The 72,089-nt window shown below is 39.0% G+C and overlaps 1 pseudogene; it reads right to left on the bottom strand.

Annotated features, from left to right (window-relative positions):
- Window positions 1–33,984: 33,984 nt before the first annotated feature.
- LOC5572172 lies at window positions 33,985–51,622 on the bottom strand (annotated as a pseudogene).
- Between the last annotated feature and the right edge of the window lie 20,467 nt (window positions 51,623–72,089).

Here is a 72,089-nt window from a genome sequence, read left to right as displayed (position 1 = left end):
CCTTTGGAAAGCATGCCATCGATTTGCTCTCTGAGCTCGATTGTTTCTGCTGCTGTAGCTGCTCCGGTGAAAAGATCATCGACGTAAAAATCATTTTCCACTACCTTCGCTGCGATTGGATAGTTCGCAGCCTCATCGCTTGCCAGATGTTTTAGTACGCGAGTTGCTAAGTAGGGAGCCGATGCCGTTCCGTACGTGACCGTTTGCAGAACAAATGTCTGTATTGGTTGCTCTGGAGACATTCGCCAAAAAATGCACAAGTATGCATAATCTTCGGAAGAGTGTCGCACTTGGCGGTACATTTTCTCTGCGTCCGCAATGAGAACTATCTCGTGGGTGCGAGAACGCATAACGATCGACCGCAAATCGTCCTGCACGATGGGACCGACGAGAAGATCGTCGTTCAAAGAGATGCCACTGCTCGTTTTGCTGGACGCATCGAATACGACGCGCAGTTTTGTGGTCGTGCTGCTGTCTCGAATTACTGGGTGATGTGGGAGGTAGTATTTTGGTTTAATCTCTTGTCCAACACTACTAAGCGGCGTCATGTGGCCCAATCGGAGATATTCGGTCATGAAGTCCCGATATTGCTGAGCAATTGAAGCGTCCCGAGAAAGACGATTCTCCAGAAGACGAAAACGATGCAGTGCTGATTTATGGTTGTCTCCTAGTCGCTGAATCATTGCCTCCTTGAACGGAAGACGTACCATGTATCGACCCGACGAATCGCGAGAAACCGTACGCTGGAAGAAATCCTCGCAGGCTGTTTCGTCCGGGAAATAGCTAGTGGCAGTTGGATCCTCCTCCACTTTCCAAAATTTTTCCATGAAGTCATGGAGGTTGGCAACAGTAGCGACATTGCAACGTACAGAAGTTTGGGACGAATATTGGGCAGTTCTTCCCGACACAACCCATCCAAAGACCGAGTTGGTCAGAGATGGAAGAGATTCTCCAAGAAAAATGCGTCCTGACACAGCAAACAGGTCAAAGAAAATCTCTGCTCCCAGTACAATGTCGACAGTGATATATTGAAAGAATGCTGGGTCAGCGAGAGTGATGTTAGACGGAATGTCCCAGCGAGATACATCAATATCAGTGGAGGGAAGGTCCATAGTGACCTTGGGCAAAATGAGCATGTCGACACTAGTTGTATAATCTGAGTTACGAGATTTGATGACGGGCTGCAAAACGGTGAGTCGACAACAAGGAAGGAGCGTTCAACACAGCTCTGGTCCTCACAAGTTCCTACCTCACGCTTCCACGGGTCAAACGATGACAAAGACCGCCAGCTAAGGGTTGCGTACTTAGCTGGTAGTGCAGCCTGGGCACTGTTGTCCTTCTGACATCAGCTAGATTGAGGAGGTACGTCTCGAGCGTCTGTTCACCAGGAGGTGCGGCTCAAACAGCGTCTGTTCTGGTATCCAGCGGCTGAGCAAGAAATGCTGAATCGCGCACAGCTAAATCCAAGGTGGTAGCCCCATCAGCGCGATCGTCCTAGTGTTAGTTGGGACGTTAAACAGAGCTGGCACGATGGCGCTCCGGCGAGACAGGAGTGTTGGCGTAGGCCCAATAAGCCACCCGTAAAAAACCTTATTGCGAATAACATAGGAGATAATACGACCCGGAACAATCGGCAAAGACCCACGCGACGAAATAAGGATTACGATTGGAAACTTGGAACATGGAACTGCAAGTCACTTGGTTTCGCAGGTTGCGACAGGATAATCTATGACGAACTACATCCCCGTAACTTCGATATCGTAGCGCTGCAGGAACTTTGTTGGACTGGACAGAAGGTGTGGAAAAGCGGGCATCGAGCGGCTACCTTCTACCAAAGCTGTGGCACCACAAATGAGCTAGGAACTGGCTTCATAGTGTTGGGCAAGATGCGACAACGCGTTATCGGGTGGCAGCCGATCATCGCAAGGATGTGCAAGATGAGGATAAAAGGCCGTTTCTTCAACTACAGCATCATCAACGTACACTGCCCACACGAAGGGAGACCCGACGACGAGAAGGAGACGTTTTACGCGCAGCTGGAGCAGATTTATGACGGATGCTCGCCGCGTGACGTGAAAATCGTTGTTGGCGACATGAACGCACAGGTAGGACGAGAGGAGATGTACAGACCGGTGATCGGGCGGAACAGTCTGCACGCCGTATCTAACGACAACGGCCAACGATGCGTCAACTTTGCAGCCTCTCGTGGTATGGTAGTCCGAAGCACCTTCTTCCCCCGTAAAGATATCCATAAGACCACCTGGAGATCACCCGATAACCTAACCGAGAACCAAATCGACCACGTTCTAATCGACGGAAAATTCTTCTCTGACATTACCAATGTTCGCACATACCGCAGTGCGAATATAGATTCGGATCACTACCTAGTTGCTATATGCATGCGCTCAAATCTTTCGACGGTGACAAACTCGCGTCGAAGCCGAACGCCGCGGCTTAACATCGAGCGGCTACGGGACTCAGAAGTAGCCCAAGAATACGCGCAGCAGTTGGAAGTGGCCCTACCAACGGAAGAGCAGCTCGGCGCCGCCACTCTTGAAGATGGCTGGAGGCACATAAGATCCGCCATAGGTAGCACCGCAACAGCAGCACTAGGTCCAGCGGCCCCGAATCAGAGAAATGACTGGTACGACGGCGAATGCGAGCAGTTGAAGAATGAGAAGAATGCAGCATGGGCGAGAATGCTGCAACACCGCACGAGAGCGAACGAGGCACGGTATAAACAGGCGCGGAACAGACAAAACTCGATCTTCCGAAGAAAAAAGCGCCATCAAGAAGAACGAGATCGCGAAGCGATGGAAGAGCTGTTCCGCGCTAAAGACACACGGAAGTTCTACGAGAAGCTTAACCGTTCGCGCAAAGGCTTTGTGCCACAAGCCGACATGTGCAGAGACTTTGACGGAAATCTTCTCACGAACGAACGTGAGGTGGTCGAAAGGTGGCGGCAGCACTACGACGAGCACCTTAATGGTGATGTGGCCAGTAGCGGAGGTGGCACGGAAATAACTTTGGGAGCACGCGCGGACGACGAAAGACTTCCGCCTCCAGATCTCCAAGAGGTAGAAACGGAGATTAGACGGTTGAAAAACAACAAAGCCGCTGGAGTGGACCAACTTCCTAGCGAGTTGCTAAAATACGGTGGTGATGCACTGGCAAGAGCGCTGCACTGGGTTATTTCCAAGATTTGGGAGGAGGAAGTATTGCCGGAGGAGTGGATGGAAGGTGTCGTGTGTCCCATCTACAAAAAGGGCGACAAGTTGGATTGCGCCAATTATCGTGCGATCACAATTTTGAGCGCCGCCTACAAGGTACTCTCCCAAATTCTATGCCGCCGTCTATCACCAATTGCTAGAGAATTCGTTGGACAATATCAGGCAGGATTTATGGGCGAACGAGCAACAACGGACCAGATATTCGCCATCGGCCAGGTGTTGCAGAAATGCCGCGAATACAATGTACCCACACATCATTTATTCATCGATTTTAAATCGGCCTATGATACAATCGATCGAGAACAGCTATGGCAGATTATGCACGAATACGGTTTCCCGGACAAACTGATAAGATTGATCAAGGCGACGATGGAGCGAGTGATGTGCGTAGTCCGAGTATCAGGGACACTCTCGAGTCCCTTCGAATCTCGCAGAGGGTTACGGCAAGGTGATGGCCTTTCGTGTTTACTGTTCAACATTGCTTTAGAGGGTGTGATAAGAATAGCGGGGATAGACACGAGTGGCACGATTTTCAGAAAGTCCGTTCAGTTACTTGGTTTCGCCGACGACATTGATATCGTAGCACGGAACTTTGAGACGATGGCGGATACGTACATCCGACTAAGGGCTGAAGCTAGGCGAATCGGACTGAACATCAATGTGTCAAAGACGAAGTACATGATAGCGAGGGGCTCAAGAGAAGACACGGCACGCCCCCCACCTCGAGTTCATATTGACGGTGATGAAATCGAGGTTGTCGAAGAATTCGTGTACTTGGGCTCACTGGTGACCGCCGACAACGACACCAGCAGAGAAATCCAGAGACGCATCGTTGCTGGAAATCGTGCCTACTTTGGACTCCGCAGAACGCTCCGATCGAGCAAAGTTCGCCATCGCACGAAGTTGACCATCTACAAGACGCTGATTAGACCGGTACTCCTCTATGGGCACGAAACATGGACCCTACGTGCAGAGGATCAACGCGCCCTTGGTGTTTTCGAACGGAAGGTGTTGCGGACCATCTACGGCGGAGTGCAGATGGAAGACGGAACGTGGAGAAGGCGGATGAACCATGAATTGCACCAGCTGCTGGGAGAACCAACCATTGTCCACCTCGCAAAAATTGGGAGGCTGCGGTGGGCCGGGCATGTCACCAGAATGTCGGATACCAACCCGGTGAAAATGGTTCTCGAAAACAATCCGACCGGCACAAGACGACGTGGTGCGCAGCGAGCAAGATGGGTCGATCAAGTTGAGGACGATCTGCGGACCCTTCGCAGAATGCGTGGCTGGCAACGGGCAGCCATGGACCGAGTCGAATGGAGACGTCTCCTACGTACAGCAGAGGCCACCCAGGCCTTAGCCTGACTGGTAAGGTAAGTAAGAGATTTGATGACGGCTCGGAATTGATGCTTCACCTTCAATGCTGACTTCCCGATCCCAGCGACCGGCACATCCACTCTTGTCCGTCTAACGTTCATCATTTGCGATAGTTGAGAGGTAACAAAACAACATTCACTCCCAGAATCCAGTAGAGCGCGTGCAAAATGCTCCCTTCCAGCGTCGTCGACGATTACCACTGCAGTGGCGAGAAGCACTTTTGATCGTCCTGGTTGTTGTGAATTACAACTAGTAACTCCCGAGTGGGCAGCGTTCATCGTGGATGTTGACGCTCTTGATGCCGAAGAAGATGATGGTGGATCAGATGGGGTGGCGCCAGAAGTGGAAGGGGTGGCGTTTCGGACGTCGCTCGTCGTTACAGCAGCATTTGTTGATCTCCCTTGGGTGGATGTGTTAGTGGTGCACAGTTGCGTGTGGTGGCGAGAATTGCACCTTCTGCAACAATTTTCCGATGGGCAGTCACGAGTCATGTGACCCTTACGAAAACAGTTGCGACACAGTTGATGTCGCTTGATGAGTTTTTCCTTCTCTTCAACTGGCATGCGACTGAATATGCTGCACATGTAGATTGGATGTTCTTCCGGGCAGAAGAGGCACTTTCGTCGATTCTCCTGGAAGGCTCCATGGCTACCGATGCGAGGGTTTGATGGTTTACGAGGCTGATAAGCTTGTTGGGATTCGGGTTGCTTGGAAGACATTTGCTGCAGGACACTGACTCGACGCTGAATGAAATCCTTAAGGTCCTTGAACACCACGTTGTCACGAGTGGCGGAAAATTCCTCCCAGTCACGCCGAGTGATGGGGTCGAGACGGCTTGAGAGGAAGTGGATCAAAAGTATGTCCCAATATTCAGTGCTTTCTCCTAATTGTTTAAGCACCTTCACATTCGCTTCGAACTTCTCGACTAACGAGTGAAGCTCATCTGGCGACTCCTTGCGAATCACAGGAAAATCGAACAATGCCTGAACATAATTGCGCTTTAGAACCTTGGGGTTCTGGAAATGCTCGACTAGGAGATTCCATGCGACAGAGTAATTAGTCGCGCTAATCGGTATCGTTTGGATTAGCTTCAGTGCTTCTCCAGCCATTGACGACCAAAGATAATAAAATTTTTGAATGCTCGACAACTCTGATGATGAGTGTACGAGCGACACGAACAGGTCGTGAAAGTTAAGCCACGTTTCATAGTTGCCAGTGAAAATTGGTAGCTTAACATCGGGCAGCTTTACGTGATTCGAATGGCTTTGAGCAGGGGGGTTAGAAGTGGGCGTGCTTGAAGGGGCAGGGCAACGTTGAGAAAGAAAACCCTTGACCTTGTAGTAGGAATTTTCAAACTCAACCCTCTCTTTGAGGTATATTTCAAGGGCATCAGGGGCTTCATCTTGGGTTTCTAAATCGGCTTGTACCTTGTTAAACTCCGTCCACAGCGTAACGATTGCTTCTAGTCGTATCGGCACTTCGGGCTCGTCTGCCTCCTCTTGGTATGATGCAACGAACTTCTCGATGGAGGCCAATGACGTCAGGATGCTGCGGCGTCGCGTCTTCAAGTAGCGCAGCTTACGTTCGAGTCCGGACATGGCGGTGAATCAGGATCTACAAATTGAGACCAGGTAGCCCGGAAAAGGCGAAACTAACGAAATGGAGCGATAATTACCTTCTCAAAGGCAATAAAGTGCCTTGTATTTATAAAATTTCCCTTTCTCGAACTGCGATACGTCCTTTGGCTGTGGATGTGGCTGTGGCGGCTCGGAATAGTTGATTCCTTGCGATGGAAGGGGTTGATGGTGAGCCACAATCAGCAATGGCTGCTAATTGGGCTGCTTACACGAAGTACGGGTTGGTGTCCGTTCAGCAATGGCGCTGGCTTGCCTCAATTGTGCGCAGGATCGGATGAAATATCGCAAAATTCCGGGAAAGTCGACCGGAATGTCTCAGGTGGAGATCACAGTGCACAGAAAACGATGATAATTGTCCCGTTGGTAACATGTAAGTAGAGAAGACCCGGTAGACGAGCGATAAACTTGTAGAGCGATTGGAATATCACTCACCTTTTAGAATAATTGTCAATGCCTTGAACAATTATTCTCAAGCAGCTTCACTTGGCGTTGAAAGATGGCGACGGGCGGGAAAATCTTTTATGGCAATATCATCATTGAATAGCTTGGATTCGCAGGAATGGCGTCGGAACCATTTGCCGTGGCTTCACCGGGTGGTCGGAATCGCGTCGACGACCATCCGGTTCGAAGGACCAGATGTAGCGGTCAGGGCGAGAAGAGGACTTACATCACTTTGTCATCAATCGACTCCAGTGTCGAGAGGATGGTTAGCTAGCCAATTAGATGGTTTGGAGTAACCTTTTCGTATCGAAGCAGATAACAACCTCTATTCACAGTTTAGGAAACACTACGTATCGTTTATTGGCACTACTTTACGTTTAATTTGATTTATTCGCAATTTCTTACACTACTAATGAGACATTTTATTGCTATCACACTCTACATCTTCATAAATGCTCACACTGATTAGTTAACTACCGATCCCGGCGAGGTGTAAATGCGTACTGTCTGTCTTTTGGTTTTCCCGACGATTCGCTGGCTCATCTATCGAGAAAGTACTACGTGCTCTCGTTGAGGATCGTACGTTCTCCCGCTCTGGATGATAAAGTACATAGTAACTCGCAGCTAGTACTCAGAGACTATGAGCACTAAGATGAACTGATTCGACTCCCGTTGAAGATCCAACAACTCGTAGATCCGACGACTCAGGGGTGGTGCGACATCCAATCTAAATCGGCATGTTGCATCGCTCGTCGAGTATAATACCGTACCACTTCGCATTTGTACGCAAACACAAATTTTTCATCAGAGATTTTACCTTCTTTATATTGGAGGCTGTTCATTATAGTTATAGTAAAGTACCGTGGGGCAAGTAGGTAATGGATTTCGCATAGTTGGGATTCTTCAAAGCCTAGCGACTTTAAATTAAAACAAATGAGGTTGTGTATATTTTTTAGCTTGACTCCCACGAAATGTAAGCAGTATGCTGAAATTTAAAGCATTTGCAGAAAAAGTTTTTGAAAAACGTCTCTTTACTTTTCACTTGCCCCACAAATGAGGTGAGTGAAAAAAATTCGTTTTGAACAATAAATTCAAAAACTAACAGTAATGTTCACGATATGTCGAATTAATTCTAAATCTTTTTTATTGCAGTTTAAACTTGTTAGAAGGGGCAACTTAGAAGTGGTACAGAAAACTATTCTCCGCAACTTTTTTCCGCTGAAAATACTAAAATAGGATTGCACGCCACCAATTTGTTACGGAGTGATAGTTGACAGGTTAACAATCTTTCGCTATATTATGCAATAATGACTGAAAAATCTCAGAAATTTCTGGCCTAACGTAATGTTCTCAATGTCCTCAAAGGTTTACGCATGAGTGTAAAACGTTAATTCACATATTCAGTTAAATATACCAATTATTTTCACTTACCCCATTTACCCACTTGCCCCGCGGTACCTTATCGACAAAATTATTGGAGTTAGTGCTGCTAATGTATTAATCCGAAATTTTGTCTTCTTTTATAATTAAACTGTTCTTTCGAGACATACTTATTCAAATATTAATGTCACTATTGCTCTTAATACTTCCATCATGCATTTCCTCTTCTTCGAATTATAGGCTATTCTTTATACTTAAACGATCAATGTAAAAACTGTAAGAAAGGGACCTTCTTCCAATAATATGCTGTTTTGTGGATTCTTGCTTTTCAAACAGTTATTGGAATTGTAGATGTAAATATTTCCATAAAAATATACACGCCATGCTAAATACTGAATGCTATGCTATGTTAAATTTGAGCTTGACTGTTAAATTGACTTTAAAATCAAGTTTTACTTTTCAAACTCGACGAATTTCAAATATGTTCAAGATGCTTTCGGCAATGCTCTAATATGTGGCTGATCAAAATAGTTTGAAAGTCATCGAAAATTGTTGGCCGAAAAGGCAAAGGAACTGTTTCCACCACATTAATTTGATGATCAGACTCGGAGTGGGAATGTAACGCTTTTAATGGCGTCACACTACCAAAATATTATTGTTGAAGATAATATCACCTATCATAACATGATTTTTTGGCTTGATTCTAGAGTTGATCATTTGCATTATAAGTACTAATAATTATAAGGAAGAATTTCCTTCTTTAGAATTAACGCCATTATGTAAGAAAAATATAAAAACAATATATACTCACCAAACTAAACATCTCTAGATTGAACTGGACTTCAGAATGATAACAATGACCATGATAAAAATCTTCTTCCATATCTTGCGATAATGGATTCATTGTCAAGGTTCATAACACCGGAAATTGTAATTTATAACCATCCAATTAACCCACCATGATTTTTTTATCAATTTTCCACCATTTTTCATGAATGGATATCCACCCACCTCCATCAACGTAATGGAATTTGTAAATGGTACCGAACAATTTTCGATATAAGAAGTGTTTTGAATGACACACACGCAAGTTATTTTATGCCAAACGTCCATTATGCCTAACGTCTTTATGCCTAATGGGGTATACTCCTTTATTTGGTGTATAGCGAAGTAAGCATGTTAAACTTACATCATCGCCAGGAGCTTTCATATTTCAATTTATTTTTGCTATACTAGTTTCGACTTTTTCCAAATCAATCCCCAATTAACATTGTACGCCCTTCCAAACTTCTGGCAAGTTTATTTTAGCTTTTTCGTAATTAATAAATCATATTCTGTACTCATCATTAGCGCTAGGTTGTCATCCTTAGCGTAGGCACTATTGTTTGTCGCCTGTTTTAGTTTCGGAATATTCTCGTGATTAAAATCGCATTAATTACATAACTTTCCCGAATTGATTTTCAAAAGATAAATTCTTATCTAGCATGAGCCCTAGATACTAAACTTCATCTGATCAAAGTTTTCCAAACCTGGAGTTCTGATAATTAACTTGAAGTGTACGACAGATTGTTGACAGATAACTTTGAATTATTCTAACAATGTATGTTGGAAAATTAGGGTTTTTTAATGTTACGATCAAACCATCATGCCAAACACTGTCGAATGCTTTTTCTATGTCTAGAAGAGTAAGACCAGTAGAATAGCCTTCAGATTTGTTGGAACGGATCAAATTTGTTACACGTAAAAGTTGATGAGTGGTCGAATGTCCATGGCAAAAATTGAATTTTCGTTGATGTGGGCCATCATTCCGTTCAAAATGACCTTTCCAAAAAGTTTACTGATGGAGGAAAGCAAACTGATTGGACGATAGCTAGAAGCTTCTGCAGGATTTTTGTCTGGTTTTAAAATTGGTACAACCTTAGCATTTTTCCATTTATCAGGAAAATATGCAAATTGAAAACATTTGTTAAATGTATCAACTAAAAATGATAAACTACTTTCTGGAAGTTTCTGATGAGGATGTAGAAAATTCCATCATCGTTAGGAGCTTTCATATTTTTGAATTTTTTAACAATAGTTCTAACTCCAAATCAGTCTCCTAGGAATTTTCGAAAACGTTCTCTTGATTGAGAATGTTTTCGAAGTTCTGAGTAACTTGATTTTCTGTTGGACTAGAAAGTCCTAAATTAAAATTGTGCGCGCTTCCAAACTGCATTGCAAGTTTTGAGATTTTTCGCCATTACTTCTTCTTCTTCTTGGCATTAACGTCCTCACTGGAATAGAGCCTGCTGCTCAGCTTAGTGTTCTTATGAGCACTTCCACAGTTGTTAACTGAGAGCTTTCTTTGCCAAAGTTGCCATTTACGCATTCGTACATCGTGTGGCAGGTACAATCATACTCTAAGCCCAGGGAAGTCAAGGAAATTTCCATTACGAAAAGATCCTGGATCGACCGGGAATCGAACCCAGACACCTTCACCATGACTTTGCTTTGTAGCCGTGGACTCTAACCACTCGGCTAACGAAGGCCCCAATTTGTTAGTAATAATTTGATTTCCTCTTTCAATGCCGGTGTTTTCTTCTTGGGTTTTTTTTTCAAAATTTTAGACATTTTCCGAAAAAGGTTAGAGCTAAGGTCCAATTGAAAAAAAAAAAAATATTTTCAAAACTTTTGTTTCTTAAGCTAAGTTTGCTGTTTCGCTCAAGAAAAGTAAAGTAATTCCATGACTGAATGGGTCAAGAAATTTCCTACAGAGAGTCCCTGTTAAATGACATTTCTTCTACACTGCGTACTACAATCGGAAAAATGTGGTTTTCTGGACCATTTCTTTGAAGAAATTTTCCTCGCATCGAGATAGGCGATTCGTTTTCTTGGCAGTAGCAAACCAGCCTTTAATTGTCAAAAGCGTTTTTTAATTTCTTTCTGCAGATCCTGCCATATAAGTTTCATAGCTGGTTCGCGAGTGCGTTGAAATTGTCGTCTATAATCACGGATTCAAATTTTACTTTACATTTTGGTATTGCAATGCCCCTGGCTTCAACAATGGAATTTGTTGAATTTGGAATGTAAAAGGGACATGCTCAGAATCAAAATCAGCATGAGTAACTAGTTGGCTACAAAAGTGACCAAATCAATCGTGGCCGCTGGTAAGGATGGCATTGGAGCTGAACTCATCAAAATGGGCCCGGAGAGGTTGGCAGCCTGTCTGCACCGGCTGATTGTCAGAATCTGGGAAACGGAACAGCGGCCGGAGGAGTGGAAGCAAGGGGTCATATGCCCCATCTACAAGAAGGGCGACAAACTGGAATGTGAAAACTATCGTGCGATCACTATCTTGAATGCCGCCTACAAAGTGCTATCCCAGATTATCTTCCGTCGTCTATCACCAATAACAAATGAGTTTGTGGGAAGTTATCAAGCTGGTTTCATCAACGGCCGTTCGACAACGGACCAAATCTTCACTGTACGGCAAATCCTCCAGAAATGCCGTGAATACCAAGTCCCAACGCATCACTTGTTCATCGATTTTAAAAGTGGCTTATGATAGCATCGACCGCGAAGAGCTATGGAAAATCATGGACGAGTACAGCTTTCCCGGGAAGCTCACAAGACTAATAAGAGCAACGATGGACGGTGTGCAGAATAGCGTGAAGATTTCGGGTGAACATTCCAGTTCGTTCGAATGGCGCCGGGGACTTCGACAGGGTGATGGACTTTCGTGCCTGCTGTTCAACATCGCGCTAGAAGGTGTCATGTGGAGAGCCGGGTTCAATAACCGAGGTACGATTTTCACAAGATCCAGCCAATTTGTTTGCTTCGCGGATGATATGGATATTGTCGGCAGAACATCTGGAACGGTGGCAGATTTGTACACCCGCCTGAAACGTGAAGCGACAAAAGTCGGCCTGATGGTGAATGCGTCAAAAACAAAGTACATGCTGATAGGCGGAAGCGACAGAGCCCGCCTGGGAAGCAGTGTTACGATAGACGGGGATACTTTTGAGGTGGTTGATGAGTTCGTCTACCTCGGATCTTTGTTAACGGCTGATAACAAAGTTAGTCGTGAAATACGGAGACGCATCATCAGTGGAAGTCGCGCCTACTATGGGCTCCAGAAGAAGCTGCGGTCGAGAAAGATTCACCCTCGCACCAAATGCACCATGTATAAAACGCTTATAAGACCGGTGGTCCTCTATGGACATGAAGCATGGACCATGCTGGAAGAGGACCTGCAAGCACTTGGAGTGTTCGAACGAAGGGTGCTTAGGACGATCTTTGGCGGAGTACAGGAAAACGGTGTGTGGCGGCGGAGAATGACCCACGAGCTCGCTAGGCTCTTCGGCGAACCCAGTATCCAGAAGGTTGCGAAAGCCGGAAGGGTGCGCTGGGCAGGGCATGTTGCAAGACTATCGGACAACAATCCTGCAAAGATGGTATTCGCGTCGAATCCGGTTGGCACAAGAAGGCGAGGAGCGCAGCGAGCGAGATGGCTTGATCAGGTGCAACAAGATCTGGAGAACGTGGGCCAAAATCGAAGTTGGAGAGACACAGCCATGGACCGAGTAAATTGGCGTAACATCGTTAACGAGGTTTTATCAAATTAATTGATGTAATACCATCTAAATCTATATAAATAAAAATGGAGTGGTGTTTGTATGTCACGAAATGGCTTCCGAACGGGTCAACCGATTCGAATGATTATTCTTTCGTTTTGTTCGTCAAGTGTTCCGACGTGTTTGGGTGTATTAAAATCCCTGGATATGCACCGGGAAAGTCGAAAAAACGAGCGTAAACGGAACTGTCAATTTATATGGGACGATCCATAGCAATTTTCAACAGCCTACTTGATGGCAAGACGAAGTTTGCCGGGCCCACTAGTAACTAATAAATAAATAAATAAATAAATAATCAATCGTAGATGGGTTTCTAGAAGAGGAAAGCAATAAGGGCTATCAGGGTACTGAATTGAGAAATATTCTGAAGAGCACTCATCAAATAACATTCTGGCGTTGGAATTATTCCATGACCGATGTTTAACATTAAAGTCACCAATGACAAAATAAATTGACTTAATTATTGCGAGTCAATTTTCGCAAGTCAGTTTGGAGCAAATTAACTCCAAAATTAATTGCTGTCCAGAACATTGAAAATGCAAATAGATAACTATGAAAGTATATTTACCAAGCTGTGTTTCAACAGAAACACCTAAAGTTTCAAAAACTTTAGTTTTAGATGACGAAAAAAGTTGATGTTTCATACGTCTATGAATGACGTCCTCTTCCAAAGAACGAGCATTCCAATACAAAATAGTTAAATTATTATTTGAATCCATTAGAAAAATGTAATCCAATAATAATTTGATTAGTAAATTTACACCAACTTGGACTGCTTTAGTCATAGTGGTGGTTTTGAACATTGCATCAATCATTTGTGACCATTCGATTTACTCCTCTCTCTGCTTGTGTGACATCTGGGTCCATAAAGGGTAAATTATACGAAAAAACTTTAAGAGGTAAAACCATACAAATACCACATAGCTAGTAGGGAAATATTAGACTTTAAGATATAAAATACTATGCAAACTAATTCTACAGTTAAATAAATAAAAACCAAGTTAAAACTAGAACTTATCAAAAAGCTAGATAGACGGATGACATAACGTTTAAATTGAATAAACACCTAGGCATTATATACAGTAAGTAACAATATACATAATGTCAGCACTGGGTGACACTGTGAACGAGGCTGAACAGTGTTGGCCAAATTTATCCGTTTGGGAGGTTCTGGGTGGATTACACCTAGGTATCCAGTCTCAAAGGAACGCCTTCGAATGGGCGGTCGAAGGTCCCAGAGCCTGTGAATTGAAATCGACTCGTGCACTTAGTTTGAGAAAACGCGAAGCCAACAAGAAGTGTCCGAAAAGGATTATAGAAAACCCAATTTCAGTCAAAAGTGACCAAAAATCTCAACCGTAGAACCGTAGTTGTGTTTGATCCTTCGACCTTGAAGCGGTCAGGATTCATCGTTTCAGTTGTGTCGTTCGCGTAGTGCTGTGAAATAGAGACAACGCATTGTTGGCGTAGTGCAGTCAAATTTTATGTTCTTCTATACCTAACTAATCAAAACTTTTCTTTCAGTAATGGTTCGGATATATCAGGTAAAATCAAAATTGATATTGTTCGGTCATACCGCAATCATCTCCCATTGCAAGGCGCAGTAACATACAGCAGCAGCGCAGCAGTACATTATTCAATTTATCTGTTTCTCCCCCAGCTAGCAGCAAGCAGCCCAATTGCTTTGATGCTCTTGCGTTGGGCTGCGTGATGCTAGCTGTCGACGCATTACAGTATTGTGATGTTACACTCTGCCGTACTACCTCGCATGTATAAAAGAGGTACCGTTTCGTATGAAATATTAGTTGTAAGTTGTGATCGTTACCCCTAGTATCCCTCACCGAGCAGGAGCACTGCCTCTCGGTGGTGGGCAATAAATTAGTAGAAGTCAAGTCGTAGTTCGTCCATTCGTCTGCCCCTCTGGGACCAAAAAACCCTGAACGAAACAGATATTCATATACTTATTGCCACATGTTATTTATAATGCTCTAAATATTGTCGAATTGAGCTCATCCTCCTATACACCCTACCCTACTAACACAATCTCCCCATCCCTTGACGTCTATGATGATAGTTTGGGTTCCCTGTATCTTCTTAAGTAGACATTGAACTAACATTCCTTCCCGTTCCCCAGCGATTGTACGTACGTGGCCAGGTGTACAATGTGATGCCTTTTTTTGTGTATTTCTATTATGTAGAAAATATAGTTCATCCTAGACGTTTTTTGCGACACTACATGTTGATTTCTCAAAACCAATAGAGTTGGTACAGCCACCCAAGATTTGTACAGTCGTTAATGCTATGCTATGCTTCTTCTTCTCTTCTTTCTGGCGTTACGTCCCCACTGATATGCTATGTTATGCTAAGAATCTCAACCGTAGAACCAGTTGTAGAAGTATTCCTGGTGTTCTGCAACCATTCCGGATTACCTCTTCAAGGCCGGACACCTCGTGTACCGGGAAGGCGCCACACAACCACCACGAAGACGGTTGTGTAAGCCGAAGCAAGAAGTCTGCTGTAGGGGTTCCTGGGGTAATATGCACCACTTAAGGAAAATGTGCCGAAATGAATACTAAACAACATGTATGTAGTGTTTTAATACACGAATCTAGTTGGTTTGGGTTCACCCTGTTGTGATCTATTACGGATCGTCTAAAGAAAACGTGTAGACAGTTTGCTTGCACAGTATAGACTAGTTTATTATAGACATCGGGTATACAGAATACAAATGGGAAGTAAAGGCTACAATCACATATACAACATCTCCCTTTTTCAAGTATTTCTTTTTCTTATAAATCTAGAGTTTCGCCTATAATTTGCTAAATTCGTTTTCACAACATACGATCTAGGTTCATCTAATTTTCGCAATATTTCCCCCCTTACCCACTTTTTGGTTGCTTGATCTTGTGCGAGTATTAAGTCGCCTTCTTCAAATTCTGATCTTGGATGTGCTGACTTATCGTAGTCTTGCTTATATCTTTGCTGATTCTCCTTCAATTGTTCTCTGATGACATCATCCTTCATTCCTTTGAGCCGATTCTCGGCCACCGGCAACTTCGACCTTAAACTCCTGCTCATTAAAATCTCTGCTGGTGATACACTTAGGCCAGCTGCTGGAGTGTTATTATACTCCAACAACGCGTAGTAGAAATCCACGTTATCTTCAGTACACTTTCGCATTATTCTTTTTACTGTTTGAACACACCGTTCACTAAATCCATTGGATTGTGGATAGTTTGGGCTACTCGTAAGAACTCGACATCCCCAGTTCGAGCAAAAATCTTTAACTGCTACAGAGTTGAAAGGGTTATTATCGCAAACAATGGTTTTTGGTACACCAAAGATGCAAAATGTGCGTCTGAACACCTCGCAAACATCCTTTGCCGATTTACCCTTAGTTTCCGCTACATGAATCCACTTGGAAAAGTAATCGGCTATCATCAAAAATGATTTTCCTCCAAATTCGAAAAAATCACTACCCAGCTGCTCGAAACATCGTTGTGGAATTGGGAGTGATAGAAGAGGTTCCTTTACATTTGATCTGTGGAACTGCTCACAAACAGCGCACTTTGCTACAGTATCTTCGATGTCCTGGTTCATTCTCGGCCAGAAAAAAATTGTTGCTGCTCGCTTCTTCGTTTTTGTAATTCCACCATGCGTTTCATGAAGCAGTTGTAACATTTGTCGTCTCATACAGCTAGGCACGAATAGCTTTTCTTCCATGAATAACAGCCCACCGTCTTCATATAACTTGTCTCTAAACTGCCAGTAATATCGAAGATCATCAGGTAGTTTGGAACGATCATTAGGCCAACCATCTCTGTAGACCTGTAGCAACTTTGAGAGAATCGGATCATTACTTGTTTCCTTCCTGAACTCCTCTAATTTGTCACTCGAAACGTTTATTGTGTGTACTACATAGTCCAGACTGGTTGATATTTTTTCTTCTGACTGGATGAACGCTCTAGAAAGAAAATCAGCTAAGTACATGTATTTGCCGGGCACATAATGAAGTTTTAGGTTGTACTTTGAAAGTTTCATCCTAATCCGTTGCAACCTTGAGGCGTGAATTTTTGATACCGGTTTCTCCATCAGCGCTACTAGAGGTTTATGGTCGGTTTGCACTTTAACTTCTCTTCCATAAATGTAGTGATGGTACTTCTTGCACGCAAAAAGAATGGCCAAAAACTCCTTTTCCACTTGGGCATAATTCTGTTCACTAGTTGAAAGGCTTCTTGAACTGTACGCCAGCGGCTTTCCATCTTGGAGCAAACACGCTCCTAGTCCACATTTTGACGCATCCGATTGGATTACTAAACCCTTATGTTCGTCAAAAATGCTCAAAACTGGTGCAGTGGTGATGGATTTTTTGATATTGTTGACCGCGTCCGAATGAATTGGCAGCCACTTGAAAACCGTATCTTTTTTCAGCAGCTCTCTGAGTGGGGCAGTCATTTCTGCTAAACGTGGAAGAAAGCTTCTAAGGTAGTTCACTGTTCCCAAAAATCGTTGCAATGCTTTCGTATTGTTTGGCATATCCATTTCGATGATCGCTTTCGTACGTTCTGGATCCGGTTCCATTCCTTTCGCCGAAAACAGGTGGCCCATATATTTCACTCTTCGCACTCGCAGTTGAATCTTCTTCGGGTTGAATTTGGCGTTGATTTCTGCAGCTCGACGTAAAACGGCACTTAACCGACGGTCGTGTTCTTCTCGGGTTCGCCCATAAATCAATATGTCATCGATATAAATGATGACGCCCTCGAGATCTCCGAAAAAGTGTTCATTCCATTTTTGAAACATTTCGGCAGATACATTTAGCCCAAATGGTAGTCGCAGGAACTTGAAAATACCGAACGGTGTACTGAAACTGCAAATGTCACTAGAAGCATCATCGAGTTCCATATGATAAAAGCCATCTTTAAGGTCCAACACGGTGTAGTACTCCGCGCCACTTAACGCTGAAGCCAAATCCTCCAGGGTAGGAATTTGATAAAAATCCCTCCTCAACGCAGCATTCAATTCAGCAGGGTCCAGGCACACCCTAATATCTCCATTAGGTTTCTCGACGACAGTGACATGATGAACCCACCCCGTTGGTGTATCTACTCGACTAATGATACTCGACTTTTCCATCTCCTGTAGCTTCCTTTTTAGCTTTTCTTTTAACGCTAGCGCAATACGGCGGGGAGGATGTTGCACTGGAATAGCATCAGATTTTAGAGAAAGATGACACTTTTCACTAAATTTACCTACTCCTTCAAAAACGTCTCGATGTTTTTCTACAAGATCATGGGTGCTTTCACAGTGAACTGAGTCAATATTAGGAGAACAACGCTTCAATAGTCCTAGCCGAACGCATGTTGTGAGCCCTAGTATCGGTTGTGTGCTTACATCTGTAACCCAAAATTCGTCAATTAGTTCAAGTTCGTTGTGACATACCTTCAACTCAACAATAGCTTTGGGTTTATAAACTACACCTCCATATGCACGAAAAGTTATTATGGGCTTAGATTTAACGTTCAAACACATTTTGTTAAAAACATCACACGGAATAAAATTTACGTCCGATCCAGTATCTAGCTTAAACCTCAGCACAGTATTTTCTACCTTCACATCGGCATACCACCTCTCTTTTTTAATATTTACCAAACTGAGTGGCGGCATTTCTCGTACCACTGAACTAACGATGACGTCATTGCACTCATCAGCATCACCCCAATCTCTCGCTCTCGTTGAACCGTCGGAGCTCTCCACGCGAATTTCTTGGTTCAGCACTGGTCTACTTCGGCAAGCTCGCTGGTAGTGGTGCATTTTCTGGCATCTCCTACACTGCTGTCCATATGCGGGACATCTCCCTTTAGCATGGCTTGTTAGGCAATACTCACATTGTTTGATGCTTCTATTGTCACGGCTTCCACTCTGTATAGAACGGTTGGGCATCACATTAGGTGGTACCGCACTTCTATCAACCGCTTCCACCCTTACGTTGCTCGAGGACCCACGGTTGATAAGCCTTAGTTGTTTCCTCTTTACCTCGTCCAGCCTCGCCGCCTCGATCGCTGCATTCAATGTGACGTCTTTCGTGCAGTCCTTGGTGATAAGCTTGTCCCTCAGTTCAGTACTATGGCAGCCAAAGATAATGCGATCCCGTATCATTTTGTCTTCCTCCAGAGTACAACAGTCTTTCACCAAAGTGCGGAGATCGGTCAGAAAATGTTCAAACGGTTCATTTTCTGCCTGACAACGGGAATAGAACTTCCAGCGTGAATATATCTCGTTGTTCCGTGGATTGCAGTATGCATCAAATTTTTCCACCACTTTTGCATACGTACGACCTTCTTCATCATCAAAAACGAACGTATTATACACTTCAACAGCATCATCACCAATCAGGTTCAGAAGAGTCGCAACTTTCACTTTATCAGCCTTCGTGTCATATCCAATAGCTATCATGAAAAATTCCAACTGCTGCTTAAACTTTTTCCAATGCTCCGCCACATTTCCTGATAACTCCAATGTATCCGGTCGCTTGAAGCTATCCATCCTGAATGTCTCTCCGATGTACTGTTGCGAACTGACTGTTCCGCGGGGTCTTCCAATTGGCCGCAATGTAGCTATTCGTTCAATCTGTTCAGCCGTAAATTTTGCCAAATTACTCCTGGGCGGCCACTTTTTTCGCTTAAGCGAAATTCGTAGGTTCGGTTTATCCGGAGCCGATGGATGCTTTTTGATTTTCATCACTTTATTACCGGCTGCGCCATGTTGTGATCTATTACGGATCGTCTAAAGAAAACGTGTAGACAGTTTGCTTGCACAGTATAGACTAGTTTATTATAGACATCGGGTATACAGAATACAAATGGGAAGTAAAGGCTACAATCACATATACAACACACCCTACATGGTGTTGAGAGAATTTTCATCATAATTAATTTAGATTGTTGGGAAATTTAACTTTTTTCAAACACTACTTTTGCGTGAATTAGGATTTATGTGGGGCACGAGGCACCGCTTTTTGGGGCAGAACGCACCACAACATTGAGGCAAGACGCACCTAAACAAAGGGGCATGATGCACCACAACAATGAGGCAAGATGCACCATCGTGTTTTAAACGTAATTTTATTTATCGTAAAAACACGAGTTTTTGATAGTTTTCGTGTATAAGATGATATAATTGTGCATAAATACGTTGGTAAAGACTTCAAATAACCTAACTTTCATGATTGTAGTTTATTTTGGACTGGATCGTTCTGCCCCAACCGATGGAGTGCATGTTGCCCCAACCCGGCGCTAAACAGAAAATGAATTGAAAAATAGAAATCGTTGTGTTATTTCGCCAAATCATGTAATCAACAACTTATCCAGTCTCTAATCATCTGTTTTATGGTAAAAGGTTGTGAAAATTCTCAATTCATCGCTCTCAAAACAACAAGTGAAATGATCTGGAAAGTTACATCAGAATCGTGCTTTTCGAATTTATTGCTCTATCTCCTTGTTAAGTTTTACAAAATGTATCAAATTCTCAGGGTGTCAACAATTTGCAACGTTTCATCGATCCGCATAGTGTTTTTCTCTCAAAACTCGTTTATTTCAGAGAAACTGACAGGGTGCGTTTTGCCTCGGCAGTGCATATTACCCCAGGAGCCCCTACTGAACACGACGACGTGTGCAAGCCCGTTTGGAAGAGTTCCGAGCCAAAAGCCTGAGACCGACCTCTAGTTTCGATATATCCCTTAAGCGATCAGGAATCCGAACACACGTACCATTAAAGGCCGCACGAGGGAGGACAGAAATCCGGACTGATCGACGAATCGCCAACCGAAGTGCAGCGTACGGGCCCCACACCCACACCACGTAAGTACTCTGTACCTGGTAGGATATAGCTAGGGAATTAGATGGTTATGGCCGATAGGGCTATTATCCCAATAAACGTGCCATCACATTAATTCCTGTGGTTTTCCCTCTTATCCGCGTCTCTTCAACGGCAAGGAATTGAACGAACCCTGAGTGTCCCTTAAGGTTAAAGCGAGCTACTGGGCCGTGTAATAAGGCTGTTACACATTTGATTCAATTGTTCAGTTAGAAAAATAAATTCAGACGAAGACATATAGCTTGAAGTGGGTACATTATTTGATGATTTTCCGTTAGAATTTTTGGTAGATGAAGAGGTTGAATAGAAGTTTTCAGTAGCGGCAGGGTTTTTTTTCCATTTGATTTGAAACATTTAGAACGGTTACTCGTAGTATGAGGGGAGGAGTTTAAATTACCTGCAAAGATATCGGCATAGGATTTTCTTTAAGTAGATACATTCGAAATTAAAAGATTTGAACGGCTATCCGACGGAATAAAAATAATTTGTGAATGAGCATGATAATAATCTTCCTGATAGGTATGATTCTTAATCATGCGATCGTTTAAAATGAGCATTGTCCGTTACTCTACTAGGCGAACTCCGTTACCATAACGGAATATTATTCATCTGTCTGGCACAAGCCTCGACAACTCGCCTACGCGAAGGGCAATCCCAAAAATAAGATTTATGAGGGCCATAACATAAGTCTTGCTATTTCTAAAGCTTTAATATTAACTAGATTTTCTTTGTTAAAGTGAACTAAATAATATTCTTGAGAAAGCCCTTCCCGAACAATGCCACATTGGGTTCTCTTTTCCATAATGATTACTTGGACTGGGGAAAATCCAAGTAAATCATTTATTCCATTTTTGATCTCTTCAGTTGACTTAGGCGATAGGCGGCACTATTTGTTTCCTCACTTGAATCAAGAGCCTGGGCTAGAGACTGCTTCGATTTGGTGTTAGGGGAAGACGGGGTAAGACCACCCGCCTAAGCAATTTAATTCATGTGTCAAAATCAAGAACCAATAAATCATTTTTCGATGCAGCATATCGTTTTTTGAAGCCTTATGCATGATCAAAAAATATCACAGGTGTTGTATTTGTAATAAAATATTTATTTCTTGAAGCTTGAAAAAGTGATGTCTTATCACGATTATTTTTAGCGACGGGGTAAAACCGCCTACCCACGGAAAAAAATATATGAGTTCCTTGTGATATTAAAAAGTATAATGTTTAATGAATTCTACATTGATGAACGTGGATATTGAATTATGTTTAGGGTTAATAAATTAAAAAAAAAACTTAGATATATACTTATCATCACCTTAAAACATCCATATTTTTGAAAAATATTTGGCTTGTATTTTTAACAAAATTGATTTCATTTTACTTGAATAGTAATGTACAACGTAGTTACAACTTTTAAAATGGCTTAGACATTTGATTTGGTATAAATTAGGGGTGGTCGGTTTTACCCCGCATGCGCAATTTTTACAACTCTGGTCTTTTTTCAAAGCTAAATATTTACAATAGGGCGATGTTCAAAACTGAAAAGCCAATAGATGGCTCTTTTTCAGTAATTTGTTAAATTTTTACAAAAAAATTCCTTCCGAAATCCTTAAGTTAACATCTGTTAAATTTAGATCAAATTCAATATTGAGGAGCAGAAACTTTGTTTTTGATATTTGTTATGAAAATTTTACATTAAACCCTAAATGTTTCGTAATGTCAAAAATCTTGTGTTCATGAAAAGTGCTTGGTGAACTTTTAAGAAAACCGCCATTTTCATGCCAAACTGTAGGTGGTCCGTCTTACCCCGGCGGGCGCTCTTACCCCGGAACCTAGGAATATTTGTCTAGATTATCGAACTGATTGCTCATTTCGATGTAATTATTAACATTATCCATTTTACCCTTGGAAGAAAGTGCGCATTCCGGAGAAACGTCCTTTTTTCCATTCTTGCCACGTTTAGTGACAATTTTAAATCCCACTTATTTGGAAGGAAGTTGTGAATTCAGAGATTCACCCTTCCTTTTGTTTGTTTGTTTGTTGCAACCATGTTTAATGAATAAAGGAATGAATACGTGGCCTTCTAAGAGGTTTTTTCTTACGACGGTGTCCAAGACGTGTTACCACCGCCAGCTTTTGCTAACTGGTCCCACGAAAAATCGAGGGCACGGGTCCAAACAAGAATCGTAAAGGGATCAATAGTAGAAAAAATAGTACTGAAATAGTAGTTTACGTAGAATGATGATTTTTGCAGCACGAGTCCTGAATAATTGTGATGAGTGCTGTAAAAATCGAGCTCTGCAACGAGATACGTACAACATTTTTTGCAATTTCGTAGAAGATCACTTGAGAGTATCAGAAATTGTATCGGAATGCATTCACCATTATTTTACAATTTCGGAAAGAATGTTGTGTAATGATTCATAACGTAACTCAAAACAGTTGCGTAATGAGAAAGCGTTGCGTAATGAATCATTACAGCACTGGTTTCAGATGCGTAATGACTATTGCCGCACTGCATACTTCAGTGCAGGAAAGCTGGCCGTTTCATGACAGATCGACGTGATGGAACACAGCCTATTACGATGAGAAATTGCAAAAAGTACAGTTCTGGTAGTACTGCGAGTACCATTTTTCGTTTGACTGTAACCGTTTTTTATTTAAACATTGAAAAATACTGTTTTTTTAGCACTGATAGATACTGTTTTATTGCTTTAGTTAGTTCAAAAAAAACTTCCAAGAGCAGAGAGAATTCGTGTATGCCCAGCACGATGCGCACTGAGATTTTCAAATATTGTTGCACCACAGTTTTGGGGCTCAAAATTGATTGAAAATTTGGTGTTGGATTCAGTGTTAACTAAGAATCTTAAAGGTTAACATCGAGTGAGGAAAAGTTGAGTTGAGCTTCATGTATTATGAAAGGACATCGGTGATATTATAAATAAAATAAAATGTCGTTGATTGTTTTTATGAAATTATATATTTTGAATTCGTGCTATAGGACTATCGGGTAGGACGTCTACGTATAAAAATAACTCTCGAATCAATATTACTTTGAACGAATCTATCGGTATGATTCAACGCAGTAGAAGGCCAATCACAGCAAGTTAATAATAGTTAAGATCTATCACAGCTGGGAACAATAGGAATAAACTGAGAGGCTTTAGAATATGGTAAAATTGAAATGAGATCGTCGTGAGAATCAGCATAGGGTAAAAGCGACGGTGAAAGTACTACGAAATCGGATGTTCAGAAAGAGGGAGTGGTTGGAAGATGGCTGATGCTATACGGTTAGTAATTCCATGTGAACGTGTCGAAGAAATAGATTCGATATGGAAACAAAAACAAACTAACAATGGAGTATTAAACAGAGAAGATAAATTGAAGCAGAAGTTGATAAATGTATATTGAGTGCCAGTAGAAATTGTTTCAAAAGAAAAGAGACAATAACTTGAAAATAATGACAGATCAAGAATAAACCACAAGTAAAAAAAACTTAATGTCAATTTCATGAATACTTTTCAAAATTAACTGGAAAATACTTACTAGAAGAATTAGACAACGCATAACAGAGCAATTGTTTTGATAAAATAAACAACAATAAAATTTTAAGCCTAGGACAATAGTTGAACGTAACCAAATTAATGCAGACAATTATGTAGAACTTGAATGATTTAAAATAGAGTTGAAAAGGGAATAAAACGATAGAGAAGATATAGTATAGATTACAGTAAAATAAAATCGAGAAAAATAGAATAGAATGAAATGAAGAAGAAAGAAATAAAATACTATAGGAATATGAGAATTAAAGAATATAATAAGATAAAGCGAGACAGAGAGTAATAGAGTAGCATATGACTAAATTAAGTAATTTAAAGTAGAATAGAATGGAACAATATAGAAAAAGATATGATATAGTAACTCATGCAGAGATACATAAGAATAGAGTAGAATTAAATATATCAGAGTACCCTAATTTCGGTTTGAGTGAAATATAGTGAAGCATAGTGAAGCATACGGCATTAAGTAATATAAAGTTAGAAGAATTTAGTGAATGCTAGATATTTAGGTCAGAGTATAGTAGAACAAATCAGAAAAAAACCTAACAGACTCATTCTAGCGGGATATAATCAATTAGAAAGTATAGGAAAGGGTCGGTAAAAATCGTGGTACAAAGTAAAACTAGAAACTATCGCTTTAAGTTTTGTATACAGAAAGAATGAGTAGAATTTAGCAAAGCGACATTCTAGCTGGAGTTCAATTTAAGAAGTGAACTTTATTAAAGTTATACAGTAAAGCAGGTCGTTACGCCGAAAACCATTAGGTCGAATGCCGGTAGGCCAATATAACATTTGACTATTTAAAGTGAACAGTTCTATCCTTTTTAAACAAAGGCTGTTCTTAATAGCTGAATTTCATAGCGGATATTGTGTTGATGCCTACAGTGTAGATGCAGATAACCTTGACCAAGCATCTAACAACCCATTCGGCCTTACGACCCATTAGAACTATCAACTATTTTCGGTCTAATGACTTTTCGGGGCTAACAACCTTTTTGACCAAACGGCATTCGGTCTAATGGTTTTTGGCATAACGACATTCGGCCTAACAGGATAGAACCGTCTGTTTTATTTTTGAAAAAATTAGTAAACAAGAATAGATTCTCATGCAATGGAGCGAGAATGATAGAAAAGAATATAATACCAGAAATAGAAGGAGAAAGTAGGATTTTTTTTATTTGAGTTTGCTTTTAGGAGGAGAAGGATAACAAATCAAATACAGTGAAAACGTATAGCAATGAATAGAAAATAGTGGAAAAATAAAAAAAACATTAAAAAGAAATAGGAAATAATGCATGTTTTCAGAATTACAATTTGTTTTAAGATTTTTTTTATTTGGAATAAAATATACTTGATTATAAATTTACCAAGTAAGAATAGAATAGGATAAATGTATAATAGATGGCTAGAGATGAGATAAGAAAGGATTTGAAAAAAAATAAATAATAGGAACAAATAGAACAGAGGAGAGAAGAATAGAATAGAATAATGCAAGTTAAAATACAAACAATATAATAAGATAAGATAGTTAAGAATATAATAGAATATGGTAGAGTGGAATAAAAGAGAAAAGATCATTGGCGTAAAAACGGGGGGGCTAGGGGGGGCTTAGACCCCCCTAGAAAAGTTCGAGCCCCCCCTAGAAAATTTTTACTCTCATGCAAAGCATACGCTTTACTTAAGGGATTTTTTCGATCAGCAGGGTCAAGCCCCCTCTAGATTTGAGTTCAAGTTACGCTAATGGAAAAGATTAGAATAGAATAAATTGAGTTGGATAGAATGCAGCAGAACAGGGTATGAAAAGTAGGAATGAGTATAACAACAAGAATAGAGTAGGTTTGAGGAAAGCTGTTATGCGTTTTTAAGTTAGAAGGAATATGAATACAATAGAATCGAATTTATAAGGTTTTTTTCCGCTCGTGTTAAATCATTAAAAAGAAAATAAAAATGACACGAGTAATAGAATTGGAAAAAAAGTAGAAAATAGAAGAAAAACAAAAGAACATATTTATAAATCAGAGGAAAAAATAGAGCAATTGTTAGCAGCATGAGAACAGTTTTATGTGATAGAACACAATAGTAAAAAAAAGAACAGAACATAGTAGAAAACTGAAGAATACAGACAATAATAAAATTAATTTAAATTAAGGGGCTAGTAAAGAGCATAGAAGGATAGAGTATACTGAAAAATACAGTGTCAGCACAGAATGGTATTACATAGAACATAATAGAACCGAATAGAATAAACCAGTTTAGAGTTAAGTATAACGGAACAGAATAGACCGTAATACAAAAGAATAATACATAATGAAACATAATAGAACAGAACAGAAGAGCACTGGCTTGAAAAGTACAGTAGAATAGAAATTAACAGAATAAAATTTAAAATAATAAACGCAATACAAGATAGAAGATAGAAATGTAATAGACGAAAATGGAATAGAGATGAAAACATAATAGAACATAATAAAAAAAGAAGAACGGAAAAGAATAGAAAGAAACAGAATAAAACGGTATTGAAGAAACTGTTGTGAAACAAAATTAATTTACTTGTTGAATTAAAAGTAACTGAACATAGGAAAAGGTGAAACATAGTCAGGATAGGCAAAGTTCTCTACTGCATGCAATAAAAAGCTTGCTGTTGTTCTGTTACAACGACGATCCATACTTGAAATCACATCCATGTGTATCAATCGTTGGCATTGGAAAATGTAGATAAATGATCAGGAGTCTCTTCAGGAATGGCAAAATATTCAATTAGAATTCAATAGAATAAAAAGCAAGAGAGTTTAGAACAAAACAGAATAGAATACAACAGAATCGAACGGAAAAGATCAGAATAGATCAGAATGAAACAAAATAGAACAGAATAGAGAAAAATAGACCAGAATAGAATATAATAGGAAAGAACAGAACAAAATAGATGAGAATAGAGCATAATAGAAAAGAATAGAATAGAAAGGTAAAGAATAGAACATAAGAGAACGAAATAGAACCTAATAGATTAGAATAGAACAGTTTAGAACAGGAAAGAATGGAATAAAACTGAATGGAACAGAATAGAGAAAAATAGAATATTATATAATAGAAGAGAATAGAACAGAATACAACATAAAAGAACATAAAAGAGCATAAGAGATCCTGGTAATAATATAACAGAATGGAATATAATAGAACAGAATACAGCATCAAAGATCAGAAGAGAACATAGCAGAACATAATAGAACAGAATGGAACAGAAAAGAACAGAAAAGGACAGAAAATAACAGAATAGGATAGAAATTAAAATAATATAATATAATACAATAGAATAGAGAAGAATACAACATAATCGTTTAGAATAGAACAGAATAGAATTTAATAGAACAGAATAAAACCCTACAATTTCGTATGAGCCGTAACATCATGAAGACACCCACCTTTAGCGTTATAAAATTTGTGAATGAGCCCTAAGAGAACTAAACAGAAAAGAATTAGAACAGAATAAAGCATAAGAGAACCAAAATTAAACTGAATACTACCAAAATATAATAGACACATTAAATATTTTAGAAAAGATTATAATAAAACAGCATATAACAGAATAGGAAAATTACCGAATTGATTGAAAAAGAATAAAATTGAACAGAATGAAATAGAAAGAACAGAATGGAATAGAATAGAACAGAATAGTACAGAAAAGAACAGAATAGAATAGAAGAGAAAGAATATAATATCATACAACAGAATAGAGAAAGAATACAATATAATCGGTCAGTATAGAACAGAATAGAATTTAATAGAACAGAATAAAAACATTAATAGAACAGGTAGAACATAATAGAACAGAATTCAGCAGAATAGAACAGAATATAATATAATAGAGCAGAGTAGAGCAGGATAAAACAGAATGGAACAAAGTAGAAAAAAATACCACAATTCAAAGTAGTACGTAATAAAACAGAGTACCGTAAGGACGCCATTCACCACTAATTAAGCAGCATTCCAAAATATTTAATTCTGTCAAAAATCCTTTGTTTACATTTTTAATCATTTTTTGAGTTAGACGCGAGATAAAACATTTGTTGTTGTAGTATAAAACTTGAAATGCGAAAAAAATATTTTGGTACCAAATAACATGTATGACAAATGTACACGTCAAGGACGCCATTTACCGTCCATCTCAAATGTAAAGTCTTGTATATTGCACTTGTTGTAATAAATTTGCTTTTAATATCTAGTATCCTTGTACTATAATAAAACAATATATGAAGCCAGAGCGACCAAGAAGTATTTTCCGATCTGCCATAATAAATTCATTGATTAACTTATGTTTACCACTTTAAAGAGCATGCAATTATTTTTACGGAGAACATAGAAAATAAAAATAAACGAATTCCACCTTAATGTGATCCATTTTGACATGCTTTTATGTTTTGGTAACTTTTGATGCGGAATATTATTCAGTTTTTTAAAGCAAAATGTCATGAGCGGTGAATAACATCCTTACGGCAGAAAAAAAATGGAACAGAATAGAACAGAAAATAACAGAATAGAATAGAAAGAATAGAGCATAAGAGAACAAAATAGAAAAGAATAGCTCTGAATAAAGCATAAGAGAACAAAATAAAACTGAAAACACAAAATATAATACAGTCGAAGCTCGTTATAACGATAACTTTTATAGCGACAAAAGCTCTCTATAGCGACATTTTTCGGTCCCTTGAAAAATATTTTAATGTTATAACTATTCTCTATAGTGACATTTCTCTATTACGACGGTCCCTTGCGATGTTGTTATAGCAAGCTTCGACTGTAGACACATTAAAATAAAATAGAAAAGATTAGAATAAAAATAAACAGAACGAAATAGAAAAGAACAGAATAGAATAGAAAAGAATGCAATGAAATAGAGGAGAACAAGAACACACAGATATAGTCTCAAACAAAATTGAATATAACACAGCAAGAGCTATAAATTTCGTTAAACACTATTTTCCCAATGATACAGAATAGAATAAAAAAGAACTGAATAGAACATTAAAGAATAGAGAATAACAGATAAGAATATAATTGATTAGGGCAGAACGGAATAGACCAAAATAGAACAGAATAGAACATAATAGAACTGAATGGTACAGAATAGAACAGAATAGAACAGAATAGAACAGAATAGAACAGAATAGAACAGAATAGAACATAATAGAACATAATAGAACAGAATATAACAGAATAGAACAGAATAGAACAGAATAGAACATAATACAACAGAACAGAACATAATAGAACAGAATAGAACAGAATAGAACAGAATAGAACAGAATAGAACAGAATAGAACAGAATAGAACAGAATAGAACAGAATAGAACAGAATTGAACAGAATTGAACCGAAAAGAACAGAAGAATATGATAAAATAAGAGAGAAGAAAAGAGAAAAAATACAGAATAGAATAGAAAATAACATAATAGAATATAAGAGAACAGAAAAAAAAACACAATAGAGATGAAGAGAACAGAATAGAACAGGCTATTTTGCTACATTTTGACTTCGCTATGACGGGCCATTATATTCATACTTATTATATTACCTAGTCAATGTAATAAAGCCAAGATGATTATAGATTTTTTTTTACTCTGAAAGAGAATAAAAACATTTGCAGAACAGTGTAGAGCAGAACAGAATACAACAGATCAGAATAAAAATGTTTAGAACTGAATAAAGTAGAACAGAATACAACAAAATAGAACAGAATTAAATAGAATAGAACAAAATAGAACATATTAGAATAGAATAGAAAAAAAAGATCGTAATAGAACAGAGTAGAATAAAAAAGAACATAATTGAACAAAATAGAATAGAAAAGAACAGAACAGAGCATAATTGAACAGAATAGAATAGAAAAGAACAGAATAGAACAGAATACCACAAAATAGAACAGAATAGAACAGAATAGGACTGAATAGAACAAAGAAGAATATAATAGAATATAATAGAACAGAATACAAACACAACAGAGCTGAAGAGAAAAGAATAGAACATAACAGAGTATGATAGTATAGATCAAAAAAGATCACAATAGTAAAGAAGAGAGTAGAATAGAAAACAATAAACCACACCAAACGTAACGGACTAGAGTAGAACCGAAAAGTATGGAATCAAAGAGAATAAAAAAAAAAATAATAGAACAGGCAAAGATCTCAAAATATAATAGAACATAGCAAAGATCAAACAAAATATAATAGAACATAGCAACAGTTATAAATTTCTTAAGGCACAATTTTTGCATTTACAAAAGAGAACAGTATAGAACAGAACAGATTAATACAAAATAGATTAGAATACAATCAAATAGATCAGAATAGAATTAAATAAAATAAAAGAGAAATGAACAGAGCAGAATAGAACAGGGTATAACAGAGTGGAACATAATGAAATAAAATAGAACAGAATAGAATAGAGCTAGCATAGAACAGAATAGAACAGAATAGAACATAATATAACATAAAAGAACAGAATAGAACAGAACAGAATAGAACAGAATCAAACAGAATAGAACAGAATAGAACAGAATAGAACAGAATAGAACAGAATAGAACAGAATAGAACAAAATAAAACAGATTAGAGCAGAATAGAACAGAATAGTACAGAATAGAACAGATTAGAGCAGAATAGAACAGAATAAAACAGGATAGAACAAAATAGAGCATAATTGAACAGGAATAGGAAGAGGAAAAAAATAGAACAGAATAGAACTGAACAGAACAGTATAGAATACAATAGAACATAATAGAACATAATAGAACAAGGTTGAACATGGTAAAACAGAATTGCACGCAATTGATATGAATATGAAAGAACAAAAAATAACAGAATATAACTGAATTGAATATAATAAAATAGAACAGAACAGAATATAACAGAGTCGAATATAAAGGACCGAATAGAATAGAAAGCAATAGACTACAATAGAACAGATAAAAACAGACAAGATTTCTTCTCAAAATAAAACAGAATTGATCAGATTAGATCAGAACAGAAAGAAGAAAATAATAGAAAAGAACAGAACAGAAAAGATCAGTGTAGAATAGAATACAAAAAATACAATCGAATAGAAAGAATAGAGCTGAATAAAACAGAATGGAAAGGAACGGAGAGAAGAGTAATTTAAAATGAAACAAAGTAAAACGATGCCGAACAGAATCGAAAAAAATAGAAGTAAAAATAGTTTTATATCCCATATTGTTTTTTTTTTTTTTTGAATATTGAGCAGATAGCACAAATCAAATTTCTGCGCTATATATTGAGTTGTAGCAAATGCAATTATTTTCCAATCTACTTACAATCAAATGTCGTAGAACTTGAATATATATTGAACTATGACAAAACAGTTATTACCATTTAATAAGTTCAGGGAATGTGCTTCAGAGTTGACAATAACAAGTGATAAAAAAAATATTATTTACAGAAAATATAAAATTGTGCAAAATAAGAATTCAAAGAAGAATTACGGAGAAGATCATAAAGAGAACTGAAATGAATAGAATTGGAATCAGAATAGGACAGCATGGAAAGTAACAGAACATGATAGCATTAGCTTAATAAGGGTAGATTTAAAGATGATCTGAAGGATCAAAATAGAATGGAGACTTGGAACGTAGAATGAAATAAAATTATTATTGAACAATGGAAAGAATAAAAAATAATCTGGAATAGAAATAATAAGAAATCATTACACAAGAGTAATAAAACGAAGCAAAACAGAAATGGATAGATTTAAAGAGATTAAAATGTAATAGAATCAGAACAGACAATAACAGGACAAATTTGAGTTGAATAGATTGGAGCAGAATAAATCGAAAAAGAAATAAAGAAATAAATGAAAATGAAAAAGAATCCAATAAAGTTGATCTGAATAAATTAGAAATGAATTTATAAAAATAGAATAATATAGAAAAGTAATAGAATAGAATATAACCAAATATAATTTAGCAGAATAAACTTAATAGAGCAGAAAATAGTACGATATAAGAGATTTTAATAAAATAGAACAAAACAAAATTAAATAGTATAGAATAGAACAAGTAAAACTGAAAGAAGAGCACCAAATGTAAAAGAAAAGAATAGAACTTAGGAAAACGAAATAGATTAAAAAGAAGAATGATATAAAGTTGAGTCTTTACATTACGTCGTTGATTTCTTCAGGTTCTTCAATTTGCACACAGTTCCTCACATATAATTTCGATGTTCTCTGAAGTATTCTTGATGATTTTTATTTCAGTTTTGCTCTCCGTATGACGATACGCCTATCATTAGATGTTACTTGACCGGATTTCAGTTATTAAAATCAATTTCAAAACACTGACGTCTGTTTGTTTCTTGCTCTATAGGTTTTTTACACGAGTATTCCTAAAAGAAAAAGTTATTTGTCTCGATCTTTCCCTATCATGATTGTCCTTAAACTGAGTAGATAGATAAATGAACAGAAACAACTGTGATAGAACAAAAAAGAACAGAACTGATCCGAGTTTTCAAGAGATAAACAGAATACAAGCGCTCATAAGAACATTCAGCTGAGGAGCAGGCTCTGCTCCAGTAAGGACCTTACGCCAGACAGAAGGATAAGGTAAACGGGATACAACAGCATCATAAAACAAAAAGTACAGTACTACAACAAAAAAACTGAAAAGTTTTGCGTGATATTAAAAAGAGTTACATAGGGTAAACTAGATAAACTGGAAAAATAGAACGGAATAGCTTGAATTAGAGAATCAAACTATAGAATACAATATAACAAAATAAGTAGAACAAAAAATAATAAGAAAATAAACAGAAAGGATTTAAATGAAACGGAATAAACATTTACAATTTGGTAAATAATTAGATATTATGATCATGATATAAAAAAGCTAGTATTGAAGAGAGACCAACAACTTTAACACATTAGATCAGCATTGAGTGAAATTGGATGGTCCGAAACATGAGCATAGGTATTTGACAAAATGTGCAATACCTTGTGCCTAAGAAATTTTGGAAGAAGATAAAAGTAGAACAAAGTTAAATATTATGGAATAAAATAGCTTTCCTCTCTTGATTGATCTTGAAGGAATGTTCATGTTAGGAGTAACAAGAAGCTTACTAAGTATAGTAGAGAATTCGATACAATATATCAGAGTAGGACTATAAAGGAGTTCAAATGAATAGTCCGTATGGATGGTAATAACTGCATCGTGTGTCGTTTTCAACTAAGAGACAATTGAATTGAATCATATTTTTTCAACAGGTTAAAATTGCGAGCTAAATATTAATGTAAGTACGAACATATTAGAATGAGAGAACAGTTTGCAACGACTTTGAAGAAAAATCAGCTAATGCAATAGAGCAGACCAAAGCCAAAATAAGGCAAATGAATATCCATTGTCGGCAAATCAAATGACAAATGCAAAAAAGAAAATATGAATAAATTACATTTCAAAGGAAAAGGGCATACGATAAGAAGAAGTGCTGTTTTATTGTTAGTAAGAATAGATAGATATAATTAAATAGAACTAATAAATATTACTATCAATATAGCAGTAGTAAAGTGGAAAAATGGACATCAAGATTACTATAAAAAGAAGAAACTGACGACAGATCGGAAGAATGGAGTTAAAGTGCAATGCAGACTAACGAGTTAACCCAGTTGTAATTCTTCATAAATAAGTTCAGCACAGTCTTCGATTAGGTGAGTAGAGAGATAACAGAACAAGCAACGACGGGATGAGAATGGTTATATGTAACGGGTGGAAAAAGGAGGTTTCGAAGGATTTGGTTTTAGCATGCACCGAGAACGATTTTAAAATGAACGAAAATGACGAAAGACAGGTGAAATGGGTTAGACAATAAAAGAAAGAGTGTGGGTTAAAAGTTTCGAAAGAGATTTGCTTGTTAATACATTTTTCTTCTACGGGTACATAATATTTGTCGAGGATCGTTTTACAGAACATCTACTTTTGAAATCACAAATCGTTATACGCTACTATTAAAATCAAAATCTAAAAGCTAGATAGTGTGTTTTTTTTCTTTTGTTTCATTCTAAAAGGGCAAGTTTGTAAAGAAACAGGCGTTTGGGGACGTTCCGTTTCGTTTTCGATGACACCCCGCTCATCTGGCACTCGCACATCGCACTCATTCACACTCATCTATCTGCACACTTAAGAACGAGGACACTCATGGCAGTTTCGTCAGATTCACTCACTTAGTTCGACTTCTTGTCATCCTCATCCTTATACCAGTCTTTGCTGTAAATTGGGAAAACAAGTATTTAGCAATAGGTCGATTTTGTACGACTGGCCATTGCCAGTCGTCTCAATATGCAATCAGTGTCAGTCGATAACATACCATTCCGGAACATTGTCCGGGTTGTCACAGCGCTGAATGTCTTCATTGTAGACAAGTCCAGCGTCACACTGTCCCTGGCGTGGCTCGATGCCATTCAGACAGTAGTAGAACCGAGAGCAATCCGTTGGGTGCGGATAGTTGGGGTGAAGGATGGTGAGCCCATTCTTGTCATGGCGGACCTCCTTGGGGCACTCGAAACCATCGCTGAGTTTCTCTACAAAAGTTAAAGGTCATGGTTAGCTATCCTGAAACGTTTCCAACGCGAGAATACTTACTGTAGGCGTTGGTAGCGCAACCGACACGGGCTGCCACATCGGGCCAAACACAGGTTCCGGACTTTTCATCGAAGTGCAGATTACCGGTGCAGCTCATTTCCAGCTCTTCGCCGTTGATGCAGCTGTAGAACACGTTGCAGATGGCGGGATCAGGATGGCTGAAGAAACCATTCTTACGTGGACAGTAATCGCTGGTGCCCTGAGGTTCCTCTGTAATTGAAGTGGGGCGCATCGTATTAGATCATTTGATAAGACAGGATTTGGTGGATTACTATCGCATCTGCTTCGTAAGCAGAGGGTTTTCAAGTCAACCCAGGTTTCCTGGGGCACACAATCGTTACATGTGAAGAGTACACGTCCCCGAATAATCTTATCCGGAGAATTTGTGGGAATGCCGAGTGCTGGAATTGCAGCGCTTATGGCGTGCAAACCAAGAGTCGGTTGAAGAGAGTTAGCCTTGCTGCGAGGCTGGTCCTCTGTAACAATGTTTAAGTTTAGGAGTAGTTAGCCGAGGCAACTTCTGTTACTTCTGCTTAATTGTTTATGCGTTGGTCCCTTCTCGAAGTAATACCATAAGGTATTTTCGGGGAGAAAAGGGTCTGAGATCAAGGGTACACCTACATGCGGATCATCCAACCATTCATTGAACTACACCTCTCTTTACCCCTCCTAATACATTGGCAACCTGCTTCACAAACCTAACCCATATCGTAACTTAGTTACCCCCGATACCTATACAACTATAGCAATGGAATATACGGTCCAGGTCTGCGTTTGTTTGTTGTTTGATGTCCGTTTGTTTTGGGTAATAATCGTGCAAAACACTGATATTCTACGAAAAACGTATTTCAGCGTGTAGCCGATAAGCTGGCAGTTGCCTCTCCTCTATAGGATTTTTAAGAGAAAGTTGCAAAAAATCAAACATGTTTTAAAAATCTACTTTACGTGATTCTTAAATTTGAGAAAATAAGTTTAAACAATCTTGGGTAATGAATATTTGGCAACAGGACGATAGTCAAAACTAAATGGGAATAAGAGGCTCTTTTAAGTGGTAATTAAATAGAAAATTGGAAGCGAAAGAACTTTGAAATATATGATGTTATTTATGTTTCCTTTTTCAATATATCTTTTTATTTTCAAGTAATTAACGTTTTAAAAAAAAATCCTTATGATTTGACAGTTCTTTACTACTATTCTTCCATAAGCTTTCGTTGGAAGTTTGAGAAACTTGAGAACCAAGTGAAAACCCGAACAATACAATGTCCTGTGTCGCCTCTCGTTGGTCGGTGATGAGAATCGAATGTTCAAATGGTTGTTGTCTGTGCTTTTTGTTGCTGGCTCCAAGGGATCGTTCAAATATTACGTTACGCATAAGGGGGAGGGAGGGGGTCTGACGTAGTGTTACGGTTCATACAAAAATACAAAGGAGGGGGTCTGAAATTGGCTAATTTTGCGTTACGTAATGTTTGAATGAACCCCAGATGCTAGCATTTCGGAACGATGTAAACAGTCGTTATTCCATTGTTAAAAATGATATCGAGCATGAAATAAATTAAAAGCTCTTGCAATTTCAATATATATATATATTTCAATGTATCAAGTTAACTATTAAGTTTCAGTGTGGCCAAATTTGCGGAATAATTTGAACATATATATTGCTCGATTATTATGAAAAAATCGGCCATACATGTTTGAAAAATAGTAAAAATAAAGCAATTGTTAAAGATTGATGATCTGGCAACAATGTTGTGAACCTAATGGGTTATATTTGTTTAGTTCTTAGACAGTCGAAACAAATAATGGTTATATCACATTTAAAATTAAATTTCAAAAATAGGTTCAAATTTGTACCTTGACACTTTAGATCATGTTTGACATTCACTGAGTCGGCAAAAACGCCACAGGGGCTCATCTTTTTAACATTGGGGTTGTTCCTATTTGATATTTCGGAAGGGACACGGAAAACAAAATACACTCAAAATTTGAGTTTAAGCCAAAGGGTGTGACAAAATCCCAGAAATCCGAAAAAAAAAAGTTTTTTGGTCGTAAACCAACGAAAATCATACAAAAATTGAGTAAACATGTGATTCTGGCCTAAACTTAATCGTTTGGTACTTAAATTAGGACAGGGCTTTAGGACCCTATTACGGGGGATGGTGCCTCAAACCGAAATTTTCTACAACGAACTGACATGTCTTTTTAACTGCAATCAGAAAAAGCGCTTTCTTGATCGATTGCTTGCAATTTCCCATGCATCAAGATAGGCCATGAATTTTTGTCAGTAGCGTATCAGGCTTTAAGGCTGGTTCTCTACTGACAAGAAATGGAATCGCCTATCTCGATGCGTGGAAAATTTCTTCTCAGAAATGGTCCACAAAAACACATTCTTCTTCTTCTTGGCATCAACGTCTTCACTGGGACAAAGCCTGCTTCTCAGCTTAGTGTTCGTTTGAGCACTTCCACAGTTATTAACTGAGAGCTTTCTTTGCCAAAGTTGCCGTTTTCGCATTTGTATATCGTGTGGCAGTTACGATGATACTCTATGCCCAGGGAAGAAGATCCTGGACCGACCGGGAATCGAACCCAGACACCTTCAGCATGGCTTTGCTTTGTAGCCGCAGACTCTAACCACTCGGCTAAGGAATGCCCCAAACGATTACTTATCCAATGCAAAAATACTTTTAGCAGTCAAACACGTAGTTTAGTGCAACTTTCGCGCAATCGGGATGAATCTTCTTGAGTTGTGAGTATTGATACGCAACTTGCTTGAAACGAAGTTGTGTTGCGGATGCTTTAAATCAAGAATGCCTATCCTATTTGTACCGTGGGCCAAATCGCTGAGAAAATACTGATAGGTGGGCCAAATCCCAAAATTTTTGAAAATCAAATGAAACTAGTTCAGTTGAAAATGTTTTTTTCTAGAAAAATTGAACAAAATAAAGAAAAACTCTTCTGAGCATCATACTAAAGATTCTGTAAAACTTATTTTAGTATTCTGTGATAATCTCATCTAGGTTTCTGTTTGAGTTGTTCTTTGTCAGAATATTACCTTGAATTCTTTTAGGGATTGGATCCTGAGAAAATTGAGAGTTCCTCAAAATTAACACTCCTTGAAATAAACATGATCTGCAACGCATTACGAGAGCTTGTTTTTCATCTTCTGCTACAGCTTTTATTAAATCGGGGGAAAAGCAGTGCCTGATAAAAACCCATTTAAACAAGCTCCAAATCTAATAGCACTGTTGCTATTGGACATTCGGGGATTATTTAGCATGCCTCAAAAATAAAACACCTCCAATGGTAAATAAGCGAGAGAAATGGGTTTTATCATCGCTCTCTTTTTGGAGCTCTCGTTCACTGCTCTCATTTATAAAGCTTGATACAACTTGCGAAAAATTGCCGATCATGAAACGATATAGACAGATGGGATGCTTTTCTTCGATTGCTTTAATCGTGCTTCGAAATCGAAAGAGAACAAATTCAGCAATGCCTGATTTTAGATAGAGGAACTGGGGGTAAAATGAACACCCTAAGCAATTTTCATGTTTTCTTGCTAATGAAGCTGTCAGATTCTTTTTCAATTGCTCAGAATTGAAGAAGGATGTTTATGCAATGTAACAAATTGACATATTGTGATGGAAATAGAATTTTATTGACACTTACTTCATTGGCATACGATGAGCACATAGTGCAATAATAACCATCCACTATGTTAGTTATTACGTATCTCATGAATAATTGATCCCAAGACCTATATTCCAGGAATTTTTTGAATGGATCAGAACATGTTTTTAAACACAATACAACATTACAACCTTAAAATCGAAGTAACATATTGCTCTGAACTGGTTATGCATATTCAATGATTCAAAGGGTTCGAGATGAAGATCCGGAGACTTTATGGCAAGCATGACCAATAATAAAATAGGGCTTGATAATACTCCTTAACATCATCAGAGTTCGATGACATACTCTAGAGCAGCGTGCTGCCTTTGCCTTTTTGCGAGGGAGCGAAAAAATGTTAAACAGAGAGGCAACGAAAAATGAGCGAGGGCTATGCAGCACAAAACACAACAGAGTAAAAATTCCATCAAAAAAGAATGCTCTCACAGCTCCCCGAGGACTGCCTTGTTCGGGCGGGACACTGAAGTGTTCTTTTGAAGCGTGAGTAAAGGTGAGTATCGCAACAAGAGAGGGAGAGTACCAGAAAAAATCCTCGCATCTTTTTGCACTCTCACTTGAATCACTTGATGATCTGTGTTGAAAATTTTGAGTTCAGTTTTTACTCCTCAGAAAAATGGCAAAATCGTCTAACCTTTGCATCGCAGAGGAGTTTCTATCAAGCCTGAATATAATATACTATTTCATTAGTTAAATACGTCTGAACTAGAAAGCAAATGCAAAAAACAAAACTGATCATTCCAATCTATAGTTTCCAATTTACTCATCTCTTATTTTACGAACTGCGCAAAGAAAAGAGTTCATAAAACAAGGTTTAAGTCTATAAATAGTTATTTAAGCAACACGTTGCAAAATTATGATTTTTTCAGCACGAGTTGTACATTTATCGAACGAGGCTTGCCGAGTTGGATAAATACAACGAGTGCTGAAAAAATCGAGTTTTGCAACGAGTTGCATACAACATTTTTTGCTATTACGAAAATGCCGTTTAATTGAATTATTTCTAACAGCACAAACATATTTCAAGAGTATCCACATGGCCCTCCATGCGATGCATAGTCTCAATAGTTTTTAATCAGATAGGCTGTAACACAGCAACCTGATCTTGCGTATGACAATCAGAAATTTTCACGCTTCAATCCATATTCTATTGATCTGATTTCGACGACGGACCAGGTAAGACGCCGGATGCAATTTTTGAATTATTTAAATTATTCCTCTTGTGTCAACCTGCCTGCACGAACTGTGAAGAGACGTGGAGTTAGGCTTCGGACATTTTGGAATTTACTCTACAGCAAACTTTGTAAACACTGGGTGACCCGATTCTAAATCAGAATGGTTCCCTAGGCTCCCTTTAGGCGGATACGAATCGCCAAACGCTTGCAGAAGCTGAAGCATTGTCTAACTAGTCATTGAGATTCACAGGGCAGTTCAATAGGTAAATGGCGTTTGAAGAGTCACAGACAGTGCTGGGAATGGTAATATTAGTAGACTTGAATTTCGCGAAAATTACGTGGCTTTCCCAGTACAGTAGTTCAAAAAATGTGAATCTCATCAAGTAGCCTATGTTGGGTGCATGAATTTTTCTAAATCGTTAGTGTCAGTGAAGGCTCCAAATGCGGGAAATGCAGCGGGAAATAAAACATTTTTCTACAGTAATTTTGGGTTGCCCTTAGCAACGGGTGTTTTGCAATTTTCAAGGCTCTTTGCTACAGTAGCGATAGGTGTGAGTTTCGCTGGCTTCGCTGACTGCGATTGGCTTTGATTGGCTACTGTAGAATGAATTTCAGATTTTTTCCAACCCTGGTCACAGATACTTAGTTGGTGACTCCCAAAACAGAACTGAAAAGTGCTACTTTTCAGCACCGAAAAGAGTGCTGAAAAGTAGCACTTTCAGTTTTGTTTTTATTGTCAGGAAAAGTAGGCCGTTATGTGGTTCATTTCCTTGATATAGGGGTCTATTTTGTAATTCTAGCGAATTCACGAGACTCGTCTGTAGTCATTGTCGATCAAAGCAAGCATGTATATTTCAGATGTCACCCATCGACTTTCATAGTAATCCAGTCACATAGAGTGACAACTGTCGATAAGCTCGAGTGACAGAGCCAAGTCGAGCGGAATATTTGGTCGACAGTGACTCCAGTCGAGTCGTTTTTGATCGACTCGACTTATAAAATAGGGCCCATAAAGTAGGCTTATATGCAACGTAATGGCAAAAAGATATTTTCAACCATACTGATAATGATGGTTACTTTTCTAATAGTGGCCATTTTCGAGTTATTTCAAGTTCAAAAATTATTCATTCAATGATGGAATAGGGCATTTTCATTAATCAATCGTGATTCTTCATCAAGAACAATAGGGTTTCGAGAGTTTAGATCATATTACCTACTACTGACTGAAATCAAAGTCAATCCTAAGCCACATAACTAACCATTTAACAATTTATATACTTTGCTGATACAACTATAATTATAGCAAAATGCTGTAGGTACATACTAGTTAAACAAGAAAAATTGCAATCCTTCTAGCTGAAAATCCCTGCAGTTAAACCGTGTTGCATAACGTAAAAACAACCCTTCGTCATGGTGTTATTATATTAAAAGGGCACAAAGTACTTACGCAATTCCAACCGATCGCCGCAGTCCACGTTGAAGGGCTGGTCGCACTTGTTGGCCAGTCGGATCGTCTGGTCGAACACGAGCCCGTCCCGGGCAGATCTTCTCCGTCGCTACGCCCTCATCGCACACGTAGTACTTGTCGCACTGCTCCGGATGCTCAAACTGGCCCCGGTTCTTCGGGCATTTGAATTGTGCATCTGTGCATCGAAAAACGAGAAACGAGAAACGAAAATTAGCAAACAGCTGACAAAATGTCACACATCGCGTCAACGCATCGCAACAACGTGTTACGCGCATTTTCGTAATGTAGGTCGATTGGACAAATTGCGACCCTGAGATGGGGAACGGCATTTGCGGTCGTCAGCGCGGCGCTTCATCAATTTACATATCGTGCGCTTTGTTGGATTATTACGCCAGCTTGAAGATGAACCAGTTTTGTCCCCCGAAGGTCACGGCGTACCTTCGGCTCCATGAAATTTGAAGAAATGGTAGTATGTGCATTAGCCATGCGACACGTTTATGTGAAAATACAAATTCTCGCTCCAGTCCATTTTTAAGGGCCCATAACAACTGTGCAAAATTTCAGCTCGATCGATGAAACTATAATTTAGCGCCAGCCGGTTCAAAGTTTGTATGGGATCAACTATGGGAAAACTTACCTTTACAAAGACCTCTATAAAAATTCTGAATACAGACCTTGATATGTATTTTTGCAATAACCAACGTTGTCGAAGACCGCAAATCAATCGTATGCTTGTGAAAAAAGTTATTTAGCATTGATTATTCGGATATTTTGCCCAATTTTGTTATTCCTTTACGTGTTAAGCAATGTCGCCTTGCTAATAGGTTTTCATTGAATAATTTGTTTCACAAGTGTCGGCTTGATTTGTGGTCGTCGCCAATGTTCTTCATCGTTTAAATACCAATCGAGGTCTGTGCTCAAAATTTCATAGAGGTCAATAGGCGACCTCTTCGCGATTTTTTCTTTGCAAAAGTTTTACTATAGTAAATCCCATACAAACTTCGAACGGGTGGCGTCAAAATATAGTTACACCAATCAAGCTGAAATTTTGCACAGTTGTTATGGGATCCAAAGGCAATCAAACAAGTGAACTGGAGCGAGACATTGTATCAGCGTTTTTGTCCTCCCAAGGACTTAATGGAATATACCACTTAGGAGCTACAAACGTAACCAGTGATTAACTGATGGTTTTCAATCATGATATAGACCTTTCACTATTCATTCAAGGTATAACAGAATAATGTATTAAGTTTTACGGATGTTCCAGGTCTTGCAAGAACTCCATTGAATATAGGCCTCAGGTTTCAGTAGCGTAACAAACGCACAGTGGGACGGATGTTCACAATATTTGTACTTTTTTCAGTAGCGTGTCAAAACGTGTTTTAAAGGTATGGTGTCATCGGATGAAAGTTTTCAAAAATATGGGGCATCAAACTGACCAAAACATTTAGTTCGGAATTCCGCCACAGGTGGCAATGCAAATTTATTTTTTTGTATATGACGATTATGAACGTAAACATGATGCCTTTGACAAAATTGTGAATTAATGAAATTGAAACAAGTTTGCTAAACTTACCAACTCTCTATCGGAATACAAAAGTAAGTTATGAAAGGACCTAAAATATCATTTTTATTCGAATATTTTCAAAAGTTGAAGTTTTGATTGTAATACTTTTAAACTGCACAACCTTTATCGGAAGTGAACAGGGTTATGAACCACAAACAGGATAAAATATTGCCAATTTTAGTAAAACAATGCTTTTCATGTTTTGATATTATAAGGGAGCAAATGAATGCAGATAAAACCCCTAGAGGTCAAACTACATTATAAATAGTTGCTTATTTTAACGGGTTTCACAGGTATTCATGAGTTTAAAAACGAGCAAATTTGAATACCATAATCCCTTTTTTTTCAGCCTTAAAAATGGCCGTATCTACTTTCTACCGCATAATATTCAAGAAAGTGGATGTTTTTCAATTATCTTATCATTTCATGCAACGTTGTACACATCAAAATCCAGAATTCCAATAAAATAAAAGTAATGTTTTCATGAATCCCAAAAATGAATATTTGTTCAAAATTTTCATATTTGATCGCAAAGCATGCTAGTTACATCAAAAGAACGGATGTCTTTATTCTATTTAATGGTTTCGGAAAAAAGGTCACTCAATTAAGAAATATCCATCTGTGGGGTCTTAAATTTTTGGAGAGAGTTTAAAAACGTGGAATAACTCTTCATGATTTAGTGCCTCCAATATTTTGAGGAGTGAGATTAGTCCTTGTTTGGATAAGAACAAATTCTCTTCACCTGAATAAACGAGTTTATTTTTCCATTGTTGGGGAATTTTTGATGGTGTCTAAAGCTTTTCTTCATATGATGTAAATAGGTAAAATACATTGCCTTCATTTTTTTAACCAATATTGAACGCTATTGTTAAAAAAATGATGCTTTAAAAAGCAGATACCGTCATATTAGAGGTAAAAATTGTGGCCTTGATTAACGTTAGGCAAATTAGTCCATAACATCAATGTCACTGAATCGATTCATATTTGAACTGTCGAATCGTTTCACCAATTTGATCGAATCCTTTGCATCGATGTTTTTTGAATTGATTTTAGTGGAATTCAAATGGTATAGTGCTGAATATGGATTTTCATTTATCTATAGGTGACACTAAACGGCTCGAAGATTTATTATCATCATTGAAAGTAGCAGTTTTTTTTACAAAAAAAAGCTTTCCAGAAACCCTATTTACTTCCATAAAGTTGTCTATTTTGCCTATTTATCGTTTTATAAAACAATGTTACCATCAAAACCTTCATCTATTGAACATATCAGAAAAAACACCTCAAGCTTCTATAAACTATCTTTGTATTTTGGTAGGGTGTCCCAGTGGATAGAGAGAGTTTATTCAGCAAACTTCAATTTCTTTAATTTAAAACTTTGTCAGAGTTAAAACCTTCAAATAAAAAAGTTAAAATTTGCAGTACCATCTATGGCGGGAGTCCCGAACCATACATTCTGGTCACCCCGATACGCTATATTTATTTGAAAAATTTCATCCAAAGATTTGATCTGAAGTTTTGACACGCTGCTGTATTTTGTCACTAAAATTCGATTCCATGCATATACTGTAAGAAAAAATATCTTATTTTTTTTACAATTCAATTTACAATTTACACAGCAAGCGTTGACCGCAATAGCACCATTATGTTACCGATTCACCACGGACAGAATTGTTCAAAGTTTTTTGGAAACGTTTTTACAACACTTCGAAACAGGTCTTGCCAGTGTAAACTATTGTCCGGCCCAGCCTTTTTCTCGGCAGCTCTAAATCAGCCGCATATTGAGGCGAATTCATTTTGATGATAATATCTTTGGCAAAATTGTTTGTTCAGTCTCGGAAATCTCGTCAGTGGCAAGCTGACAGAACGAAGAATCATGTGAATGTGTTCACTGATGTGTTTTGATAGAAAAATACTATGTATGTGGTGTTTAAAATTTGGTTGCCGATAATAGGTGAATGGTGCCGAAGCCGTAAAGCACTCCACAACTATTGATAAAAAAAAAAAACATAACTCCTCTGATTTTTTCATATTTTTGTGTAAAATTAGCTCAGCATTCCAATGATGCAAAACTTTTAAAATCGGTGGTTGCGAATACCATGAAAATTCAGTTTCCGTTAAAATCCAATATGGCGGCCAAATTCAATATGGCCACCAAATATATTTATTTTTTTTTTCAAATGAAGCTCCAATGGTGTTCAATCTCAAAATCATGTTATTGTGAAGACAGGTTGTTGAAGAAATTTCTGAGTTGATGGCAGTTTGAGTGACCCAAAAATTGTCAGAAATCGAGAGGTCTCAAAACCTGTTTTAGTTATAACTATCGAGGGGTACATCAGTTTGTCCAACCGAAAGCAGTTTCTTTACTTACTCGACAGGAGCTTTCGAATGAGCATAAATTTGAACAAGACCAAGTATAAGTAGTGGGCGGGGTCTCAGCGAGAATTACTCATCTTTTGTAAAAAACAGCGATAACATATGAAAATCTCGAATCGCTTTTTCGTCGCACGAGTAACAAACTCAATTACATAGTACTTGTCAAGCATTTCTAGTGGACTTGAATCCCCCTTGAATAAACATGAGCTTATCACGGAGAAATGCATTTCGAAACGAATAAAATCCTGTTTTTTCTTCAAAATTGTTTTGCAATAATGCAATAATTTTGTTCCATCTTTTTTCTATCTCAGTACAAAACTTAAGGTATTCAGACCCTACTTTGGAATCATACCGTGGTAAATCAAAATCCGGACGGTACCAATATCCGGACACTCTTGTAATATTCATTAATTTAAGAGCTAAACTAAATGTTAATATGTTAGTTTCAGTTTCTTGGCTTCTTCTATGAACATAGGCTGATCATTTAACATTCATTTATAAATCTAGTTACCAATTGCTAATTAATAAATAACAACAAAATAAAATTTTACTGTCAGTTGAATGCTCTTTCTCTGCGGTACAAGTGATTTTTGTGATTGCGTCAAACGAGTCATCCACAACATTTAGGAAACTATAATGCATTTAAATGAAATCTATTTGTGTAGTGTTTCCTGAAAAATGTTTACGAAGTGATAGTTGAAGAATTCAGTGACACCACATTTCACACAAAATGAAATAAAGGTATATTTTAAAACAGTTAAAACGAGCTGTCCCGGCATTGGAATCAAGTGTATTGAAATCCGACATTGGTTTATATCGTGTAGTTATATAGTGTAGAACATAGTTTCCCACAGGAAGCTTTTGACATGTTTTAAACATGTAAAATGATAACAAGAACAATTCAGTGCATCGTTTTAAGCAGAAAAATGAATGATCAGTGGTTGTTGCAAGTTCGTACCACAGGCATTTCAGATCAGGTAATCAAACCACAATTTTCTCTTACATTTCAATGTTAAAATGATTATATGGCACCCGCATTGCTTAGGTTCTTGAAAGTGTTTTTAAACTCTGTTAGTTTCAAAACCTTAGCATGGTTTAATTTGATAATTCCTCGTTGAAATAGAGCTGTCCGGATTTTGATTCAAAAGTGTCGGATTTATAAACAAGACTTGATGAGGTGTCCGGATTTAAGGACAAGACAAGCTTCTGTTTTTTAACAATTGCATGATATAATAATAATTTTTGGGGTAAAATTCATCATTTTCACTACAATATCTATCATTAAACTGTTGTTACATAACAATATTTAAACAAAATTAAGAAATAAATTTATTGAAACTGGGGATTAAACATTTGTGACAGCTTAAGTGTCCCGGGTATTGATGCAGCACGGTATAATCAACAAACAACTTCAAAGAGACTATTATGCCAAATTAGGGGTTCCTGGGGTAATATGCACTGCCGGGGCAAAACGCACCTTGTCAATTTCTCTGAAATTAACTGGTTTTGAGACAAAAGCACTATGCGGATTGATAAAATGTAGCAAATTCTTGACACCCTGAAAATTTGATACATTTTGAAAAATTTAACAATAAATTCGAAAAGCACGATTCTGATGTAACTTTTCCGATCATTTCATTTGTTGTTTTGAAAGCGATGATTTGAGAATTTTTACAACTTTTCGCCATAAAACAGATGATTAGAGACTGGGTAAGTTGTTGATGACATGATGTGGCGAAATAACACGAACTACTATTACGAAATAACTATTTTCCATAACATTTTCTGTTAAGCGCCCGGTTGGGGCAACATGCATTCTATTGGTCGGGGCAGAACGATCCATTCCAAAATAAACTACAATAATGAAAGTTTGTTCATTTGAAGTCTTTACTAACGTATTCATGCAAAATGGTATCATCCAAAAATCGTGTTTTATGGTAAATAAAATTATGTTTAAAACATGATGGTGCATCTTGCCTCATTGTTGTGGTGCGTTCTGCCCCAAAAAGGGGTGCATCGTGCCCCGCATCAATTTTAATTCACGCAAAAGTAGTGTTTGAAAAAAAAATGAATTTTCCAACTCTAATGTAATTATGATGCAAATTCACTCAACACTCTGTAGGGTGAACCCAAACAAACTAGATTCGTGTAATAAAATACTACTTACATATTGTTAAGTGTTCATTTCGGCAAATTTTCCTTAAGTGGTGCATATTACCCCAGGAACCCCTACTATTAGTGAATTAGAGATTTCACAAAATATCAAACTAAGATACCATCAAAACGATTTCAAAACCATTGTATTTTAACATTCTTTGGATATATCAAGCATAGTTTTAAGTTTCAGTGTCTCCAAGATACGATCAAAATTTTGTCGCAATTTTAAGACATATTGCCAAAAAATGATAAAATGTCTTTTTTTCATTAAATGCAGTATAACTTGCACAACAGATCTTTCGCTTTTAATACGCGAGCACACATTTTTTTTTGTGAAAAATCAATGATTAGGCAGTATTTGTTAGATTATTGCCTACTAGTTGACCCGACAAACCTTGTTTTGTCAAGCAGTAGGCTGTCTGATAATGTGATACAATGTGTAAGTGTAAGGTTTCTTCCTTTGTTTTTCTTATTTTCCGTGAAGTTTTTCGTTTTTTGTGCACGAAAACACATCGGAACACTACAAGATCCTAGCTGTGAAAGAGTCAGATAAATACTTTGAATCGTTTTCAAGCCATTTCGTGAAAAAAACCATTCAATTTTTATTTATATTTTTTTTTCTTTTATTCTTAATGAAATCAAAATACGTTAACTTTACATTATTCCATATAAATATTTGGAATTCTTAATTTAAAATCGCCATTTCTTAGGATTGGCTTAAAACACCTTAGTTATATTTGACTAGAAAATGTATAGAAAACGATAGAATCGACAATGGATCATTAAAATAACCAAAACAGCCGCTATGAAATGCATAGATAGCGCCACGGTAGTTTTGTGTGTTTGAACAGAACTGCAATGCTGTCACAATGTTAAATCCCATTATAACGGTAGCGCCGCTGTTACATTATGATGCCGGTGAGTGCCAAATGAAGTGACCTTGCAATGATCCATTAAGAACAAAAATGATATTTTCTTCATAACTGCTGATATAAAATTAAAGAAAATGAGCAAAATTAGCAGCATCCATGTATTACGTAACGCTTATTTATTTTATTAAATTCAAAGTCTATCAAAATTTGGTGATAATTTTCTTCTAGCTGTATGTTTCAAAAAGTATACCTAAAGCTATCTCCGTCAAGGCGGGAGGTAGATAAAATTACAATTCTAGCATTACGCAATGTACTGAATGTACTGAAAAAACGAAAGAATAATAATCAGTGTTAATAATGTTTGGGAAAACATACATTGACTGATTTTTTTTTACTACATAGTTGGTTTTAATAACAACTTGAGTTACAGAAACTTTTTATAATTACAAAAATTGGGAACTTTCTTTGAATCTTAACGGGACCAACTTCTAAACGTTATTTCTCAGAGGCTCCCCTTCTTAGGGTTGTTGAAATCTCTTGCCGTTTCAAAATATTACTACACGTCTAGTTTTCAAGATATTGGCTGTTAAAAATGCATTATTTAAACGACTTAAATGAGCTTTCATACAAGTTCGCTTGTATGGCGATTTATTTGCTCAATTTCCTAGAAAATTGAAACTTCATTTGTTAAAATCTTTTCTTAGTCTAGAGCAAATAGCGGATTACTATGCCCGAATTAGAAATAATTGAAAAAGTTTATAAGGAGCTCCATGAGGTTCTCAATGCGCTCTACCCGAGATGGATCTTCATATTTATTGAAAATCTCCACAGCCCTCTCCTAAAATCTCCACAAAGGTCTCTACTGAACACTCCACAGGAGTCTTCACAGAGGTCTCACGGGTATCTTCAGCGTCTCCGTTTGGATCCCCACGAAGTTCTCCGAAAGAATCTCATCGGAACTCCTAGAACCTTTTTGGAAGCTTTGGAAAATTGGGAGATCCGTAGAATTCTGGAAACCAGAGAGAGCCTTTTGAAAACTCATAGTGAACCTATCTTATTTTATGAGAACCCACTGAAAACTTTTTGGGATACCATTGCGAGCCCTTTGGGAATTGCTGGGAACCCAACTATGGGCGGTTTCAAAATAACACAGTTGAACTAGATATCGTTATTCACTTGATTCAAGCCGCCGAATCTATTGCCCTTTCCAATAATGTCAATAGCCCGTCCGGTTTTGTACGATTATTAGCTACTGAAAATGAATTATTTATCGATTTCGGGTAACTTTCATGCAAGTTGCCAGCTTGCATGCTGATTTTTGTGCTTAATTTTGTATAGAAATCAGTTTTTTGGTCATTAAATAATCCAAATCCAATTTTAAAGTATTATTTTTGGACATTCAAAAGAAACAACAAACTTTATAGGAACCTGCAGGCTTGTTAAAAAAAATCAATTGAATCGATATCAAACCGGGTCAATTTCACTCAAACTGTGTCTCATACAAAAGTTTATAGTCTTTTGGCATGCTCAATGGATTGAATTAGCCAAAACAGTTAATAATGCATAGTTTGAGTTCATTCAAACTTCAATAAAACCAGTATTCTTCACAACTTTTATGACCTGTAGCACACAATTATGAACAGCTGCAAAGGATTCAGCCCCTTAGAAACTTAGGAATTCCCAAAATTACTGGAGACACATAATTTGATCTTTAAGATTACACTTCGTTCAGCTGTGAAAATATGGCGGCCAAAAATATGTTCCTTCAATATCGAGTTATGGAGAGTGACTGTAGTACATTGAACAGTTGCTATTAAAGTTAAACATGAAAAACTACAGCATCAACATTTTTAGATAGTTTTGGATAGTTGGAAGAATCAAAAACATAAATGATAACGATATTATATTACTGTTTTCAATAAAAATAAATAACTGGTACTTTAAGTATTCTGGAAGCTTTTTCAACCCGATTGTCATCATGAGATAATGTAATCAAAAATATCCTCTAATGCTAGTTGAAAAATCAACAATACAGTCAAACCTCCATGGGCCCGAAGTCTGAAGGACCATTGGCTCATGGAATATCGTAAATGTTACAGGAAACACTTTGGAAAGCTGTTGAGTGACCACCATAGCTTACCATGAAAAATGTTTTTAGTTATAGTTCCATGAGTTGATCATGGATGGTTTCACTGTAATTATGTTGAAAATTACAAAACACTGGCAAATGAACAATTTATCACTGGATTACAAATCATAAATGACTCAACGTATGTGAAAAAATGAAGGCAAAATCAAGACAATTCAATTTGAAACGACATACAATATTCTAATGTTCATAGACCATGCATCTATCCGTGAAGGCGAACATCAACATTAATTCTCATTCGTCAAACAATGACGCGGGAGACACACCCGTGTGCTTCTCTTGCCTCTGCCTACGAAACATAATTCCATTTCCGTTCGAGATCCGATGCCGATGCAGATTAATTTGATTTCAAAACACTTTCTCTTTGGCTTTCGGTGGCCTAAACTGTTACAAGGTTTTTCTCCGTGCACTGGTTAACCTTTCGGTTTGGAGCACTATGGAAACTTGTTTGGGACCCGTATCGATCAAGCTCTTATTTCTCTTCATTGGGCGCGATTTTTGGAACGTGGCGCATTGCTTATTCACTAACTGGCACGCTAAAAGGGTTACCGAAACAAAAGACTCACTTGGTTATTGCGTGCGTCGCCAAGCGACGAACCCTGTTTCACCAAAACTGCACTAATTAATTGGAATCAACTTAATTGAAAGTCTTCTGGGGACACACAGAAAAATCTAACATACTTAGCAGGGCTGTGACTGGTCAAGTGAGAAGCAAACCGCCTATTAGTCACCTTCTTTTATAGCTTTTTGCGTGCTGCACTCTCACTTTCAGCCACATGGCCTTCACGTTCACGTTGACACACTTCACCAACGAACTAAGTAGCCGTTGCCAATACCTTAGTTGTTGGCCCCCAGCCTGCTGAGATGGCGTGTTTCACATTGCGAGCCGCTCGGTCGTTTCTGTTATGTTTATTCTTTCGTAGTATTATGCATTTCGGCAAGTGACCTCCTTTTTGGGAACGGTTATTTTTTCTTTGCATGGACTATAACGCGCTGGTTTCTTGGCGGTTGGAAAGCGAGAGTTGAATTACAAGATCAAGCCATAAGACGCCAGATGATGTGGGATTGAAAGTGAGAGTTAAAATTGCACACGGGGGAAAACTGGTTCGCCTGCTAGCCCGCATAGGCGCAGCAAAAATGTCAATCGACGGTTTAACTGGAGTGCAGTTTCGTAGAACTTACGTGTAGCGGCAACCGCAAACACGGCAATTAGAACTATCGATTTCAGCATTTTTACGCGTTCTTATAGACACTACACTATTAACTACTTAGAGAATATTTAGTGGTCCTCCCGTTCGAGGCCGTGGTCCGTTCATATACTGATAAGAACTTCGTTCGAGGTTCAGTTTTTAGACTCTAGACGCCCAGGACAGCCCAAAAGTTGACGGTAAACTACGGCGCTAAGGTGATGAGACTCTCACTTTTGTCGACTCCCTTCCGTGATCGAAGTTGGCTGTGTGTTGTTGGGTTGGGCAAGAAGGAGACTGGCTTCGGCGGACCACTCACTAGTAGGAAAAAGGAAGAAATCGAACCAGAAAAACTCATAGCCAATAAGTTGTCTACGAGTGTGCTCGAGAGGAGGAAAGAAATGGATTATTTCCTTCTCTCACTATTATTAAAATTGAGCCTTATTGCACACCCAAGTGCCAGTATTGAACAGTATTGAAATCATGTCAAAATAATTAATAGTAAACTTGTCTATTACATGCTTTTCAATACATGTAGTTCATTTATTTATTGTCGGCACCATGTCTGTTCTACCGTGCATCACCAAAGATGTTCGTGTCCGCTAGTTCTACAAATAAATTCGTTGTTTTTTTTTTGCATTTGCACAATGACAGAATTTATTGAATGATTATATTGAGTTGTTTATACCTAAGAATAAAACAGAGGTATTGTTTTGAACTCCACCCTGGTCCATATAAAATCAATGGTAACGTGATTTAACCCGTATAGGCCTGAGTGAATGCAAAAATACTGTAACCCTCCCTTGCTCAGGAATTATTTAACGGATTTCAAATAATTTTATGACAGTAGACTGGCCACATATCTAGTTTCTAGAAGTGGCCAGAGGAACTCGGGAATACTCCAGTGGCTGGAGTTATTGCGGGTGAAGTCACTGGGTTCAAGTCGGGTATGAAAAGGTGATTTTTGGGACCTGCCAAGTTATCTTTATTTATTTTCAATGACAATCATTTTAATTTGCATAAATCATTTCATATATGATATTCAACATTATAAATTAATAGCTTTGCAACGTTTAGAGTGTACCCGATGCTGCCACTCGGACTTAATGCCCTGAAGAACCGACTCCAGATTTGTTGGATACTAAACCGTTTCAATCTTCTAAAAGTAGAGATTGAACATATTAGTTCACTAAAATGCATTCTTTTGAGCTTGATACAGATTTTAAGATACAAAATTGTCCACATTATCATAAAATTGAGGCGTTCTGGGGACCCAAAAATGGTCATTTGTGAGGATCAATCAAATGCAGGAAACATGTTTATTCAATTCAATCGTTTATCATAAGATTTACGGCTGATGGGTTTTTCTTTAAAACTCCTTGATATAGAATGCCACATTATAGCCGATTCTGGAAATTATCTGTGACTTGGAAATTTGCCTACTCCAGGGGCACAGAAGCACAGAAACCCCTAGTCACTCGACCTGACCCAGTGAACCCACCGGATTAACTCTGGTCACAGGGATATTCCAGAGTTCTTCTGGTCACTTCTAGAAACTAGATATGTATGCCAGTATACTGACAAAAAATCATAGTAATCCGTTAAGAATTAGCTGAGCGGTGAAGGTTTTTAGTATTTTTGCTTTCACTCTGGCCTATACGGGTTAACAGTCACAACGAAATCTTGTCCATTCGATATGTTGTCTTTCATAATTGCCTTTTTGCTTCAATCCAAGTCGTTGGGTGGTTACATCAGTTTTTAAGTCTATGGTTACATCACGGATCCTGACATGACGGGAGTTGCCTATGGCTGGCGCAAAATTGCCATTTGTTTTAAGATTCACGCATATCATTCTATCTCATGCCATCCTGCACCGGTGAAGAGTTCGTTTTTCACTCCTCAATACCCAACACCTCGGCATAGTGGCAAATCTTTTCCGAGCATTGTCCACATCTCATGCCCGTAGAGGACTACCGGTTTTATCGCGTCTTGTACATGGTACACTTTGTACGGAGGTGAAGTTTACCAGAACGCAAGGTCTTGTGGAGTCGAAGTAAGCACGGCTTCCGGCAATGATACGTCTTAGAATTTCTCTGCTGCAGTTTATTACAAAGACGAAATAAATACCTTCTTGTCCTTGCAATTGCCCAAAATTTTATGGCACATAGGGTAATAGAGCAAAATCTAGAATGCCGTGGAAAATTGCACTGCGATCTGTCAAACTTGTGTACTTTTTGCAAGAACTAGAAGTTGGTACCAAATCTGAACCCGAGTGGGACGGACCTGGTTATTATCCGACAATACCAATGATCCGAGGTAGACAAATTCATCCACCCCCTCAAACTCAAAATTTGTCAGTCATCACTAGAGTGATGCAAATTTTGAAAATTTTGGCTCCCTTATGCTTAAACGATTTTTATTATGGTAAATAACCTCCTCACAAAGTTTGAAGTGATTCGGAAGAAATTTGACTGTGCACGCGCCATTCGAAGTTTATATGAAGATTACTATGGAAAACGCCAACCTTTCGTGTTAAGCCCTCTATCTCGTGGTCATAATATTTTATGGAAAAGTGAACAAACTGTACTCATGTGGAATTCTTTCAGCTACAACTTTGCCGACGACCACATTTCGATTGGACGTCAGGATAAATTGCTATTCATAATCATAAAGTGGGTTTGCATTTTGCATGCACAACCACTGCTCGGCAGGCAACAGTGGAGCTCCTGGCGGGTAGAATAGATCAAAGAAATCCAGGCTACTATGTTTTACAGCAAAAAAGTAAGAGGTGTTTCCGAGATACAACCGGCCAAGTGGACGTTGGGATAACGTAAGCTTCTTCTATTTTCCTGGCTTGAGACTGTCACGAACTTATGAAAGATTTCTGCTGATAAAAATCCAATCAATGTCAATTCTGACATATTATGGATATTGTGTAATATTATTTGGGTTGGTTCGGTTAGAATCGGTCGATGGAAGAAGAAGCATAAGCAGAAACTCTTGCTTCCCAATCAAATATTCCGGTTGAACGTTAGGTCCACGCATGATCCACTAAGATTGGTTGATTTAGTGAATTCCGAAGCCAGTTTGATGTTGAGGTACTTCTCCATGAAGTCCGCGAACTCTATGTTCTCCTCATTGGTCAAAGTTAAAGTTGCCAGTCACGATGATTGGCATTATCTCCTTTTGATACCCGAAGAAGTTCCGCACCATGAAGAACTTCTTCTGCTTCGTCGTGCTATCCGGGGAAATGTAGAGGCAAATCTGAGATCCCAGAGGTCGGCCGTCATGGTACTGCAGGAAGTGAGTGGCCTAAACTGGTCGATTTGTTTGAGGATACCAACCTGTACGCGATCCATGCCAACGTGTCAGCATCATGCCGAAGGACATCCAGCTGGCTCATCGTATCCGTGGAGAACGCGCTTAAATTAAATTGCAGCACAATTTCAAACAAAACTGCCCTTTTCAGGGTCACAACAATGCATTCGACGTAAAAGAGTTACAACCAGAGACATTTATTCTATTTCTATTAATTGATTAATTAGTTTATATATTATTAATTATTATTTATTTCGGTTGATTATTTTTTCAACGAAGAGAAATGGCAAACAACGTTCTACTGGTTCTAGGTTCTCGTCGCTCGGGGTCGGGCGGCGGTAGTATTTTGTGCAGTCTCTCTTGTGCGTATTTCGGTTTCGATCGACAATTTCTTACCAAATCAAAACTTCAACAAAGCTCTTGCTGATTAGTTTTAGCTCTTTGTTTGACGAATTGATACTCTCAGGTTGATACTGATCGCTCTAGCATGCATTTACATGTAGGTAGCGACGTCGACAACGGCATTATCCAATCATCGCTAAATGCGAGTCCAAACCGGGATTATTTTTTTATTTTAATTCTGTCCGCAATTTATTTCATGCACACACTGTCGACGGCGCACAATGGGAATGATTTCTTGGCACTGGGATTCTCGAAAAGCATTGTTTAGCCAAGATAAGTGATTGCATGCAAATGATTGACCAAAATCTGAATCTATCACATCCAATCACTAGTCATGTCGCTATTCGCGGTGGTTAATTCTCATAACTCTTTCAAAATGAAATTGTCGTCCTGAAAAGGACGGTTGGAGGTAGTCACCGTCGATCAAACTGAGTTTTCATTCCATTGTTAGACAGAAACACACCAAAAGATTACCGAAAACGATTAAATTAAAATGCAGTCGGTAATTTTGTGCTTCCTAGTTTCCTTGTCCATCCTTGTTTTCGATGGTTTGCTCATTCCTTCGATGGCAATTATCAAGGTTGCCCATGGCCATGATGAGCGATTTCACGGAACCCGCAGCTTTTAGCTTGGGAATACATAGCAGCAGCAGCAGCAGCGACGAACGTGTAAAATTCAATCCGAAAGGGGGTCCATCTCCGGTTGCTGATCGACATGATGTTTGTGCCCATCTAGCGAATAGTGAAATCGTGGGTTCGATCCCCACCGGAGCACGTGGTTACTTTTCGCAGTTTCAATTCGGAACTATGAAGCTGCTGATGTTTTCTTCGGTTCTCTGTGAGAAAAACAAGGAGAGATATATTTTTTTTATTTTTTTCACGCACACGATGACAGTTCCTTACGAGGTTTTCCGTAAGTGCGAGTGCTTGTTTTGCAGTCGCGAGTTTCAATTTGCGAATATTTGACACGTGTTTCGTCGTGTACATGTAAACTTCAAACCGTCAAAACCTTACAACAGCAAGAAAAATGTGCTTTTCTATGGAAAATAAGACATGCCTCCGATATTTACCCATTTATCAATAGCTTAGACATGAAAAATCAATACGTTTTCACAATTGTGAGTCCGATTTGTAAAAAAGATTTCCATTGGTGGCAAGAATCTTGAAAATCTATCCGTTGCGTTAGAAAGTTATTAACAGTCAAAATCTAACCACTTTTCGTGACGCGGAGCGATTTTCGTTTTTCTAAATTGTACCGCCAGTATTTTGCCGTAAGACGTTATCCAACGTCAAAAGCAGGGTTGCTCTGAAAGTAATTGATTGATCCATCCTCAGCATGATTTAGAGCTTGTTATCAATAATAACAATTATCTTACATCCAATCAAAATGTGGTCTTCGGCAGAGTTGTAGCGGGGAAGAATTGACATGAGAAGAGCAATGTTTCACTATTCCATATACCGTCGTTGGGGTGAGAATGGGTCAAAAAGGGAATATGTACGGTTTATTTATTGGAAATCTATCGCAATTTAACTCCAATAAACTTCAAATTTGGTGTGTATGTACTTTGATAGTACATTAACAACTGTTCAAGAAAGTAAAGAAAATTTTTTATTCACAGCGGCACCACAAGTACAGTCACCCCACGCAGTTGAATCACCCACAATTTATGAATCAGCTGACTTCAAAAGACAAAAATTATATCAAACTTGTCACAAAACATCACAGAATTATTTTTACTGATAAGAAACTATGTGTAAAAATAATTCTGTGATGTTTTGTGACAAGTTTGATAATAATTTTGTCTTTTGAAATCAGCTGATTCATAAATTGTGGGTGATTCAACTGCGTGGGGTCACTGTAAATGAAAAATGACCCAATCTCATCCCATAGAGGGACATTGGATCACTGTAATTAAAATAACTTATTTTTGAGAATATGATTGCAAAACCATTCACAGCTGAAAAATATTGATGAAATTCGATGCAAATAAGACGAAAAGGTATCTAAGATGTTTCAAAGGCATGATAAACCCATTCAAAAGAACGATTATACCAAAGAATTGGAGAGCTATTAGAAAAAATATGTAAACCCAACATTTACCGTCAAGTTTACATAAAATTTCTTGTTTTTTTCCTTCAAATTGTCTTCAAAGTCTCATCCCCCTTGCCATAAAGCCTATTCAGTTTCCTCAAAGGTGTACTGAAACAGTGATTATTTTAAACCTTCGCAAATAGTTTAAATTTCGGTGCGACATTCCACGATCAATACATTTCAGGCAGATGTTGACGTCATGATCCCAGTTATTTCAGCGATCAAACTCATTTGTACTTCCGTGAGATATTTCTATGATATGAAAACACTGATAAATAATTAAATTTCATAAAAATCCTTTTGATAAATTTTACGATGTTGCTGCGCACGAAACACAGTTGCTGGTTTGAGAAGTTGTCAAAATGCGTTGCATTGTTATTCAATGCACGGAATACTCAAGTAAATTTGTTTGATGTTTCAGAGATGCTGTATATAGAAAGAATAATAACATCTTATTGAAAAAGAGAACACCCGGCACCGTAAAATGTCAAAAAAGTGGACTTGCTATTTCATTTCGTATCGTTCTAGCTTGACCCAATCTCATCCCCATTTTTGATGTTTCAGACACCGTACCGAAAAAAATTGAATTTTTGTGGAAAAATCAAATAGATTCCGGAAAATACGTGTGAAGTGTAATGAAAAGACATACAACCTTCTACTAATACAACGATGGAGGTTAAGGTACATGTGTGATAGTTTGCACAGGAGAAATTGAATGTGATAAATTTTATCTAGTTTCAACATACAAATTTAATGATAACGTAAAAAAAATTACTATTTCTAAAAATGTATATTGTGATGAATTACGTGTAATAATATGTTCCCTTACATATGAATTATAAATTTTAGTAAAATCAGCGTTATTAGCTGAAACATTTCATCAATCATATTTTTTCGTGTTGACCCAATCTCACCCCCTAGACCCATTGTCACCCCCATCGACGGTATTATTATTACGAGCAGTTGGAGGACTGAACACAAATGGTTTGCCTTATCCATAGTAATTTTCATATAAACTTCAAATGGCGTGTGCACAACCATATTTCTTCCGAGTCACTTCAAATTTTGGGAGAATGGGTTTTATCATAATTGATATCGTTTAAGCATAGGGGAGCAGAAATTTCAAAAATTGCATCAGTCTAATCATCACACGTCTGCCAATGCAAGCTCTTTTACGCTCGGTTCGCCCAGCTAGCAGATATTTCGTATTCGACGTATATCCCTGCAATCCAACCCTTTCTGGTTCACGTTTCAGTCTGATATACTGCAATATTGAATATGAGGCAGGTAAGACCATCGCCGTTTTTTGAGTTGAGGTTACCAAAATATTGGCCTTAACAAGCTCTATAAACATATTAAAAGTTTCAAAACCGAGCGATTTTAAAACAAAAAAGTTGTATGGGGGAGATCCCCCAGCACCGGACAGCACCCAATACCGGACAAAGTCGAAAAAATTGAGAAATCATGATCCAATCAAGATGGTGTATTAGAAGAAAAGAAAGCTCTTATAGAGAGTAATGTTTGCACAGAATAACACATCCTTGAAATATGCATGCCTTGTTAAGAAAGTTGTGATATTTGAAAATTGTTTAAAATTTGACGTATCGCCATAAATTTGAACCTAATTAGTAGTTATTTTGAATATGACAAAATAGTTTGGATCACGCAAGCATGATCGAATATAATCATAATTTGAAAGTATGAATGTATTTTGTACCATACTTGAACTAAATATGGTCAAACTACAATTTTTGGTCCAGCTCCTCCTATCCCCCAGTTTCGGACAGCTTGATTGCTTACAATATATCTTTTTAATGTTCGTACCAGTGTCTCAAAATACATTCATTTTTCATGGATTTCACCGATCACGGTATCAAAGATGCAATAAAAATCAAAAGAATGAAAATTCAGATCAACACGTAAAATGTGATGTTTTTTATCATATATGAAAAAGGTTTTTTAATGACCAACTTGCAGATTAAGTAAAACTTAAATTACTCTTGTGAATGTTGCAAATGCATTGAATTGGCAATGGAAAACTTTTGATGGAGTAAAAACGTTCAATGATATACACATTTACAGACTTTGAGGCGTTTCCAGATCGTGTCCGGTATTGGGAGCCACCTTTTATGACAGGTCAAATTAGTACTTAAACATATCATCAAAATTCATATTTATATTTTCAAATTTATTTTTGTGCGCTACAAAAATGGTAATATTCGTCATAAATGGGCCCAAAGACTGCATGAAATCAATAGTTTTTGAAAAAATGAATTTAGCGGCTTAAGTGTCCGGTACTGGGGGATCTCCTCCTAGTATATTTTCAAAACTAGATATTGTAACCCAAAAGCTGTGCCATAATTTAAATAAAAAGCTAGGTCAGAAACTAAATTTTGCTTGTGTCGCGTATCTTTTTTTGCATGCACTAAAGAAGTCGGTTGGAGGTGAAACAGATTTGATTAGTCCGAGTGGTCTAAAGGTGAGTTTTCTCTAGTGTGAATTGTCGGCCCAGAGGTGAGCTGGCCCAGGGCGTGCGGACGTCCATGCCACAGACGCGTGGGCGTCATTGGTAGTTACAATATCTCAACGTAGAACAAACGTATTTTGTGCTAAAACTAGGTAGCTCGAGTTACCACTAGACATACAAGTAGGGCTGTAGTATGTCTTATGACCTCAACCACACAGGCTACCACCCACTGAGCCTCCAAAACCCACCCCCAGATGTCCGTGAGCATAACATTCGGGCGGCCATGAGGGGTTGCGGAATGGGGACCATCGTTGATAAGGCCCGAATGCAAGGGCAATGACTGGCCAAGCAGGTCAAGAACCTGGAACGCAAAATCTAAACCACAGATCGTTCACTTACCCGGAGTCTGCTGAAGAAGCAAGTTGAAAAGCGATTACCAAAATTTAAAGAGTAGCAAGTCAGAAGTAAAGAAGTTTGAGAGGAAGAAGTGAATGAAAAGTGGAAGTCAGGACCCAGGCGTTTTTGGTATAGAAACCACATAATTTTATTACCGCCCTACGCCGTCCTAGAGCCATATTCCGGGTAGATTCTGGCATCGTCGTTGGCCGAAGACCGATTCGTCAACATATCGGTAGCCTAGGAGGCGTAGGAGGGTCCTAGAAGGCTGCAGCCGTAGTTCCCCAAGCCAACCCGAGAAGAGCGTGGCCAGACGTGGCCGAAGGATACTTGTGTGGTAAGAGAACGCCGGCGGCCGATACCAGGTCGATGAGCTGTTGAATGGCATCCTTAACTTCCCTCAAAGTGGGAGCTGGTTGGTTACTATTGTCCAACATTCCGACGATGTCATTTCTTCCGCTGCCTTGAACCTCCATGCCTGTGCTTTCAGCGCTACTCAAGTGTTTCGTCATAGTGCTGCTTCCACCTTTCGATCACCTCGTCTAACAAAATGTTCCCATCTTTATCCCTGCACATTTCGGCTCACGGCACGAAGCCTCTACAGGATGCATTGAGTTTTTGATAGAACTTACGCATTTCTTGGGTACGGTGCAACATCTCCATTCCTTCGCATTCCGTCTCCTCCAGGCGACGCTTTTTCTCCTGGAACAGACGGGTCTGATGCTTCCGCTTCTGTCTATAACTTTCCACATTCTGTCGAGTACCTTGCTGCAACATTACTGCCCGCGCTGCGTTCTTTTCCTCCAGGACCTTTCTATAATCCTTGTCAAACCAATCGTTCCGTCGACTCCGTTCAATGTACCCAACAATGTTCTCGCCTGCGACGTTGATGGCTGCTTTGATTGTACCCCAGCAGTCTTCGAGAGGGGTTTCGGCGATCGAATCCTCTTCCGGCAACGTTTGTTCGAGATGCTGGGCGTATGCTATCACGACATCCAGCTGCTTCAGTCACATAAGGTCATATCGAAGTGGGCGTCGGTACAGTTGGTTGTTTGTTGGTTACCATTATCAGGTAGTGATCGTAGTTGACGTTAGCGCCACGATAGGTCCTGACGTCGATTATGTCGGAGAAGTGGTCGTCCATCAATCATAACGTGGCCGACTTGCGATTCTGTTTGCTGTGGTGATCTCATATGATGATCTTTATGTCGTGGCTTGGGCAACGATCGTATTCACGTTCAAGATGCACATAAAATGCATTTTTATCATTATCAGTGCTTCCGGAGTGTAGGCTGTGCACGTTGATTATGTTAATGTTGAAGAATCAGCCCTCGATCCTCAACCTGCACATTCTTTCATTGATCGGCCACCACCCGATCACGCGCTTTTGCATATCGCCCATAACGATGAAAGCTGTTCCCAGCTCGTATGGGTTCATTCAAATATTACGTAACGCAAAATTTGACAATTTTAAACCCCCTCCCTTCCCCACGTAACAGCTTTTGTATGGAAATTTTTAAATTTTTGTATGAACCGTAACACTATGTAACACTATGAGGGAGGGGGTCTTCCTCTGTTGCGTTACGTAATATTTGAACGATCCCTATGTGTTGCCGCAGCTCTGGTAGATGATATGATTATGTACCTCTAAACGTTCCCACCATTGAATCCTTCCAACAAACCTCCTGCAACGCTACAATATCGAACTTGCGGTCCTTCAATGCATCGGGATAGTATACCGGTGCTTCCGATGAAGTTGAGGGATTTACAGTTCCACGTACCGAGTATCCAATCGTCGCTTACTTTACTTTACTTTTGCTGGCGCTACGTCCTTCAAGACATGACCTGCGCCACAATGTTACGCCAACTAACTCGGTCCATGGCTGCTAACCTCCAATTCCTCGATCGCCCCACACTTCCAAGATCCTGCTCCACTTGGTCAAACCACCTAGCTCGTTGCGCTCCCCTTCGTCTTGTACCGGCCGGATTTGAGTTGAACACCATTTTTGCGGGATTGTTGTTCGGCATTCTCACAACGTGTCCCGCCCATCGTACCCTTCCAGCTTTGGCGACTTTCGTGATACTGGGTTCACCGTAGAGTTGCGCAAGCTCGTGGTTCATTCTTCTCCTCCATACGCCGTTCTCACATACTCCGCCGAAGATCGTCCTAAGCACACGTCGTTCAAAAACTCCTAGCGCTTGCAGGTCCTCTTCAAGCATTGTCCACGTCTCATGCCCGTAGAGGACTACCGGTCTTATTAGCGTCTTGTACATGGTACACTTAGTACGGAAGTGAAGTTTACCAGACCGCAAGGTCTTGTGGGAGTCCATAGTAAGCACGACTTCCGGCGATGATACGTCTTCGAATTTCTCTGCTGCAGTTGTTATCCGACGTTATCAATGATCCGAGATAGACGAATTCGTCCACCACCTCGAACTCATCCCCGTCGATCGTCACGCGTCTGCCTATGCGAGCTCTATCGCGCTCGGTTCCTCCAGCCAGCAGATATTTCGTCTTCGACGTATTTACCTTCAATCCAACCCGATCTGCTTCACGTTTCAGCCTGGTATACTGTTCAGCAACCACCTGGAACGTTCTTCCGACAATGTCCACGTCGTCAGCGAAACAAATGAACTGGCTGGATTTATTGAAGATCGTGCCCCGCATGTTGAAGCCCGCCCGTTTCATAACACCTTCTAGCGCAATATTGAACAGGAGGCAGGAAAGACCATCGCCTTGTCGAAGTCCTTTGCGTGTTTCAAACGGGTCCGATAAAGCACCCGATATCTTCACACAGCACTGTACACTATCCATCGTAGCTTTGATCAGTCTAGTCAGTTTCCCGGGAAAACCGTTCTCGTCCATAATCTTCCATAGCTTTTCGCTGTCGATGGTATCATAGGCCGCTTTGAAATCGATGAATAGGTGATGCGTAGGGACTTGATATTCGCGACACTTTTGAGGGATCTGCCGCAACATGAAGATTTGGTCTGTCGTCGATCGCCCGTCCACAAATCCGGCTTGATAACTTCCAACAAATCTGCTTGCCAGTGGCGATAGACGGCGGAAGATGATCTGGGAAAGCACTTTATAGGCTGCATTAAGAATGGTGATCGCTCGATAGTTCTCACATTCTAACTTGTCACCCTTTTTGTATATTGGGTATATTATTCCCTCCTTCCACTCCTCCGGTAGCTGTTCTGTATCCCAGATCCTGGCTATCAATCGGTGCAGACAAGTGGCCAACCTGTCCGGGCCCATTTTAATAAGTTCCGCTCCAATACCATCCTTTCCAGCTGCTTTGTTGTTCTTGAGCTGTTTGATAGCATCCTTAACTTCACCTATTGTGGGAGTTGGCACGTCTCCCTCATCCGCCGTACTGATGAAGCCATTCCTCCTGCTGTCTTGATCTTCCTCCTCTGCGCCGTTTAGGTGTTCATCGTAGTGCTGCTTCCACCTTTCAATCACCTCACGTTCGTCCGTCAAGATACCACCATCCTTATCCCGGCACATTTCGGCTCGCGGCACAAAGCCTTTGCGGGATGCATTTAGTTTCTTCCAATCGTCGCATTGGATCGTTTATGTTGCGTCGCATTGGACTATGATGTGAGCCGCTCCTAACATGGAGTACAGACGCTCCAGATTTGCAGAAGCAAATGCAAACCATCCGTTCGCTGTCAGCATAGGACTAGGGTTCCCATCGGGATTGGTTACCCGATCTTCCCTAAGGTTACTCGTACCCCGGCCAGTACCACGAGGAGGTAGGGATAGCCTACCACACAAAGGGGTGTATTTTATTCCTGCAGATACGCGAGGTACCAATGGTACGCCATCATTCCCAGCCATTTACCATGCCAAAACTGCCATAGGGTAGAAGCACCGGTTTTGGCCATACGCCAGTTGTAGCCATAGGGGATTATACACCGTTTTACATAGCCAATCAGCATGAATCCTTTTGTGTTCAGTAGATCACATTCACATGATAGAGCTACATTCATTTACTCGTCCAAATTGATTCAAAACATAAGAAAAACAATAAATTTTCCTTGTAATTTTAACTCACATACACCTAATTTGGCCAGGGTACTCCTAATTTGGCCACTCTCATGAGAAACCAATGCGATTGGCCAATTTAGGAACTGAAATTAAATCTCTGGCCGAAACTGGTTCCGTTGGCCTATATTGACCAACGGGATTTTCAAAGCTAAAAAATGGTTTTAGCTCAGTTTTGATATTTTACACACATAATATGGATTGAAATCTTGCATTTGACATATTTGTAGTAGAAATACGGGTTTCCATTTAATTTTTATTGACATTTTCTCTTAGGCTGGCCAAAACCGGTGCTTTTACCCTAATTGTGATTGTTAAATGAGTGAATGTTTTTTTGAGAGTTCCTTATCAATTTTGATCGATTTTGACCGTCAGTTTAGTTTTTGGATGTTTTTGATCGTTGTTTGATTTTTTTCACGTTTTTGGCCGACGTTTGCTAGTTTTTGGATGTTTTTGACCATCTTTGAACCTTTTTGAAGAATTTTTCATCGGTTTTGTCGTTTTTGTCGTTTGTAGTAGTTTTTGGTAGTTCTTGACCTGTTTTGATCATTTTGGATCGTTTGTTATCAACTTTGATCTATATTAATTGTCGTTGAAGGGTTTTTGGATATTTTGATCATCGTTTCATAGTTTTTTTTAGTTTCTGACCAACGATACATTATTTATGACCTTGTTTGATGGATTTTGATCATTTTTTCATTGTTTTTGACAATTTATACGTATGTGAACGTTTGATCGTGATCAGTCTTAATCGCTTTTGAAGCGTCAGGCCGTTTAAAATCACATTTCAATCGTTTGGACTGTTCTAAATCGTTTTTGATCGTTTATGGATGTTTTTTCTATTGTTTTTGACAGCCGTTTGATCTGTTTTGGCCGTTTTCGACCACCATGATAATTTACGATCCTATGATCGTTTTGAATAAGTTTTGGATCAATATTAAAGTTTTTCGCCGAAATGCAGCTATTTGATTTTTTTTTCCATTTGGTAGTTGATACGGGTTAATAATCGTAATTTCAACATCAGTCAATTTTAAATCTTCACAACTGTTTTGCAAAGGAATGACGTTCAAAGGAAAATACTGGATTGATATGACAATTATTTTTTTTGCCGGGTAATAAAATAGGTTTTGACAAATGAAAACACAGCTATCTTTCTAAACAATCATGTGTTTATTCTATCTTGTTTTAATATGAAACTTGATCGAAATTTACTATTATGTTGTGATGCATGTTTAAAGAAAACAACATTACATCTGCTAGATGGATGAGTGCCATCCGATGGTGTGCAAAACTAGAAGTGTAGGTATGCAGCATGCTTTTCACAGAGTTTTCCTACACTATTGTCAATGCATATGCAACACAATGTACTTCGGTACCAATCCTGGGCTTGTCGTGTTGGTTGATTCGACACAACGACGCCACATGGTAAAAATGGTATGGCGTATGCTGCTATATGACATGTCATCGGGTAACGGTCAATGTTGATCACACACCAGTCAAGCCAACCAAATAACTAATTTGTGATCGCCTATGCTGAATCTGTTCGTCAATTCAGCATTGATACGCTTTCATGAGTTGCATGGTGAATTCAATTTTGAGCTGCATCGTTGAAGAAAAGTTTCGGAAGCTAACGCGGATTTTGAAATTTATGCGTACCAATGACATTCAGTTGAGTAGAAATGGCGTTTTTCCTTGAAAATTTCGCGGAGGACAAAATCGTCAACAGGCAAGTTGACTTTGAATGAAGCTTTCAAAGCAAACCGTATGATATTTTTAGTTTAGATTTTCAATGTATTGGTTTTTATTTCTTTTTTTTACTTTGTAAGACCCATTTAATGATTATTATGCTTTTCTCTTTTCCTCTTATTAAATCATTAGTTTTCAAGATTAATTGTTTCCTTTCTTGTTATTATTATATTGTTTAAATTTTCTTTTTATTTGAACCTTCCGATTATACGAACGTGTCTAAGATATTTCTCATCATATAATCTCTCAATGGACACAGTTGCATTGAAAAATACCCTCATATAATAGATAATAAATCCAAAGCCAGTTTATTTTTTTTTCTTTTGTTGAATAAAGCCATTTCGGTAGATTGCATCTTATATTTCGTTGAACAGGGGCTATCCATATACCCCTCCCCGCGTAAATCGCGTCAACCCCCACACTTCTTCCCAAATATCCAAGAGAACCTTAAGAACAATTATATCCAGCAAATTTCTCCGAACAATAATAACCGGTCAAAACGGGATGACAAATTTTGCAAATCAAAGGTTAATTTAATATAGTCAAAGGTTAATTTAATATAGTCTTGCAATCAAACTCCAGCTTGCCAATGACAATCAAGGCTTAAAGCTGAGAGGCAGGTTCTGTCCCAGTGAGGACGTAATGCCAAGAAGAAGAAGAACCTCTGATCTTTCCGGACAAACATGGAAAAAGGGCCATAGTTTTCTATGCATTTAATTTTCATTTTTATTGGAAAAAATGAAAAGATGCGTATTACTCGTGACATTACTGTTGAAAAAGTATGATTCGATGTTTGTCACCTTTGAAATGCGATAATATGTTTTGATCAATTACGCACTTTTATCTTGTTTGCCCATTGTTTAATATCTCGGCTCACAGTGACAAAATCTCAACTTGACGAACAGAAATTCAGTATCTATTACTCCCTTCCAGTTTAAACCTACAAGACTCCATTAAAATGCAAGCTTTTTTTATTTTAAGAAGAAGATGAATCGAAGCCAAACCTCAAATTTTCAAGAGCACGAATCTGGAGAACCAAACATCCGTTTAAGCTGAAAACTTAATCGATTGGTCACTAGCTGCCCGACCAGTGGATTACAACATTTACTAGTGTTGACATACAGTGATCGGCGCTAAACAGTGGGTGGAGTGTGTTTGTTCTTTTTCCTTTCGTGGCTCGTGGAATATAACGAGCGATAAATGTCATACGTGGTGTGTGAATGCAGGCGGATACATGGGTTAAAATTTTGGCACGTGTCAGTGATCGTTAAATTTTCCAAAGCATGACAACAGATGTTTGCAGTCAATATTTTCATCGAATTTCATTCAGAAATAAAAAAAAAGTCACAGAATTAGGGTTACGTTCTTCTTCGTCGTAAGCGCTATCATTCGTCGTAGGGAGATGCCCGTAGATCTATATATTCTAGTAAAACATTTTATTATAGCGTTTATATGTTGTGTTTTGACCACTCACTATATCACAGTGAGCCGCAAGTTATGAGACGAATCTGAAAACTGTTTACGACAGAAATTAAAACGATAAGATGGATTGAGAATACGGCAAGATGCATTTTAGCATTTTCTTTGCATTATTTTCAAAAAGAAACAAAGATTTTTCACAATCTTATTGTACAATGCTTAAGTCGTTTTGACAAAGAGTTGTTTGGCATCGGTTTACTGGGAAAATTGCAGCTCTCACTGATCAATGCTCAATACGATGGATACTAGCACATCACCCTACTAAAGTTAGACTATTTTCTATCTGCCTCTTTTTCATTTTGCACTAACTGTCATTCCGCCTGGGTTGAAGTTTAATAGTGCTTCAACTCAGGCGGATTGACAACTAGGAATACAATTTTCTGCAGAATGAAAGAGAGGCAGATGGAAAATAGTCATAACTTACTAAAATTGAGTAATTCTGTGACTACCAGTGTTTCTGAGTGTATGGAAGACTTTCTTTTGACAAATATTTTACACTGATCGCTCTAGCATAGATAAAAGTGTCGGTTGTGGAGATTTCAATGAAAACTTTTCTATATTTCACCAGCTAAAGAATCCCGTTTCCGTATTTGTTGCGCAGTTGGCAGCGATATATACCTAATGCTGCCCAAGCCACGACGTCAAGATCATCATAGGAGATTAGAACGCTCAGGTTGGCCAGGGGAAGGAGTTCAGACCGACGATTGGAAAGTTCAGCGCCCACCAGCTGACGAATGAGATGGCCTACGACTGATAGATTTTGCCGCCTCCAAGAATATGGCCATTTGTAGCACCTGTTTCCAGCACAGCCTCCCGTATCGGTACACCTGGAGATCACCTCAGCAGACAGAATCGCAAATCGACCACGTTTTGATCGATGGACGGCACTTCTCCGACATAACCGACGTCAGAACCTATCTTGACGCGAACATTGATTCCGATCACTACCTGGTGATGGTGAAACTGCGCCCAAAAGTATCCGTCATCAACGATGTATGGTACCGACGCCCGCCTCGGTACAATCTAGCGCGACTGAAACAACTAGAAGTCGCAAATGCGTACGCGCAGCATCTTGAGGCAGCGTTGCCGGATGAGGGCGAGCTCGATAGGGCCCCTCTATAGGACTGCTGGAGGACAGTAAGAGCAGCCATTAACGACGCTGTCGAAAGCATTGTCGGATATTTGGAAAGGAGCTCAAGAAACGATTGGTTCAACGAAGAGTGCCAGGAGATTTTAGAGGACAAGAATGCAGCGCGGGCTGCAATGCTGCAACATGGTACGCGACAAAACGTGGAACGATACAGACTGAAGTGGAAACACAAACCTGCCTATTCCGGGACAAAAAGCCTGGAAGAGGTGGAATGCCAAGAGATGGAGTTGCTATAGCGTTCTAAAGAAACGCGGAAGTTCAACACATCCCGCAAAAGCTTCGTGCCGCGAGCTGAAATGTTCCGGGATAAGGAAGCGCATCCTGACGGACGGATGCGAGGTAATCGGAAGGTGGAAGCAGCACTACGATGAACACATGAATGGCGCAGAGAACACAGGCACAGAAGGTCAGGACAGCGAAGGCGAAACCAACCAGCTCTCACGATGGGGGAAGTTAAGGATGCCATTCACCAGCTCAAGAACAACAAGACCGCTGGCAAGGATGGTATCGGAGCCGAACTCATCAAGATGGGCCCGGACAGGTTGACCGCTTGTCTACATCGGCTGATAGTCAGAATCTGGGAAACGGAACAGCTATCGGAGGAGTGGAAGCAAGGCGTTATATGCCCTATCTACAAAAAGGGCGACAAACTGGAGTGTGAAAATTATCGTGCAATCACTATCCTAAACGACGCCTACAAAGTGCTATCCCAGATTCTCTTCCGTCGTCTATCACCTGTAGCAAACGAGTTCGTGGGACGTTATCAAGCAGGTTTCATCGACGGCCGCTCGACAACGGACCAGATCTTTTCCGTGCGGCAAATCCTCCAGAAATGCCGTGAGTACCATGTCCCTACGCAAAATTTGTTCATCGATTTCAAGAAGACATAAGACTGTATTGACCGCGTAGAGCTATGGAAGATCATGGACGAGAACAGCTTTCCCGGGAAGCTCACAAGATTGATTAGAGCAATGATGGACGATGTGCAAAACTGCGTGAAGATATCGGGCGAACACTCCAGTTCGTTCGAGTCTCGGCGGGGGCTACGACAGGGCGACGGACTTTCGTGCCGGTTGTTCAATATTGCACTTGATGGTGTCATGTGGAGAGCCGGACTTAACAGTCGAGACTCGATTTTCACGAGATCCAGACAATTTGTTTGCGTCGCGGAGGACATGGATATTATTGAAAGAAAATTTGAAAAGGTGCAGATTTGTTCACCCGCCTTAAACGCAAAGCAACAAGAGTCGGGCTAATGGTGAATGCGTCGAAAACAAAATACATGCTGGTTGGCGGAGCTGAGCGCGACAGGGCCCGCCTAGGAAGCAGATAGACGTGGATATCTTCGAGCTGGTGGACGAGTTCGTCTACCACGGATCCTTGTTGACGGCTGACAACAACATTAGTCGGGAAATACGAAGGCGCATCATCAGCGGAAGTCGTGCCTACTATGGGCTCCAGAACAAGCTGCGGTCAAGAAAGAACCACACCCGCACCAAATGCACGATGTGCAAAACGCATGGTTATGACACGTGGACTATGATCGAGGAGGACTTGCAAGCTCTTGGGGTTTTCGAACGCCGAGTGCTAAGGACGATATTTGGCGGCGTGCAGGAAGACGGCGTGTGGCGGCGAAAGATGAACCACGAGCTCGCTCAACTCTACGGTGAACCCAGTATCGTGAAGGTAGCTAAAGCTGGAAGGATACGCTGGGCAGGGCATGTTACAAGAATGCCGGACAACAACCCTGTAAAGATGGTGTTCGCTACGAATCCGGTCGGAACAAAAAGACGTGAGGCACAGCGAGCTAGGTGGGTTGACCAGGTGCACCAGCGTGAGTCGCAGTCGAGGATGGAGAGAAGCGGCCATAAACCAAGAGAATCGGCGAAATATTGTTGGCGAGCTTTTATCAAGATAATTGATGTAAACCCAAATAAATAAATAGAATAATAAATAATCCAATCTGATTAGCTTAAGGTGAAGATAAATCAAAGCCAAACCTAAAATTTTCAAGAGCACGGATCGAGAGCCAAACATCCGTTTGAGCTGATCGATTGATTACTCGCTGGTGGTGACCAATCGATTAAGTTTTTAGCTCAAACGGGTGTTCGGTTCTCCAGATCCGTGCTCTTGAAAATTTAAGGTTTGACTTCGATTCATCTTCACCTTAAAGTAGTAAATGTTTCGGTAAGATTTGACATGATTCTCATGCAGTTTGAGTGTGCATAAAAGAAACTGTACTTGTGGGCAGCTAGTGTGTTTTGGAAGTTAGCTAACCTTCTTAAGGTGAAGATAAGTCGAAGCCATACTTCAAATTTTCAAGAGCACAAATCTGGATAACTGAACACTGAAGTGATGCAAATTTCGAAATGTTTGCTCCCCTATGCTTAAACGATTTTAATTATGGTAAATAACATCCTCCCAAAGTTTGAAGTGATTCGGAAGAATTTGACTGTGCACACGCCATTTGAAGTTTATATGGAGATTACTATGGAAAAGGCCAATCTTTTGTGTTCAGCTCTCTATCTATTCGTCATAATATTTTTTGGAAAAGTGAACAAATTCTTCTAGTGTGAAATCCTCCCAGCTACAACTTTGCCGAAGACCACTTTTCGATTAGACCTCAGGATAAATTGTTATTCATCATCATAAAGTTGGTTTGCATGTAGCATGCTTCACCAACTGTTCGGCAGGCAACAGTGGTACTCCTGGCGGGAAGAATAGATCAAAGTAATCCAGGCTACTATGTACTGGGAACTGTTGGGAATCGTTTTTAATAGGCATCAGTGACAATCCCCCATGTAAAGTGGTTTCGAACTGAATTGATCTCGAACGTGATTAATCCGAATAAATAGAGGTCCGTAATTTACGAGATCCAAGTATCTACGAACCATTCGTCTCCAGCATAAGTTTGAATTTTGCAGAATTTTGGTCTAACAGCTTTCTACACTTCACCATCTGTTTTGCTGTAGACTGTCAACGAGTCGGATCATGCTTAAAACTGCAATGCTTACTGTGGTTGATTTCCTCTGTGCGGAGATTGCTCGCTGCGCGTTATTTTTATTTTTAAATTTCCCCGCAATAAGCAGTGTTGCTCTGAAAGTAGCTGAACGATCATCTCAGCATGATTTAGACTTTGTTATCAATAATAACAAATTATCCTTACGTCCCATCGAAATGTGGTCTTCGGCAAAGTTATAGCTGGGAAGTTTTCACATGAGATGAGCGTATTCATTTTTCCATAGATTATTATGACGAGCAGTTACAAGACTGAACACAAAAGGTTTGCGTTTTCCATAGTAATCCTCATATAAACTTCAAATGGCGTGTGCACAGTCAAATTTCCTCCAAATCATTCCAAATTTTGGGAAAATGATTTTCATCATAATTGACGTCGATTAAGCATAGGGGAGCAAAAACTTCAAAATTTGCATCAGTGTACTGAACACCCGTTTGACCACCAGCTAGTAACCAGTCAATTAAGTTTTCAGCTTGAACGGATGTTTGTTTGACCTGTTTTTTTCGTTAATTACACGGAAAATTAAAAAAAAAACAGAAACAAAATTCAAAATTCAAAAGTTTTGAAAGTATCGTAAAAATTTAATTTTTTA

Source organism: Aedes aegypti, chromosome 1 (genome assembly GCF_002204515.2).
Source record: "Aedes aegypti strain LVP_AGWG chromosome 1, AaegL5.0 Primary Assembly, whole genome shotgun sequence".
In the NCBI taxonomy this organism is placed as follows: domain Eukaryota; kingdom Metazoa; phylum Arthropoda; class Insecta; order Diptera; family Culicidae; genus Aedes; species Aedes aegypti.
The sequence above is the reverse complement of the archived record's forward strand: the minus strand, read 5'-3'. Positions and strand labels throughout refer to the sequence as shown.